This window comes from Meles meles, chromosome 7 (assembly GCF_922984935.1).
Source record: "Meles meles chromosome 7, mMelMel3.1 paternal haplotype, whole genome shotgun sequence".
Lineage (NCBI taxonomy): Eukaryota > Metazoa > Chordata > Mammalia > Carnivora > Mustelidae > Meles > Meles meles.
In genome coordinates, this window is record NC_060072.1 from 8,809,777 (window position 1) to 8,871,476 (window position 61,700).

General features: G+C 56.6%; 3 protein-coding genes across 4 annotated transcripts in view; all 3 read right to left on the minus strand.

Moving 5' to 3' along the window:
* MIEF1 (mitochondrial elongation factor 1) overlaps positions 1–3,268 on the minus strand; it is a 4,608-nt gene extending 1,340 nt beyond the window's left edge. Inside the window, exons 1-4 of the mRNA XM_046011435.1 lie at positions 3,125–3,268; positions 2,025–2,202; positions 1,550–1,812; positions 1–952 (exon numbers count right to left, since the gene is read on the minus strand). The exon at positions 1–952 is cut by the window's left edge and continues 1,340 nt beyond it. Coding sequence (XP_045867391.1) covers positions 146–952; positions 1,550–1,812; positions 2,025–2,202; positions 3,125–3,268 — 1,392 coding nt within the window. The 3' untranslated portion in view covers positions 1–145. The remainder of the gene's footprint in view (positions 953–1,549; positions 1,813–2,024; positions 2,203–3,124) is intronic.
* Positions 3,269–8,716: 5,448 nt separating this feature from the next.
* LOC123946171 (MIEF1 upstream open reading frame protein) lies at positions 8,717–8,929 on the minus strand. The gene has a single exon (XM_046011437.1). The coding sequence runs from the start codon at positions 8,927–8,929 to the stop codon at positions 8,717–8,719; it is 213 nt and encodes a 70-aa protein (XP_045867393.1).
* A 17,320-nt stretch (positions 8,930–26,249) lies between these two features.
* Positions 26,250–58,434, minus strand: MGAT3 (beta-1,4-mannosyl-glycoprotein 4-beta-N-acetylglucosaminyltransferase). 2 transcript variants are annotated; one of them, XM_046011018.1, is made up of 2 exons: positions 58,263–58,434; positions 26,250–31,049 (listed from the first exon to the last, which is right to left on the minus strand). In XM_046011018.1, exon 2 carries the CDS (start codon positions 31,046–31,048, stop codon positions 29,447–29,449), a length of 1,602 nt encoding a protein of 533 aa, XP_045866974.1. In that variant the 5' UTR covers position 31,049; positions 58,263–58,434; the 3' UTR covers positions 26,250–29,446. The 2 variants fall into 2 exon arrangements, with proteins under 2 accessions (XP_045866974.1, XP_045866973.1); XM_046011017.1 differs by lacking the exon at positions 58,263–58,434 and adding an exon at positions 48,540–48,914.
* Between the last annotated feature and the right edge of the window lie 3,266 nt (positions 58,435–61,700).

A 61,700-nucleotide genomic window follows, 5' to 3' on the forward strand; every position in this document is an offset into this window, starting at 1 on the left:
CTGATCAGCATGAAGTGACCGGGCGATGACCAGCAAGATAGGAGGCACCTAGGGACCCTGTGAGGCACCAACTCTGCAGCCACGTGTTTCTAACGGAGAGGCCAGGGTCTGACCACCTGACGCCCACGCTGGCCTTCACCTGCCCTTACGTCTGCAGCAGCACCTCCGGCTCAGACAACGAGCAGTAGAGAGTATATCCCAACTCATCTATTTCTTCGGGAGTGAGCTCTGCAAATAAGTTCACCTTGGGGTTTAGGGCACTGGGCAGGACTCCGGCCTCCAAGTAGCTGATAAGCCCCCTCAGGGCCTGTAAGAACCGGTCGGCCAGCATCTCTGGAGACCAGTCAGCCTCCTCCTGGGCCAAGTGGAGGATGACATTGGTGAGCTGGCTGGCAGTGAGGTGGCCCAGAGCCGGAGTGGACTTGCATATGGCCTTGAGGATCTTGAGGCACAGAGATCGGCAGCCCGAGTCCGCCTGGTCCAAAGCCCGCAGGCGTGCCGTCTCCGCGGGACGCAGGCTCAGCCGCCACAGGTTGTCGTACTGCGCCAGCCGGTGTGGTCTGGCTACCAAGACAGTGTCGCCAAGGGTCACTGATGGCAGGAAGTCAATGACAAGATGCTTGTCACGCTCATACTGCACTTCCAAAGTCAGGGCTTCTGGGGGTGGTGCTGGTCGGATCACATAGTCCAAGAGAGACCCTATGGCCGGCCAGTTGATGGAGCCAGCCACCACCTTCTCAAACGTGTCTGCCACTGTCTTTGGGGAGAGGTACCCGCCTACTACACAGCGGTCCCAGTAACTGCTACCACGAGGAAAATACTCCGGGTTCTCACGACGGACCAGGTAGAAGCCAGGGACGTTCATGATGGTGTCCTCACCGGGGACACATGACCACAGGTGCTGCTCCAGCACGAGGGGCACGATGAGCTGGATGTGGTCTGCTGTCACCACCTGTTGGGGCAGAATTAAAAAGCTTTTGAGGGACTTCATGTGCTCGAGAGACGAGCATCCCGAAACACAGGTCCCACCATCTGATTTGCCCCCAACAATAAAGAAAGTACGAACTCGTTCATGTCGCCGTTCCCAATTCAAACAGAGTGAGGATTTAAACCCACGTCTGTCAGGGGCACCTGAGTGGCTCTGTCGGTTGGGTCTGCCTTCGGCTTGGGTCATGATCCCGGGGTCCTGGGATGGAGCCCTCTGCTCAGCGGGCTCTTGGGCGCTCTGCTCAGCGGGGAGCCTATGTCTCTGTCTCCCTCTCCCTCTGCCTGCACTCTGCCTACTTGTGCGCGCGCTCTCGCTCTCTCTCTCTGTTAAATGAATAAATATCTTAAACAAAACAAAAACCATGTCTGTCAGAACAAGAAAAAAGAACAAGAAAGGATTAAGAAGACCCAACAAGTACTACTACAGTGGGCAGAATTCAGAAGCAGGAAGACCTCAGTCTTTCTGGCAAGCCTGGGACGCTGATCTTCAGTACCAACGACACTCTCGAGAAGCATCCTGGTCGACACCCAGCCCTGCCCTTCGTGGGAACCGCCCTGTTACCTGCAGGTCATCATAGAGGCTGCCACTCAGGTACATGTCCCGAAGCGGCATGTCAGGCAACTTGGCCCGCAGGAAGCTCCGGAGCTCGGCACATATGTCCACAGCAGCTTGCTTGGCCCGAGCCTGCTCACCAGCAGGGATGGCTGCGCGGTTCCGGTAGTAAGTAAGAAGTTTCTCCTGCAGGGACATGCGGAGTCGTGACTTCTTCAAGTCTACCTGGCCCTTCCTGGCCAATGGCTTGGGCCGGGGCGGGCAGAATGTATCTGCCAAGGCAAGAGAGAGAGGCACGTGAGCTCTTCCCATGCTTCTTAGACCACAGCTGCCTCGGCCCCAGGAAGGGAGGAGGGGCCTGGCACCAAAGGCAAGTGCTAGCACAGAGCCCGGCACACATGTGCTCGAGAAACACTTGCTGAAGGCAGATGTAGTACTGGGAGCCCAGAGAGAAGTCCCAGAGGGGTAACAGCCTTTTCCTCACCTGTGTCAAAGACCGAGGAGTCTGTGGGAAGGGTCTGCAGGGACCGGCTCAGGCCTGTCTTCATGTCCTTATTCAGCAACCGGGGGGAGCCCATCCAGTTTGGTTCTTCCCAGCTCCTCTTCCCTGAATGGCTCAGGCGAGTGGGGCTAGTAGGGGCACTGATGGCCCGATCATACATCTGAAAGAGGAGAGGACCAGCAGAGGTAGCTTCCTGCCTGTTTCCCTTCTTCCCAGCAGCCCTGCCCTGGGGAGTTCAACTACTATTTTTCAAAGACTCTGTTTTACCTTAGAATATGGAATACTCTGCTCCACATGGAAAATCTTAGGAAATACCAAATGATACAAATAAGAAATCGATCTACCATAATGTCACAACACAGAGGCAACTGTTGATATTTTGGTTTAGTTCTTTCTGGAAATATACATTTATATAATTAGGATCTAACTCTACATATACTTTTGGAACTGGATTTTTTTCACTGATCACTTTTATCATTTCCCCCATGCCACTAAAAATGAACCAGTGTTCAACATTACGATACTTTTTCTGACGATACAACATTGTACCTTATGAACCTACCATACCGCTGAACACGGATTCACTTATTTACTAGACACCGAGTGGGTACTGTGTGCCAGGCGTTGTTCTACGTGCAGAATAAAGCAGTAAACCAAAGAGACCCAACCCTGCCCTCACGAAGTTTCCAGTCCAGTGAAGGGCTACAGGTAGTACCTAAGTAACAAGTTAAATGTGAAGTACGCGCACAGAGATTAACGTTAAGAAAGATGAAGTAGAAAAGGGAAGTAGGAAGTGTCTATGTGGTGGGAGTGTTGCCATTTTAAATAAGGTAATTAAGGAAGGATGTTTTGGTCATTTGCCATTTTTTCCTTATTGGGATAGACTTATTTGTATTGCCAGCGATTTCTTTAGGGCAGAGTCCCAGAAGCGGACCTAGTGAATTCTCCTAAAGGCTCACCTTATAATGCCACCTGACCAGCTCACACTCCCGGGGCAGGACTGGAGTCTCGTTCCAGGTCAGCTCCACTCCGCAGAGGCAGCCTCACCCCCTCCCGCCCCAGCCCCGGCCGCACGCACTTACCCGCTTAACTGCCAGCGTGGCGATGCCCAGCATGGCCGCTCCGCCCACCCCCAGCACCAGCCGGGCATTGGAAAGCACAAAATCAATGGCCGTGCCAATGCCATTGTCATCCTTCTTGCCTTTGCGCTCACCAGAGCCTGCCATCGCTCACCTGAGGACAAAGGCAGAACACAGCCATCACTGCCTGGGACCTCGAGAGCCATCCCTTCCCGTCTCCGCCATGAGGCCAGCTCCCAACAAGTACAGGGTGTTCTGTGAATTCCAGCAACCCAAATCCTCCTGCCTATAGCACTGCAGGCTCTAAGGTCAAGACAGAGATAGCATGTCCCACGAGGTAGCTGCATGCAAGGGGGGAGAAAGGATTGCGCTAAATGTGCCAAAAAAATCTCTCCACCAATCTACGGAGATGACAGAACTAGAAAGCCTCAGCTCACTGTTAATCCTTCCTTATATTATGAGACTGCACAGCTACCTACTGCGCTAACGAGGCACCTTAATCCTTCCTTATATTAGCGTGAAGTAGCCGACATGCAATTCAACCCTCTCCTGTCCCATCAGTATAATGTAGACCGTGTTTTGATCCTCTGGTTACTACCTCCTATAAGGTGAGGCGTGAGAAGGGCTCATATACTAGATTAAGACAGAAGATGCTGGTCCAGTCCCATGCCATCACTCCACACATAGGGAGGTGACTTGCCAGAGGTCCCAGTGACAGGGAATGGCAGAGTCATCTCCAGAACTCAGGGCTTCCAGCTCCCGGTCTGATGCTTTTCCTACCACATCATATTACATTTACCTACTTCTTGGGGAAAGTGTTCAGGGGGGCTACAAGCAGCTCATGTGAGGCCGGCACTGTGACACTGAGAATAAATGCCGTTAACCTGGACGCTAACTGGGGGGGGGACGACCCATCTGCCCAAATGCACTTGGAAAATGAACTAAAGACGTGGTCACCTAAAAGGGAGTTCATGGGCTCCATACTAAAGAGGCTGGCCTCTCGTCCAGCGCTCAAGCAGGGGAGCACACGCATGCTCCCCAGCAACAATGGAGTCATCCCAACGAAGTTCCCCATGTCCCCAAATAAGCCTGATTCCCAGCAACTTAGAACCCTGGGCCGCACGCAGATAAAGGATGGCCAGGTGGTTCAGATCTGAGTACTGCTCCTGCCACTGCTGCTTTCCCCTGCCTCCCGTGGCCAGCTCACCACGAGTTACACAGAGAAAACCGGCTGTACGCCAGCCAGGGTCCCAGCACACCCAGAACGGGAGGAGAGACAGACAGGATACCGGGGTGCATTTTCAAGTGTAAGTAACTTTCCGTACTGTTGCAACTGGGTATTGCCGGCTTCACGTGTCCTGCCCTTTGCCTCTATCCTTCCCCTCCCCGAGAAAGAAAGATTTCTGACTCTACTTATTCCAGCAATTAAGTTATCAAGGGAGAGTCACTGTCAAATCCAAAAATATTTTTCCCTAACTAGAGTTCACAACCTCGGTGGCACTTTTCTCTACCTCTTACAGTCAACAGAAGTTTCCGATTTAGGGAAATAATGGGAGACCACTTGGCCAGCTGAAATAGGTTCCCATTTCATAATATACAAAGAGCAAGAAAGGCCAGGGACAAGAGTTCAACTATGTTACAGGTGGAGTCAGGCGAGAATGCTACCCATCCTCCCTCCAGTGGCCACTGAGTAAGTGGCCACAGGACAAAGTAGAACTTTACACAGCTCCCCACACATAACAATGACCACTGTTTGTTTGTTTGTTTTAAACAACAAAAGAAACTTCACTGATGTATTTGTAAGAGAGAGAACCCCCGATGCAGGCACCTCCTCGAATGGGAGGCAGCAGGACCAGGAGACATCCTCCCCGCAAGCGAAAGCCAGAAGAAGCCTCCCTGGGCCATGCAGTCCTGGGCCCATGTGATGACCGGTAAGAACGAGGCAGTGATGTGGCATAACAGAAAAGAGCCTGAGTTTTTGAGCCGGAAATCTGGTGGATGAGTATTTGTCTTTGAGCCCTGACTTATTAGCCGGGGACTTCCATAAGTTACATCCTCTCTCAACAATATAAAGGGGATAATTATGCCTGCATGGCCTGAATCATAAGGTTGTAGTGAGGAAAAAACATCTACAAAAATACTATATGCGAGCACTTTATAAACTGTAAAAATACTCCACAGATACTGGCTATCATTAAGTCTTTTATGAGTTCTATGAACAGGACAAAAGGTCAACTTCCAGAAGGCAGTCAGCAATCCAGACCATCCTGCGTTCCATTTTTCCTTTGAAGATGGAGCTAAAAATGACCTCTAAAACGCACACTGATGCTAATCTGGGCTTGAGACCAAAACTATTAAGTTGTGTAGGCTTGAGAGAAGGCTTTCCTCTGCTGGGGCAATGTGCTCCCTCCATCCAAGGCCCAGGTGATGTCAACACTTCATGACCCGGGAGAGGAGAGTGCTTCCATGAGCTTCAACAGGGAGATAAAAGTTCTGGTTCTTTTTTTTTTTTTAATAGATTTTATTTATTTATTTGTCAGAGAGAGAGAGAGAGCGCGCGCGTGTGCACAAACACGTGCAAGAGCACAAGCAGGGGAGTGGCGGAAGAGGCGGGAGAAGCAAGCTCCCCACTGAGCAAGGAGCCTGATGCAGGGCTCAATCCCAGGACCCTGGGATCATGACCTGAGCTGAAGGTGACAACTTAACCAACTGACTCACCCGGATGTCCCTAGAAGTTCTTGTTCTAAAACTAACTTGTGGGGCTCCTGGGTGGCTCAGTGGGTTAAGCCTCTGCCTTCAGCTCAGGTCATGATCTCAGGGTCCTGGGATGGAGCCCCACGTCGGTCTCTCTGCTCAGCAGGGAGCCTGCTTCCCCCTCTTTTCTCTGCCTGCCTCTCTGCCTACTTGTGATCTCTGTCAAATAAATAAAATCTTTAGAAAAAAATTAAAAAAATAAATAAATAAGACTAACTTGTTCCAGCTCAAACTGCTTATCCACTGTACCTCGTCCACTCAGGTTCTGCTGCGCTAGCTTGCTGATTAGGAGACAGAAATCCACCTGGCAAGGAGGGGGAGCCCGGCTCCTCAGTGCGATCAAGAAGGAGCACTGTTGTTTCATGGGTACAGAGTTTCAGTTCTACAAGACGGAAAAGTTCCAGAGCTCTGTGACACGACAATATGAACAGTCTTAACACTGCTGAACTGTACACTAAACAAGGGTCGAAGTATTTTTTTAAAAGGATGACGACAGAGGAGAAGGAGAAGGAGCACCGTAACATGGCAGGCAGGGCTGGGGACGGAGAGTCTCAGCACTGCCGCCACTTCAGGCAAGTTTTTAACCTGTCTACCCAGACACAAAAATGCGAATAGCAATACTCATTACCCCGATGTAGCGGGGAGAACGAGTCACGGTGGCCCAGCAGTTCCCAGTACTATGAAAATTCCAACTTATTTTACTTGAGAAAGTTGCAGGACTTAGACCTGCCCAGCAGGAGTACACGCGAGGCCAGCAAACACGCACCAAGTGTGTACCCCAAGCTGGGCATTTTACACACCTCCCCACACCACCACCACCACCACGAGGCCAGTCACAGCGTTCTTGCCAACTTACGGATGATGAAACTGAGGCAGAGGGGAAGTAACTGGCCCAAGTTTATGGGTCAGTAAGCTGTGCAGCCAAGACTGGAACCTGGAGCTCCTGGCGCTGGGGAGAAGTAGTTTAAGGAGTCCCAAGTAGCCTGTTGCCCACCCGCTCACGTCCCCTCTCTCGTAACCAGGAGACGACACACTTCTTGGCATTCTGGCACACTCACTGCCACATCCCCAGGGCCAACAGTGTTTGATACACAGTACATGTTCACTGGACCACTGAGCTATTAATCCTTTGGGGCAATTTCTGGTTTTTTGAGAAGACGGTGATGGCGATTTGTAACCCAACTCACAGTCGAACTAGATTAAGAACACGAAGACTCAGTAACTCACGAGTTCCCTGCCAGATCCGCTACCCCTCCCTGTGCAGGAAGGCTCCCATGGGCGTCAGTCCTCCCCCGGCCCCCACCGCTGAAGGCCAGTCTGCCAGGCAACCCAAGTGGCAGAGGCGAACCAAAAGCCCTTACGTAAGGCTCCCCGCTCGCCCCCTCCCACTTTCCCTCTCGATCAAACACAGCACCCTCCCCCAGCTGGCAAGCCTGCCACCTCAGTTAGTCTTCCTTTTCCTTTCTCCTCCTCTAGCCTCAGCCAACTGGTCACCAAGCCCCACTGCTGTGCACGCGTACTTACAGGAAGCCACCCCACCCCCTCCCTCCGCTCTGTGTCATCTGGACAGATCTGCTGCCTCTAGCATCTCTCACCAATGTCTTCATGGCCACAATCCTCTCAGATGTCGCCATCTCTTCAACAGGGCAATCAGTATCCTTGCTGACTTGGCCCAGCCTCAACTCTGGCCACTTGCCGTACAGGTCTGCCCTTCGAGCCACAGCAGACTCAGGTTTCGGGACTACCAAATGCCGTTTCCACCGGCGTACATGCTTATTCCTGCCCATCTGCCTGGCAAGCTTTTCTTTCTCATCTGAGGCAGTCCTCAAACGTCCCCTTTTCTATGGCCACCTATGGACCTCCTACCACCCTACTTCAAGCAGAATCCTGTCCTCATCCCATCTCCAAACTCTTTATATGACCCTCTAGTACAGACGCGCTCCCACTGCAATTACTTCCTGTTGATCTCTACCTTAGACTGAGTCCTTGATGGACCATATCATTTCTCTTTATCCCAGAGCCTGCCAGAATGCCAGGACCATAGAAGGCCCTCTGGAAAAGCTGCTGAATTAAATATACTCATTAGGTTAGAGGGGGACTTCTTGGTAACATGCTATCAGGAGTAAACAGGGCTAACAAACCTCCTACTAAGCACCGTTCCAAGTGCTGTGTGCATGGTCTCATTTAATTCTCAAAATAACTGGATAAAGAAGGTACCATTCTCTCCATTTTACAAATGAGGAAATGGAGGCCTGGAAAAGTCTAGTGATTTGTCCTAAATCCCAGCTATAAGCAGCCGTGCCAGGTTTTGAACCCAGACACGGTCCTTTGCGGTCCACACACTATACTTACTTTCTAGACTGTGCTGTAACAGAACCCAGTTATGTCTGGGGAGTATGATCTGACCCACAAGGTAAATGAACCCACTGGAGAATGAGCCAGCCTAGAACTGAGCTCCAATAGTTTTAACCAATATCTTTTCTAAAATTTTCATATGTAAAATGTAACATGAAATAAAACGGTGGTAATAATTCTGTTCTGGTGAGGCTTGAAACTCACAGCCTATTTTTTCTCAATAAAGAAACCTACTTCTGTTAACATCTGTATTTCCTCTATTGATTCCTAATGACTATGGTCACTGAAAAGAAAGGGTCCCCTTTCCTGGTCCTCTGCATCCCAAAAAAAGGAAGAAAGAAAGAAATCTGTAAGAGTAAGTGTCTACCTACCTGAGGCTTCTTACTGCATCTGTGAGGTAGGGATGGGAAAGAGCAGGAGTGCCTACGGAAGACACCTTTGTCCTCTTTCCCTTGGAATTAGAATGAGAGGGAAAAGGAGGGGATCCTAAATAATTCCCCCCAATTTGCTGTGGAGGAAGACCAGGCCCTTCTCCAGCTGCCTCTCCCGGGCCTCAGGATCCTCTAGCTTCTTATTTTTCCGGAACTCACGGCGGATGTAGGCAAGGTAGAAGTCCCGATCAGTGTAGCGAAGCTCTCGACCCTGGCGCAGCAGGGCTCGGTAGAGACTGAGCACCGCCTCTCGGCTCCATGGGGCCATGGGGGACAGGTAGGGGGTGGGCGTCAAGCTACAAGCAGAAGGGAAAAAATAGAAGCCTAGAATCAGAATTAATGATGGAAGGGGTTACAGACACTATCTAAAATTCAGGGCTTCTTAATCTGGGCCAAGGTCACACTATGACTTAGTGACAGGTCGAGGAGTAAACCCCAGCCTTTCAATCCCCTCTTCTGGGACAGTATAGGTTATGCCAAAGGGCTAGGGCTTCAATTTGGGCTCTGCCATTTACCAGCCACATGACTTTGGACAAAGTACATAATAACCCTTTTGAACACCAGCTTCCTCAGTTGTAAAATGGAGATGATGCTATGTTAAAGAGTTCCTACCTTCCACTCTGGGTTATTTTGAGAACGGCGTGAGACAATGCACGGAAAGCATCTATAATAGAACTTCACCACACGGGGTGGTGCGGAGTGGCTGAAGGCAAGGGATCTCAGCCAAACTTGAATCCTGGCACCACCACTCATGAAAGGATTACCTTGGGCAAGTTTCTTAGCCTCTCTGCATTGACCTCAGTTTTCCATTTGCAGAATGAGGATTACGACTGTATTCTGCCCACATGGTTGGTATGAGGATTAAATGAGTTAATGTATGTAAATGTGTTTAGAATAGTACTTGGCATGGGGCGCCTGCGTGGCTCAGTGGGTTAAGCCTCTGCCTTCATGGTCTCAGGGTCCTGGGATCGAGCATCCCATCAGACTCTCTGCTCAGCAGGGAGCCTGCTTTCCTCTCTCTGCCTGCTTCTCTGCCTACTTGTGATCTCTATCTCTCTGTGTCAAATAAATAAATAAATAAATAATCTTTAGAATAGTGCTTGGCACATACTGGATCACGGTTACTTATTTCTAGTGGGGCCTAGCCTCGTTTGTAAGTACTCGATAAATATTAGATTTAGTTACACCAAAAAAACGCCACCATCTCCTTTCAGTAACAATGAATCTTCACACAGGTACAAAGTGTCATTTATAAAATGCCTTGTCATCCATTAGCACGTTTAAATTAAGGAACCTATGAGGTGGTCAGGGCTCCCAACAATGACAACGAACACTTACTGATTACTACGTACCACCCGTGTTCCAGGCACATCCCACAGAATGTCACACCTTGTTCTATCAACAAACCCGGAGTCATTATCCCCATTTTAAGTGGAGGAAATTGAAGCTCCCAGAGGGAAGTAACTTGTCCAAAGGCATACAACTGGAAAAGAGGGCTGCATTCCTGACCCCAACTCTGCCTGCCGCTCTATTTGCTCGGGCCTTACCATGTAAAGCACAGGGGCTCTACAAACTCTCCCAGCACATACAAGGGCCCCCCCAAATACGCTGGATGAAAGAATTAACGTCCCTATGGGGAAAAAGTGACCACCTCTATTTCAGACATAAAGAACTGAGACTGAATGGGGAGATATCTGTTCTGAACTTTGGGTCCAAAGTCGGTCAGCCATCAGTGTCTGGCCTCACTAACTTCCTGCGCGAGCCCGAGCAAGCCACCGTCCCCATCCTTCTTCCCTCAACTGTAGAAGAGCTCCCCTCGGCCCCAAGGGCCCCCCCGAGTGGGAGACATGAATCCAGAAAATCCATAGCAAAAGTGCTTTATGAGGTTTGAGGCGACTGTCACGCGAAGGCTGTTACTACAAGGTCGCTCGGCAATTGGGCGACTGTGCCCTGGTCGGTTCCCAATTCTTGCCCCAACCCTGGGGGGCGAGGCCGAGGCGGGATGGGGAGACCCCGGGCTGGGGCAGGCCGGCTCGGGAGCCCCGGGAGGCCTCCGGAGGCTGGGGCGGGGCCACAGAGCGGCCTCCCAGGGAAAAACCTGAGCGGTCTGGGGCGAGACCCCCGGTGGCCAGGTTGGGGGGCGCCGGCCGCGGCCCCGAGTGGAGGCTCACCGAGCCCCGGGCCCCTGGCCCCGCTCCTCCCCTCACTCACCCGCGGACTGCGCGCGCTACCACTCCTCAGAATTCGCCTCTCGCCCGGTACCTCTCCCGGGGTCACCCACCAACATGGCCCCTTCACTTCCGGGACACGACCTTGCGCACGGAGTTGAGGGGAGGGACTGAAGAGAGCGTGGGGGCGGGCGGAGGCGGGAGGACTTCCGTTCTTCCCGGCCGAGACCTCTCTCGGGGCGGGGCCTAGAGCCTCTCCGGGCCACGCCCCCTCGGGCCGGTTCCGTCCCGCCTCCGTGCGTGACGTCACCAAGGACAGGCCCGCGGGGGGCCGTTCGGGGCCTGCCCACCCGGAGAACCGCGGTGCGGTGGGCGGGAGAGGGCGGAGGCTCCGAACCCCTTCAAGGGCAAAATGTATTTATTGGCACCAGTTATGTGCCGGGCACTGTTATTTAATTTATCCATTTGCTTCTCTGTCTCTCACTAGATTCGAGGGCAGGACCCATGTCTTACGGAATCCTTACGTCCCCTCCCCACGGCATCTCCATGGTGCCCAGTGCGGCCGGGCAAGGAAGGTTTGGAGTCCAGGCCTGGGGGACTCCCAGTTCCAGCTCCACCACTTAAGGACTGCCGTCTGCCAAGTTCCCTAACCTCAGCATGGGACTCAGGAGAATTGAAAAGTATCTAGAGGAGCTGGTGGGCGCTTAGGGAGCAGTTTCCTGGCCACTGCCATTGATTTCTGCAACAAATCCTTGTCAGGCGTCTCTCATGGACCAGGCACTGCCACAGGTGTTGCAGGCCAGGGAAGGATGGAGTCCTGTCTTCCAGCCAGGGGGACCCCGGAGGTGAGACCAGCTGGGAGGACCGCCGCTGGGTGAGAGGATGGGGTGAAGGGAGCGTGGTGGGCCGGCAGGCAGGGGCGGCTGTCTCTCATGGACTGGGTGACATGTGGAACTTCCCTTTTCCTTGTGGCCGTGAACACCATTCAGTGCTGCCTTTGTGGCCTTAAAAGCCTCTGCTATGGCTTCTGCTTTAGGAGACGCGGACGCTTTCTTCACTTTCAAGTCCATCTTCGCGCAGAGTCCCTGAGTGCCATTGCCACGGGATCAGTCTGGCCGGAGGAGGACTGAAGGCATCAAGGGCTAAAGCAGGGAGATGGGTCAGAAAGCTGTGACAGAAGCCGCCGGGGGGACAGGACAGGGGCTCAAACCAGGGAAACGGCAGTGGAGGGAAGGGGTGGTCAGATCCCAGAAGTCTTTGGAGGGAAAGCCACTGCTCATGTGATATATGAGAGGGAAGAGTCACTGTGGCTTTGGGGTTCCGCGTGAGCGGCTGCCCTGCTGCCTCCCTCCGCCAGCTTAGTTAGGAGCATGTTCCAAGCATTCCAAATTGCTAGCAGAAGGCTATTTTCCAGGGACCTCAGGTCTCCGCTCAGGTGAGGGTGGACTGCCCTGAGTTATAGAGAGCCCAGCAGCACTGGAGAGGTGGTGAACCCCGAGGGCTTCTGGGAAAGGCAGGGTCCAGTTGGGGGCCTCGAGGAAGGAGGCTTAAGACTTAGGAGCAATGGTGGTGTGGAGTTGAGGCTCTTAGGCTAAGGTCTAGATCCCCCCGGGGCCAGCTTGGCATAGGGAGACCAGGATGAAATTCAACAGTTCTCTCCCCTCACGCTCACTGTGTGGCAGCCCCGGGCACTTACAGTGCATTTATGAAACACCTCTTGTGTGCCAGACATTGGGAATGAATGCTTTACAAACACTGTATTATATCTAATCCCAGCGGAAGGCATCTTTATCCCCATTTTATAGATGGGAAATCCAAGACTCAGAGAGGTTTGCCCATTTCTCTGACACTGAGCTAGGCAGCTGAGAAGTTCACAGTAGAACTCATGTCTGTCTTACCCAAAACATGTGTTCCTTCTACCCTTCCAGGCTGCCCTACTTTGCTCGATAGAAATATAAGTTTGTGACCCAAATAAATCTAATTGGTGACATTTCTAACTCGAAGACCCGGTGACCTTTCATATCCCTCCTGACCCTACTGCTCTATAGAATATTATTTTTAGGAGGGAAGGGGAGAGGCTCCCCGGGGGTCTGCCTTGCAGGTCAGCTCCCCCTAAACTCTTCTGGGTCTTCTCTTTACTTCCAGACTCACAGCACTCATTCTTGCCCCCAGCGCTCCCATGACAATGGGGGAGGGCGGTGAGGCAGGCATCCGGCACCCACATGCATCTATGGTGACTTTGTAGGCCCGAGACCCTTGCAAGGAGCACTGATCCAAATGTCAGGGCCCCCACCGGGTTGATGGGACAAGGCACCCTCTGGGATCTCTCGGATACCGCAGCTTTGACATAACCCAGTCGTACATGTGGATGTTGGCTGTGGTGTCTTATGGGGTCATGGATGGAGGGTGAACGGGAAGCCCTTGTTCACCAGAGCGGTGACTCACACCAGTAGTAGATTTTTAATTATGGAATGAATGAACGAATGAATGAATTAATTAATGTTTTCCAGAAAGACAGGGCCAGGGGGAGAGGTACTATTTTCCTGACTCAGGCCAGTCCAATCCAGTTGAATTTGAATAAGGCAGAAGGGTGGCGGTAGGCATGGGGCAAGCGATTTAAGCTTCGTGTGCCTTGGTTTCCTCATCTGTGAGCTGGAGATGAAGATAAAAGGACTGTCTCCCGGGCGCCTGGGTGGCTCAGTGGGTTAAAGCCTCTGCCTTTGGCTCAGGTCATGATCCCAGGGTCCTGGGATCGAGCCCGGCATCGGGCTCTCCACTCAGCAGGAAGCCTGCTTCCCTTCCTCTCTCTCTGCCTGCCTCCCTGCCTACTTGTGATCTCTGTCTGTCAAATAAATAAATAAAAATCTTAAAAAAAAAAAAAAGGACTGTCTCCTTGGGCTGTTGAGGATTAAATGTGAGAAGGCGTGCAAGGGGATATCGGGAGCCTGACACTGGGTGAGCACACAGTAAGTGGAGGCTTGTATTATGAGGTGTGTCTGTCTGTCTCTGTGTCTCTCTCTCTCTCTCTCTCTCATGCGTGGATAGGGACATGGGAATATTGGCCCACAAACAGATTTTGGAAACACAGGATACCAGTTCCAGGTCAAGAACTCGGGCAAGTCTCTAGCTGTGGCCCTCTGGTCCTGGAAAGCCTCTGTGGTCAAGGGTCTGGGCACCAGAGGGTGAAGGCTGGATACTAGAACGAAATGAACAAAAAAAAAATGACCCATGATGATCGACACTGTTGTTCCCAAGCAGTCTATCGTTCAGCATGCAGTGAGCACCTAGAGTGAGCCAGGACTAAAGGTGGGAATGTAGAGTAAGACAGGCAGTTCCTGTCCTCAAGAGGGCTGGGGTCAAGAGGGGAGGCTGACAAGTACACAGACAGGTGCTCAGAGAGGAGCCTTCGCAAGTACCGTGGGAACCAGAAGATCCTGTGACCCAGTGCAGAAGCAGGGTTGGGTGGACACCAACTGGGAAGGGAGGTGAAGGGATGAGACCCAAATCTGGACAGCAAGGGGCACCTGGCCTCTCTGAGGGGCACTCTGGCCTCTGCCTTTGGCTCAGGTTATGATCTCAGGGTCCTGGGATCGAGCCCCACTTTGGGATCTCCACTCAGCAGGGAACCTGCTTCCCCCTCTCTCTGCCTGCCTCTCTGCCTATTTGTGATCTCTGTCTGTCAAATAAATAAAATCTTTTTTAAAAAGCTGGACAGCGAGCATGCTGAGGTTTCCCGGGGAGGATGTAGTAGATGGCAAGGTGTGCTTCGGGCTGTTACGCCGGCACCATTAGTCTGAGGTCAGTCTTGGGTTTGAATCCCCGCTCTGCTACCTGACAGCTGGGAAACTTTCAGCAAGGTTCTCAACTGCTCTGTGTCTTGGTTTAAATGGGGATGAATTAAAGTACCAAAGCAATCTGTACTTGAAATCCACTCATGCTAAGACGGAGGGAGAGTGAAACAGAGTATATGTGGGTATGTATTACGGATGTATCCGTAATGAGAAATAAAACTATGGCTGAGGCCTTAGGGAGTTCAGGTGATGGTACGGGGGCAGGAGTGGTCCCAAGGCGGTGGGGGGGGGGGGGCTCTGCCCATTGCAGAGTTCAAAGAATGAGAGCCAGAGAACTCAGGAAGAAGAGTCCGAGACGAGACTGGGGAGGAGGGCAGGGCCCAGCAGGCCACAGGCAGGAATCTGACCTGAGCCAACAGCAAGGGGGAAGTTTGTGCTAGGCTCAGACTTCCGTCTGGGAGAGAGCTGACTGGTCTGTTTACAGGGAGTGGACTGATGGGCTGGGACCTGCAGGAGATCGGTCCCCAGTGCCATCAGCACATAGTAGGAATGAGCACAGCTCCTGTGTGCCGAATCTTGCCTGACCCTCAGCACAGCTGTGTGGGGATAAGACTGTCACTTCCCCAGTGACATCCAAGGAGCCAGGACCTCCAAGAGCCACAAACGGCAGGACTAGGATCTGAGCTCTGCTCTGGGGGTTGAACGATCCCTGGGATAGATGAAGTCACTGGGGGCAGGTGTGGAGGAAGAGGACGACACAGGGGAGACCTGGGAATGCTGATGTCTAAGTCTGAGGAAGCAGAGAGAACACGGCAGAAAGACGGGGGGGGGGGGGGGGGGGGGTCCTAGAAGCTTGGGGAGAGGAGGATGCTGCCGCAGCCACGGAGGCCAGTACTCCCGCCAGTCGGAGACCAGCCTCGCCCAGTTAGGGGGCTGGTCCCAGACGATCTCCCTTAAGTGAGAGCGCAGGGGTGAAGGAGTAAATGGGAAGGTAGAAAGGGAGACAGTGACTTTGCTGGGAGGGGAAAGGGTGAGAGGTGAGGCCAGCTGAAGGGAGGAAAAGCGGGTGGGGTGGGGTGGGAGTGGGTTCTCCAGCCGGAGGAGGGCGGGGAGGAGCCAGTGAGGCAGAGAAGTTGAAATGCCCAGAGAGTGAGCCCTCAAGGGAGCATAATCACCTACACTCCTCACCCAGGGGGCAGGGGGAGGGAAAGGAAGGGGCACACAGGGGAACCCCAGGCTTCCCGACTGAAGGCAGAGAGTATGAGTCCCAGCGACCGGGGTCTTACCAGCCTCATCCCCTTTACTCTGCCCAGCAAGATGCCTTATAAAACTGAGACCCTTTCACCTGGGCAGATGGAGTAGTGGAATTGTTGGCTGTAGCCGGATCAGTGAAGCTCCAGGATGTGAGCTGGTCAGGGACCTGGAAATCACTCTCAGAGACGGCCGCCTCCCTCCTAATGGAGTTGGCTCTCATCAGAGGCCATTGATCCTGTATTCACCAGACTAAAATCTGATATCCCTGGACAAGCGTGAGGTTCCCCCATTAGCCTGTGAAAGCTTTGCTGCCCATGCTGTGCCAGAGGGTGCTGAACAGGGCATGGGGAATGTAAGCTCATTCACCAAATACCCTCCCTCTGGCAGGTGCAGGAGCAGGTGGTCTGGGCTGGCAGATGCACAGGCTTGGAGCCCAGATCCCAGCTCCTCCTCTGCCCACGGGTGCCTCGTCTGTGAGTTTCAGAACGCAGGAGAAAGGTGGCTAGGCTGAGCCCAGTGCCCCGCCCAGAGCAGTTGCTTAGTGAACGTCAGTGTGCCTTTCCGTCCTTTATTTATACGCACTGAGCCCTACCACAGTCCTGTGAGGGCTGGAGAGCAGTGTACCCACTTCACAGATGAGGCGGCAGCACTCAGGCTGATGACAGCCTCTGCTTCCTCCAGGGGCAAACTGGAGGCCGACATGCTGGACTGGACCAAGAATTGTTCTCCTCACTCCACAAAGAGCTTTGCAAGACCCGGGTAAGTAGGAAAGACAGCTTTCCAGGTTTGCTCAAATACTTGATGATATGGCCAGCACTGGGTTCCCTACTTATGCGAAGGAGCAGCCACCACCTTTGGACAGGGTTTGAGCTCCCCAGTTCACCCCAATCCCCACCAAACCCTATTGTCTCATCCACAGGTGCTCTGTCATTTACATAACGTTGCTCCTTGGGCTCCTGTGGTCTGCTGAGTCTGCAGAGGCCTGAGCCCTCATGAAGGTCACAGCTGTTAGACACTTGAGAGTTTTTCCAGTTCAGCCCCTCCCTGCTGGCCCCAGGTGCAGGTATACATGTGCGCGTGCATACACACACATACACACACTCACACCTGCACAGACACCTAAAGGGAGAAGAGACTGGCCGGATTGTATTTCTGAAAATTTTTTTTCTATCTTTGGTGTATGCATCTGGAATTCACTCTAGGATAAGGAGTGAGGTAGGGATTGTAGTCTCTCTTCTCAATGGCTGTCAGATATTTATGAAATATATTTGAGGACCCCATTTTCATGACCACTTCAAATCTGCTGACTCCTGGGTCAGTGTGACCCCCTCCAAGTCACAGCTCTGATGGGGCTTCTGCGAGTTGGGGGTCAGAGCTCTGCTGAGACCAACTCAGGTTGGGTTTGTCCTAAGGATGGCCAAAGCCAGTTACTGGAGGCTGATCTCATGGCTGCTGCTCTCTGCACCTGTGCCATTTGCCCCCTTTCCACCCTGCTTCCTCTGATTGGCCCAGCTCGCCTCTTCAAACCAAGCCAGGTCATGAATAGCGATGCTGAGCCTGTAGGTAGATTGGGCAGCCTTTGTGTAAGGCTTCTACCCCAGTCCAAAGAGGTGGGACAAGGAGGCATGAAAAGATAGCAAGACTCCCTGGAGCCACATCAAAACTTTGACCTGGCACTGTAGGTGATGGGGAGCCACAGACTATTTTAAAGTTGGGAGTGGGTGGTGATAGGATCAGATCTACAAGGTGCAGGCAAGGCTGCAGGGTGTGGTGGTTCATGTTACACACTGCACAAGGGCACCACATCCAAGGGGCGCCTTTCACATCATAGACCTTGTGGAGTTGTAGGTTTCCTATGACATTTCTTTGGCAGAAGGCAGTGAATTGTCTTGTTCTAATGAAATCAGTACGTGACGGCAGTTTAACAACAGGTGGAAATAAAATGTCTTGGAGAAGGGATGCCTTTCCCAATTTCCACAGAAGCCTGCATGGGCTGGCAGTAGCCCTGCCTTGAGGATGGATTTGCCAGGGAGAGGGAGAAGAGGGAGAGCGAGGTATGATTTCTACATTTCCAGTTCAGAGTGTGGGGTGTATGGCAACACAGTAATTAAGATCTCTTCCAGATGACGCACAGAGCGTTGGATGACCTTGAGCGCAGTTTAGAAGATGAGTTGTAATGTTTGTACATGCTCTTGGTCCTTTGAGTCTTAGAACTTGACCCCCCAATGTCCTCACGCTCAGCTGACTGGCAAAAGAGCCTTTCCTCCCCCAGGGGTCTGTGCAGTCCCACAACCCGGAACAGGCTGGAGTAGGGGAGGGACCCTCTCTAAACACGGCTCCCTCAGGGGAAGGCCATTCTCACAACCTTCTCGTATCAGATGGGCAGAGGAGGAATCGTCTACCCGCTGGAAGAACCTGCAGCAACAAGCAGGCCTGAGGCCCCTCTTAACAGATCAGGGGGGGCATAGCGCAGAACCATCCTGGTCTGTGCTTAGTAACTTCCAAGGGTGTTGATGACACCGGCTGGCAAAGCCTCCCACTGATGCAGAACAGCGGGCCTCTGTGCTCAGGCACTCAGAAGGGGAATCCAGAGGTTCTCAGAGGAACCCCGACTGCGGTCTGCTAGAGTGCAGGGGTCTTTGGGGCCCGACTGGGGATCTACTATTAACACAAGTTGGGGCTGGGAGACAGCCGCCGGAGGAGGGGTGAGTTGTTATGGGTGCACTGCATCAGGACAGTTCAGTGGGATTTGGTGAGCCCTGCTCTCTGGGCAGAGTGCTGGGGGACACACGGGTGAGGAAGACACGCCCAACCCTGCAGTGTTGGCAGCAGATGCTCCAGAGGCGCTTGTCCTCCAGGCTCCGCCCCCTCCTATGCGAGCTCTGGAAACTTCATCTCCTCCGCTGCAAAAAGGGAGAAGAGCAGGAACCCCTTTGCTCTGCAGACCTTCAACACTTGCACGTTCCTCTAGCATTGCCTTCGCCCTTGTGTATTTTTCCTAGTTTGGGTTTTCTTTTTTCTTTGTGCTTTTCTGTGATTCTAATTAGATAGCTCCATCTTTCCATTTTTGGGTCATGTACTTGTCTACGCTGCCTCAAATCCCGCCGCGCTGGTTTTGGACGTTCCTGACTCCCCCACTAGGAGGCAGCACGGCACCGTGAGAAGAGTGGCGGAGGCCCTGGTCCGAGCTCCGACTGGGAGCTGTGTGCCCTTGAGCTATTTACTTATACCCTTAATCTCCTCCAATCCTAGCCTCCCCGCCCTGACAATTTTGCAGGCTGGTCAGGGGGAAGACCCCTTATTTAGATTTAGGTTTACATTTAGATTACATGAAGTAATGAATGTAAAGTGCCTGGCATGTATACTGTAGGTGCTCAATGGTTGTATACACCTCCTGGTAGTTGTCCTTTTTTTTTTTTAAGATTTTATTTATTTATTTGTCAGAGAGAGAGAGAGAGAGAACACAAGCAGGCAGAGCAGCAGGCAGAGGCAGAGAGAGAAGCGGGCTCCATGCTGAGCAGAGAGCCCGATGTGGGACTCAATCCCAGGACCCTGGAATCATGACCTGAGACGAAGGCAGCAGCTTAACCAACTGAGCCACCCAGGCGTCCCTCCTGGTAGTTGTCCTTAACCACAAGAATGTTTTTATCCTCCTGGGGACATTTAACAATATCTGGGGACATGTCTGGTTGTCACACTTGGGGGAGTGGATTCATCTAGTGTGTAGGGTCAAGGATGCTTCCAACTCCCTGCGATGCGCAGGACAGCCCCCCAACACAGAATTATCTGGCCACGTTGTTGCTAGTGCTGAGGACAAGAAACCCACAATCAATGACTCATAATTGATTTTGCGCTCCAAGAGGGCAGAAAATGTGTCTTCATTTCTGTCTCTTCCCTGGGGCCCGTCATGGTGCGCAGTGAGTGAGTGAGCACAGGGTTGAGTTGAAAAGTAGGCAGTGGCAAGAGGGGGCACAGAATGGAGGGGGAGAGACGGGGAACTGAGGGTGTCAGACCAAAAAGACTAATTGTCATAGAGTGGGGTCACGCGCCTAACTGCATTAGCCTGGGAGCTTCCCGAGAGATGAATTTAATTTGCAAAACCAAAATTGCTTCTAAGCATCTTCATCAGATTGCCTTAAATGCTGGTGCTCAAGGCAACCCTTTGAGAGCTTTACAGAATGAGTGCCCCCTTTCAGAGCCTCCGCCTCGGGACGTCACAATAAGCTGGACTGGCTGAGTCAGGAAATTCTCTGCCTCCTACAAATCTCAAGAATGTTGTGTTTTCTTTCCACCACCAACCTGCTCCCCAGACCCTGGCCACCATCGGTAGAACCACATGGTGAACCGTCTAGAAGTCCTGTTCCTGGACAGCCGTGGACCGAGTGGCAGAGCAGATCAGGGGATGGAGACAGTTATTTTTGACTGTGTGATGGGCAGTCACGTGGACGAGGGCCTGGCCTTGTCCCATGTGAATCTCTAGAAGGCAGAGCATCCAAACGGGCCTGGTGTGAGGCATGCAGGGTCCTCAGCAAGGCTGCCCAGCAGGATACACCAAAGGTTCTCATTTCGCCATGGGGACTGAGGCAGTGTGAGACTCGACAGGAGGAGCAAGTCTTGGCCGGGCTGGGCCAGTAACTGAGCTGGGGTGGGGGTGGAGGGCAGCTAATCCTGTGGGCAAGGCCCTACAGAGGACAAAGTTTGGGTCATAGAATCCCTACTGCCCTAGGTGCGCAGGGAGATTGTATGCGACAGCAGCCCAGCATTTGGCCAGGCAGAGTGGGGGCATTAGACAGCATAGGAAATGGTTCTGGGTTCAAATCCCTGTACCTCTCCTTACTGGCAGCATTCATTGCATAAATAGCCTTTGAGTTGGGCCGGGAACTGTTGGCTCCCAAGTGTAGGAGACAAACACAGAAGCAGACGATCCAGAAACCGTGTGGCAAGGGCAGCGCTGCAGACGTTGGAGGCACCATGAGAGCCCAGAGGACCAGCACCTAACCTGGGCGTGGGGAGGCAGAGGTGGGGGCCTTCCCAGCAAGGCCTCCTGGAGAACCTGAGCCAGAGTGAGCAAGAGTTAGGTACAAAACGGCGGCAGAAGGTTCTGGGCCAAGAGAATAGAATGCATGAACTCAGGAAGGTTTTCTTTAGAGGAGTTAAAAGGCTCTTAAGTAGCAGAAAACCCCCACCTCAAAGTGTCTCTCACACAGGGAATTTATGGGCTCACATAACTGAGAAGTCCCAGCTGTGGGTTTTGGGTGAGGCTCTACCCAGCAGCCAATGCTATGAGCTGTAGGCGCCTCTCTCTTATTTCCAGCAGTGGGGGCTCTTTTCCCATCATTCTTGGAAGAAAAGAACTCCTTTCCCAGGAGCTTCCAGCCGTTTTTACTTCTCTATCACTAACCCGGATCGGGTCACTTGTCTATCCCTAAAGTAATTGCCCTGACCGGGCAGTGGCTGTACCAACAGGTATAGCCCTTCAGAGCTCCCTCAGGAGCTGGGCGCGTGCATCTGCGAATGTGCACATTTGTGTACGTGCGTCAGTCCCACCAAAATGCATGATTAAGAAATTCTGGTAGGAAGAGATCCCAAGAGTGCCTGCAAATGTCCACGGCAGCCAGCATTTACTGAGTGCCCACTGCATGCCCAGCTCTGTGTTTGTGCCCAGTGCATGCCCAGCTCTGTGTTTGCATGAGCATTTGCTGAGTGCCCAGTGCATGCCCAGCTCTGTGCTTTGATCTACATGCACCGTTTAACCCCTTCGATGCTTGGAGGTAGGAGTCATCATCTCGGCTTTACAGATGCTGAAAGGAGGGCTTAAGTCTAAGGAACACGTCCAGGGTCAGGTGATTAGCAAGTGGGGATCTGGGATTTGGACCCTGGGTGGTCACCTAACAGGGTCTCTGGCACACCGTAGGCACTAAATAAATGGTAGCTACTATTAGGGAGAATGCAAAGATGACGCCCAGATTTCCGGCTGTCGCATGGATAGATGAGGTATCATCAGCGGGATGGAGAATACAGAACAGGGAGAACAGCCCTGGGCAGGGGGTGGGGGGGGGAGCTGAACTCATTTGGTCGCATGGTGTTTCAGGTGACTTTGACACCTTGAGGACTAACCCAGCAAGCTTCTGAATCCATGGGCTGGATGCCCAGGGGGGAGGATTCCTTGGAGAGACTGAGCCAGTGGCACCTGGGGGAGAATCATGAAGAGTAGAGCAGTGGGCCCAGGATTAAGCCCTGGGGAGCCCCCTTATTAAAGGGGTACAGGGGGCTAAAGGATCCCAGGAAGGCAACCAGAAAGGAACATCAGAAAGGAGGAAGAGGAAGCCACAGAGGCTGAGGGCGTGCAGAGAAGGGATGCCTGTCCCTGCGTCAGACACACCACGTGAGGGAATGGAGGGTGAGGCCTTGGTCATGACGATGATGGCTCACACTTCTGAGGCTCTCCCGATGCTCTGGGCTCTGCTCCAAGTTCGGAGCACACTCACAGCCACTACGAAGGCCTGTCCCATGAAGATCTTCATCCCACAGATGAGCATGCCGGGGGAGGGACTTGGGCAAGGGCTGGGGAAAGACCTGATGGGGGAAATTGAGGTATTGGTGGTGACCTCTGCACCCCATGTTTCTTTGGGGTATCCTCCTTCCTCTGGAAGATCTAAGCTAATCAGTGTATTCTACCCATCCCCCCTCGTCTCACCAGTTGGTCCAGAGATGATCGCATGACTTTAAGTCACTGAGATGCAGGCCCAGGACTTTTCGGGAGAGGAGCTCTGTTTCTTTTTTCTTTTCTTTTTTTTTTTTTCTTTTTCAAAGATTTTATTTATTTGACAGACAGATCACAAGTAGGCAGAGAGGCAGGCAGAGAGAGAGGAGGAAGCAGGCTCCCCGCTGAGCAGAGAGCTCGGTGCGGGGCTTGATTCCAGGACCCCGGGATCATGACCTGAGCCGAAGGCAGAGGCTTTAACCCACTGAGCCACCCAAGTGCCCCAGGAGCTCTGTTTCTTCTGTGCTAAGTACACAAGATGAGATGCTGTGAGGTCTGGAGCTGCTGCAGCCATCTTGCAGGCATGAGGATTATGGCCGTCTTGTAACAGGGACAACATGAGACCAGAAGTGGAGCTGAGCTGAACCGAGCAGAGAGCCGGATGACAATTTGAGTTCCACCTCAAGCTGGACCTGAAGACTTTACTGTTACTAAACTAACCTGTTAGCAAGTCAATCAATTTCTTCTCTGCTCTACTCATTTGGGTTGGCTTTCCTGTCATTAATTGAAAGCAAACTGTCTGTAAGTCATCTTGTGGTCACAATTAGGCTGTGTAACAAACCACCCCAGCGGCCAAAGCAATTGAGCTTATGAGACTTGATTAATGTTTAGGCTGACTCGATGGGGAAGCTCTCCTGGTCTTGGCTGGGCTCACACAACATGGTGGTGGGCTGGGATGATATAGGAACAACCAGGCCACATGCCAAGGCCACGGTGGCAATGACTTGTGCCCCTGTTGATGGTTTGTCTCTAGAAGCTGTCAGCAGTCTAGGATAGGTGTTTGAAAGGTGATTTGTGGTACTGATATAGGGTTGGACTTTTTCTGCAGAAGGACAGGGTTACAGGATATCAAGAGCACGGGAGAAGTCAGATTGGGGGCGAATTGTCCCTCAACTTGAGTTTATGTGATTCTTCCTTGAGATTAGGTTCAAGCCATGTTTTTTTGGCGGGAGACCTCAGAGGTGACAGGAGGTCCTTCCCAGAGTCTCACCTGCCTGTCTGTGTTACTGTCCCTCTCCTCTCCTGCACAATCACTGACTGGATGACAGGCTTGTTCTTTTGCGCTGTATCCTTTCCTTTGTCACCAGTAATCCAGGTCAAGCCCCAGCAGGTGGGTAGGTCCTTGCAGTGACTGGCCACGTGCCGCTGGGCAGGAGAACCCAGCCATTCAGTGGAGCCTGGATCAACTATGGAACTGTCAGCAAATATATTGATATTTTATCTATTAAATTTCAGGATGGTTTGTGTCTAAGCAATAAATATTTGATAGAGTAAACTAAGACATAAAACTTAAACAATTATTCTAGGGGCGCCTGGGTGGCTCAGTGGGTTAAAGCCTCTGCCTTCAGCTCAGGTCATGATCCCGAGGTCCTGGAATCGAGCCCCGGATCAAGCTCTCTGCTCAGTGGGGAGCCTGCTTCCTCCTCTCTCTCTGCCTGCCTCTCTGCCTACTTGTGATCTGTCTGTCAAATAAATAAAATCTTTGAAAAAATAAAAAATAAAAAAAAATAAAGGAGTGCGTTTTTTTGCTGTAACTGAGCGTCTGGGAATCCACTAGAAAGGTACGGGGCATGGGAGGGGCCAAGGATGCAGCCCAGGCAAGGCCTTTCACTGCTTTGAACTGTAACCAGAGATTTGTGGATGTTCCATGATTCGCGGTGCCTGGGTGGGGACTCCCAGTGGGCTCAGAATTTGGGGGTTTTAACTGCCTAAAGCTCAAGCCCTAACCTGGAAAGAAGCCACAGGAGTGCCTCGGTGATCGCTGCTGCCCACAGTGGCCACTGCTGCTCTTGTCTCCCCATCCTGATAGACTTACAGGCTGTAAGAGCATTTCCCTGTATTTTATGTTTTCCTCCGGATGCACCAGAGCCTTCTATGGACCGATTTGACGGACAGGAGGTTGAATCTGGAAGGAATATGCATTCACTCCAAGGCCACAGAGGCTGCCACTATCCCCATGCCTTCTGGGACGGCCGGGTGAGGGAAGACACTTGTGCCCGACACGCCCAGACAGCACAAGGCCAGCTTCCTAGGCTCTGACGACTGCACACCAGCCCTCACCTGACTGCCCTGAGGGGCGCTGACCTGCCGCTGCTCCCTGCGGACTGTGCTCCCTCCGGCAGCAGGGACTGGCCTCGCTCTGTGTGCCCTGAGCCAGCACCATGCCTGGCTTGGTTAGGAGCTCGGACGGTGTTTGAACGTGAGGACCGGCATCACCATCATCCTCTCCGCCTTCCGCACGTCCGCACCCCTTCCGCCCTCCTCTCCCTCCTCCCCCGTGGGTGCTGATGCAGGAAGGGCAGCATGGCGCTCACCGCCTTATTTAATGTGTCCAAGCCTCCCTCTGTAGCTGTGCATTGGGAAAGACGGGGAGGAGTACCTTTTAGCCTAGAGTTTGGCACCAAATAGGCACTTAATGTCAGGAAATGTCTGATGAGGATGTTTCACTCTGGGACATGATTTGAGGTTATAAACTTGATCTCAAACGGTGGGGGGGTCACCATCACCCTCTTTTGGCTCTGTGGGTTGTCTGCATCTCCTCCACTCTCCCGCAATCCTGTGGGATCCTGCTCCCCACCCCACCTACCCCGAGCACCTGCAGCAGGCCCCTTCCCAGGCTTTGGGAGTGTGGCTGGAGTCCAGGTGTCTGAATTAAGTCATGTGGGTGCTCAGGGGACATTAGCCCCTGCTATGGCCACCGACACTGGCTCTCCTATCTCCAGCCTTGCTGTCTGTCCCCTTCTAACGCGGTGGCTGCGCAGCCGGCCCACAGGGACGGAGGCAGGGTTTAAAAGTGTGCTCACTCCCACCATGTCTGAGGCTTTCCTTAGAAAATACCCAGAGGGTTCCTTCCCCAGGGCAATACCATTATCCACGGGCCCAGACGAAGCCTCCACCTTGCATGGTCCCAGGCGCCATCGGAGCACAAGTCTACAGGAGAGACACAGCCACCCTCGCCTGCCCCAAAGGACTGGCGACAGGACCAGTGCTGGGGATCCAGGTGCGTCCCTCTTCTGCCAGCCAAGTGGCCATGTGACCTTCGAAAATCTGATGGGGGAGCGCGGCTGGTTCTGTAGGTGGAGCATGTGACTCCTGCTCTTGGGGTTGTAGGTTCGAGCCCCACACTGGTGTAGAAATTACTTAAAAAAAAAAAAAATCTTAAGAGGGAAAAAAAAAAAAAGGAACCTGTGACAGGCATAGAGAGGAAGAGCACTGAGGCAGGAGTGTTTGTCTGGATGTCCTGAGAACTAGGGGGACGGCTCCCCTCTGGGCAGAGACAGCAGAGCCTTCATCCTGAGCTCTAAAGGGGTACTGGCCCACCTGGGAGGGTGGGTGTCGCCAGTCCTGGGCCCCCTTCTTTCTGCAGCCCTCCTTCCGGCACCTTCTGCTGTCCAGCGTTTCCACCAGGTGTGGGTGGGGTGGGGGAGGATGTTCCCGGGGTAGCGGGCACGTGCATGTGGGGCGCATCCCTCAGTGAAGGGACTCCACACGTCCCCGAACCCCGCTGGCCCAGCCTGGGCGGCGAGGTGGTCTTTAAGAACAAGAACCACTCCCTTGCACCCCTCCCTGATCCAGAGCACCCCCCAATTTGCCCCACATGTGCACCTTTAAGACTTTGTAGCTGCTTTTATTATTAATTAATATTATCTTTTCCTTTAAGCATCCCTTTAAGGGTGAAATGAAATCCAACCATTTACAGAGAAAATGATTTCAGAATGTACATATTGATTTTCCCTTACAAAAAAAATAATACTATTATCGTTGGCGTCCTTAAATTATACATTTCCCAGGGCCCCGCCTTCTGCTTGGAGAAGTCCTGTCTCCCCTCCCCGCCTGCCACCTTTGGCCCCAAAGCTCTCCCAAGTCCGCCCCTATGAATCTGCCTCTGCAAGCGGACAGGACCTGTGAGCCTCCTGAGTCTAGCGGTCACAGGGCCAGTGGTTCCCAGGTTCCCACCTGGTGACAGTGCTCGCTCACACTCCCATTCACAGTTTGGTTTCCTTTCATACTGGGGAGTGGCCCAGGGCTCCCCTGCCCCCCGAATTTCCCAGTGTATGATGTGAGTATAAGTGAAACTCTTCAAACCCACGTCTTGCCCCTCCCACCCCTCTGATGGCTGCCCTCTCTGCCCAATGAATGACCAGGTCTCCTCTTGGCAGTGACCATGAACATGTTCTGGGACTGAGAGGGAAGGAGATGGGGCCTGGCAGGTCTGAGCTCCCCACCTTCTCCTTCCCTTGCCCTGGAGCTGGTGAACTGGAAGCCAGGGACCCCGGCCAGCCTGGGGAGGAGGCATCCCCATAGCAGCTGAGGGTGCCAGGGGCATGGATGAGGAAACCCACCCTGGGCTGGGGCTCAGGCCTGATTCAGGAGCCCCCCGAGACTGCCAGTCCAGGAGATGGGCAGAGGTGGCTGGGAGGGCAGGCCCTGGTGGACATTCTGACCGCTTTTGCCACCTCTGCCTCTTTGTTCAGCTCCAAGAGGGTCTCCGAGGGGGCTGCTATGACTCCAAGGGAGGGGTTCCCTCCGGGCACACCACAGACCCCCTTGCGGAGGGAGTGTGGAAGCCACAGAGCACCCTCCACCTGCTTCCTGTCCGCCCACCAGAGGGTGCTCAGTGGCCTGCTCCCTGGAAGACCACGCCCACGCCAGACATTTCCTCGGACAGAGCTGCGGCGAAGGAGACACCCCTCTCTCTTGGCCCATCAGGAAACCCAATAAGACATCCAGAGCAAGTCCAGGCTGGAGGCTGGGTGGGACGGGATGGGAGGATATGGCTGGGACCAAGATGGGCTGGGGAGGTAGTGAGCTCTCAGCTGTTCAGCCCTCAGGTCAGGAGGATTCTCATTCCTTGGACTGAAAGACAGACAGACAGACAGACAGATCCCCACACCCCCTTCAGCCTTGCTTTCTTGGCTCCCCAGGGGCTTTCTGCCCAAGTCACTTTGGAGGAGCCGCAAGGAGGTGTGGCCACAGGCTCGGGGTCCTGGGGAAGGGGAGGCCTGGGCCCTACCCCTACATCCACACAGAAGCCTATATTTACAGGGACACCCCAATACAGACACGTACAAGTACACACCAAGCATGCACACATGCCCATAAATACACACACACACACGCACAAACATGTACCGTTCCACAGGCAGGCTCTGCATCCTGGCATCGCTGGGTGAACATCTATGGATGCCTCGGGAGGGGGGAGCATCACCACTCCTACCACCACAGGCTCTAACTGCCCCCCAACCCTGGGCTGCAGTGAGTGGGGGCAGGAGCGGGTGCTCTTAGCAGCTCTGAGAGAGTAGGATCCTAGGACTGCGTTAGTCATTCCTACACTCTCTCCCCATCCCCTTCCCTCTGTGCCAGAGACGCTCCTTTTCTCCTGTCTCCATTCTCTCCTCCTTCCTTTACTAAGAGAACTCTTAAGCTGAGGCTGGGCATGTGGCTGAAGATGACTTTCCCCAGCTTCCTTTGCAGCTACTTGTGGCCATGTCACTACGACCTGGCCAGCGAGATGTGACTGGAAGTGACTTGAGTCATTTCTGGCTCATGCCCTTAATGGGAAAGGGCATGTGCTTCTCTTGTTGTTCTCTGCTTCCCCTGTGCTGGGATGCACATGTGATGGTGGGAACTGAAGCAACCATTCTATCCAGAAGTGGAAGGTGCATAAGAAGGAAAGCAGAGCTGCCTTACTGGATGTGGACCATCGCTCTCTAGACAGTTAAGCTAGGAACAAGCTTGTCTTGCTTAAATTACTGTATTCTGGGGTCTCTTAATTAGAGCGGCTTAGAATCTAACCTATACATCCCCTGCCGTCAAGAGGCAAAGAGGAATGAGAGGACATACAGCTGGCCTTCAAGTCCCTCCTGGGCCCAGGGCAGCCCTATGGGCCTTCCTGACTCTAGCCAGGCTCAAGGAGGGGTGCAAGGGTGACTCTACCAGAGATGGTGGGGAGCTGGAGCTGTGGGTTTCCGTGGGAAGGGGTGATGGGGAACTACCTCCTTCCCCGTGCCCCCCTTGCACGCCCAACCTACTGGGCTGGCTGATGGTCCAGCCTCTGGCTCCCATCCCACCCTGAGAACTGGACTCTTCGCCTTGCCACAAGACAGCAGAAGAAAAGAAAGAAGGAATGTCAAGGCCAGATTTGGAACCAAAAGGAAGACTCCTTGGACTTCTGCAGACCCTCGCCTACCCCACAGGTGCTGTTGAGGACCAGGCAGGTGGGGGGGGCGGGTCTATGGGGCAGATTTCTCGGCTCCTTCTGGCTCAGCTCTTCCGAGAACACTGCAGTTCTTCCCAGCTGGCTGCTGTTTTTCCTCCCCTTCTTCCCTGGTGTCCCCTTTTCCTCCTGGAGCCAAAAGCATCTATTTACAGAGCCTCAGGACCTCCTGGCATGTCCACTTTTCCGCTGCAGGTCCAAAGCCCCAGGAGGCCAAATGGTAGGTTTCTTCCTGGCAGGGGCTGCAGCTCCCACCTGCTGGCCCTGGGCAGCTCCCGCAGGTTCCCTTCCCCGCCCTGCCCACCCTCCCTCACTGCCCAGCAACCACCATGCACGCTTCACCAGCACCTCCCGGCCACAGGGCTCTTGGGAGTGCGAAGGGCTGGACTCCCCTCTCCTGATGGGGAAGGATGTTTTGTGAGCTCACCGGCCCAACCCCCGATTCACGAGGGCCTGAGTAGGGAAGACTCCTTCACCCATCCACTCCCGGTCTTCTCAAGAACCAGCCAGACGGCAGAGGGAGGCAGGAAAACATCAGGAGGGGCCGCCGCCAGCCCCCACCCTGCCCCTGGCCCTCTGAGATCACGCAGCCTTAGCCTTCAACCACATCCGATTTGGCCCTGGCGGGGGACCTTCCCTCGGGAGCCCTGGGCCGCCGCCCACCTTCCGCCGTGCTCCTGGGCTCCTGGTAGGGGTTGTCCAGCAGGTAGCGGAACTGGGCGTAGTTGCTGAGCAGGTACTTCGGGGCGTACATGTGTTCGCTGGGGTCGGCCGGCGGGTACTCCTGCTGCGTACCGTCGAACCAGCCCCCGGTGCGGATCAGGCCCCGGATGTAATTGAGGTCCCGCTTGTCCTCGTAGTCGCCCCAGCGGGGGAAGTCGCCGTTCTGGGCGGACACGAGCTTGAAGTAGATGCCCTCGGGCGTGAAGCACCAGGAGCAGTGCCAGCCGGCGAAGTGCAGCGGGCTGCCGAGCGACCACTGCACCAGGATGTGGCCCGTGCGGTTCTCGTACTGCCGGAAGTTGGGCATGGTGTAGTACTGGCGGCGGCGCAGGCGGATGCCGTCCAGCCCGTACACCGTCTGCAGCATGTCCACCGTGCAGCCCGACACCACCTCCAGGGTGCCCGGCTGCTTCCAGAAGAAGCCGTACAGCGACTTGCGCATGTGGAAGGCGAACGGCTCCGTCCAGCCGTCGTACAGCTTGAGGAAGAGCACGCCGTCGCGCGCCGGGATCTCGTCGGCGTCGTCGATGATGAAGACGTCATCGGGCCGCAGGTTGCGCAGGCGCGACACGCCGTCCTGCGTCAGGAAGGTGCGCAGGTAGTCGTCGGCGATCCAGCCGTCCTGCCGCCCGCCCAGCGGGAAGTGGTCCAGGAAGACGTAGAGCACCTTGTGCCGGATGTACTCGAACGTGCCGTTGGTGAGCATCTCGCGGAACTTGAGCGGCCGCGGCTCCCCGTAGGCCGTGAAGTTGGACTCGCACACCACGAAGGCGTCCACCACGTCGCCCAGCTCGTGGAAGCGCACGTCCAGCAGGTCGAACTCGTGGTTGATGTTGATGGCGTTGATGACGCGCCGCGGCACCTCGCGGGGCACCAGGCGCTCCTTGGTGGGCAGGTTGGAGTACTGCACCACGGTGGGCACGCCGCAGCTCGGCCCGTGCCAGCCCGGGAGGCACACGCACTCCACCCACTTGCGCCGCGGGCCGCGGGCCCCCGGGCGCTCGCGGGCGCTCAGCAGGTGCCGGGCCGGGCCCCGGGCGGAGGAGCCGTCGGCCCCCTCCGCCTTCTCCTCCGGCCGCCCCGAGGAGGGCTTCTCCAGCATCTTGGTGCCTGGTTTGAAGCAGACGCCTCCCGCCTTAGTGCGGACGAAGTACTCGGTGGTGTCCTCGGGCAGCACGAAGTCCATCCGGTGGAGCTCCTCGCTGGCCTTGCTTGGTGACAGCGGCTGGAGCAAGGGCGAGTGGGAGTAGAGCGGCGTTCGCAGCAGGTCGGGGCTGCCCGGCTCCGGGCTGGCCTGGGGCGTGACGGGGGCATTGTTCCAGAAGAAGCTGGACACGAGGTTCGGGCTGAGGGAGGCCAGTTCTCGGGGGAAGGTGACATAGGACAGCGTCTTAAAGAAGTGCAGGAAGGAGATGAGGCACAGGCCGGCCATACAGAACATGAGAAAGAGCTTGTAGCGTCTCATCTTCATCCTGCCGGGAAGAGGGAGAGAGCAGACAGGTCAGGGGTCTACAGACCTGGGTGAGGAGAGCCTGAGGCCCCTCTCCTGAGGGAGGGAACCGGAGGGGGGGGTCTTTGCTGCCACCGTGTCTGTGAATGTCCTGGCCGGTGCCTGGTGCCCCTTCAGGAAGTCACCTCCTGGTCCCCAGAAGGCCAGCCTGTGAGTCCAACTTGCTGTACCAAGTACCCTGCGGTGGTGAGGCATCAAGGAAATTCCCCTCCTAGCTCAGGACCTCCTTCCTGTTTCCACAGCCCTTCCCCTCAGTACCAGGTCACCACACCCACCTGGCTGTCGGCAGCCAGATCCTCCCCACCTGGTCTGCTTGCCCTGACCAGACCAGCTTCATGGCTAGACTTTGCACTAGGAACAACGCAGCCTGGGAAGAGCCCAACTCTGCAGCCCAGAACCCGCCCCAAGGGGAGGAGCAGAGTGGGCTGCAGGCGCCCCGTGTGGTTCCCCTCCCTGCCCTGCCCAGGGTGCTTTCCTCTCTTCTTTTTTCTCTTTTGTGCAAATGTTGACTAATCTTTTTTTTTTTTTTTTTTTTTTTTTTAGGATTTTATTTGAGAGTGATGGAGAGCTCATGAGCAAGGGAGAGGCAGAGGGAGCACCAGACTCCCTGCTGTGCAGGGAGCCCAATGCAGGGTTCTACCCCAGGACCCCGGGATCCTGACCAGAGCCAAAGGCAGATGCCCAACTGACTGAGCCACCCAGGCGCCCTTAATAAATCTTTTTAATTCCTTTTCACTGAAAAAGTCCATAGGCCTCAAGGAAACACATTTAATTTGGACATATTTAGAAGAATAAGTGAAAGTTCCCCTTCGTTACCCCTTTCTAGACTGATCTCCAGGCATAAACAGTTTGATCTCTTTGAGGTGTGTTGCTGGTTTCATCTGCAGTACTTCTGTTCTTGATTTCCTATTTTTCATAAATATTATCATATGGGACACTAAGTACAATCAAGCTGTTTTCCTCCATCAATGACAGATTAAAGAGATTTTCATATCAGTAGTAATAAATCCACCATTTCCTTTTAAATCCCACACCATAGGGGGCGCCTGGGTGGCTCAGTGGGTTGAGCCGCTGCCTTCGGCTCGGGTCATGATCTCAGGGTCCTGGGATCAAGTCCCGCATCGGGCTCTCTGCTCAGCAGCGAGCCTGCTTCCCTCTCTCTCTCTCTGCCTGCCTCTCTGTCTACTTGTGATCTCTCTCTGTCAAATAAATAAATAAAATCTTTAAAAAAAAAAAAAAATCCCACACCATAATCCATGATTCTTTGGAATGAATCATTCTCTATTCATGAGTGACTCATGAGTATAACCATTCTTTCTATTCACTTACATAGTTCGATTTCTCAATTAGCTTATGGCTGTGGAATGGAGAGCTTTGCATATTGTTTCTTACAGTTTAAGTAAACTTTCTATTGTAGAATATTCGTAGCGTACCGGGGAAGTGGCAGAGATGGTACAGAGGGTTCTTGTACACTCCTCGTCTCCCCCACGGTAAATGTCTTACACCACGATAGGACACTTGTCGGAACTCGAAAACTGAAATGGCCACGTTACTATTAAGTCAAGTCAACACTTCATTCAGATGTGCTGTTTATCTCATGAAGGAACGTGGGGAGCAAGGGCGCACTTCGGACTGCTATCGTCCAGCTCGTTTTGTCCTGCCCAGGCAGGTGGGCCGGCAGCCTGGGAGGCAGGCGACACCCACTGGCCCAGGTAGGACCAGTGACTTGGTTGGATGATCTGTCGAGTCTCGGAAGGGACTAGGACAGAACCTGGCCTTTGGGATCTGGTGTTTCCATCTTCCCTTCCATAGATCCCCATGAGTGAGGCAATGTCCTTCCATGAAGAACATTTTTTCCCTTCAAATGTTCCTTTCTGTGGCTTCTCTTTACTTCTCTTTGGGTCGTTTGGGTGCCTTGCTACCATACTCTCCCCTCCACTTCCTAACTCAGGACAGCAGGGGAGAGTGGACACATGCACACTTGGCTTCAAACTTCTGTGACCCTCAGCAAGGCTCCTCGCCATTCTTTTTTGACAGAGAGAGAGAGAGAGAGAGATCACAAATAGACAAAGAGGCAGGCAGAGACAGTGGGGAAGCAGGCTCCCTACTGAGCAGAGAGCCCGATGTGGGGCTCTATCCCAGGACTCTGAGATCCCAACCTAAGCTTAACCCACTGAGCCACCCAGGTGCCCCAAGGCTCCTCGCCATTCTAAACCTCAGCGTCTACACCTGTGAAATGGGTACAGCGTTCCCAGTGGGCAGCAGGTGCTCAATAAACTTCTGTATTTTCAAGGCTAGAAGATTCCAACATCATTTTCTTTAAGCTACATGGTCCTAAGGCACAGAATCAGGAAATGTTTGATCTAGAACAAATTTTAAGAACCACCTTTTCTGATCTCTTAATTTTACAGAGGACAAAACCAGGACCTACGGGGCTTCAGGGACCCACTTGATGTTACAAAACTGGGGCAGGATCCTGGGTGGACTCCTGTGTTCCATCCCCTTCCCAGCCTCATGTCAGTGAGGAGTCCTGAATAAGGTGGTGAGGAACAGTGGCGTGGCCAAGCCCGGGGGCCAGGGTACATGGGCTATCAGGTCCGAAGGGCCCCACCTCCTCCAGTGTGAATGCCCGGCCCTCCAGCTGACTGCCAGCAGTCAGGCAGCACAATCCCGAGTGGGGTCTAATGTCAGGTGTCCCAGGGCGGGCGGGGTGGAGGGCACCACTAGTCTCCATTGGCTTTTGGGAAGGCAGGAGGGAAGGGGCTCTCCTCTGCCACATATGCAAGTAGGTCTTCCGGCCTCCTCTCCCTATAATGGATCCCAGCCCTCCTCTGGCAAAGTGAGACTAGGCAGACCAGGTCAGCGGGGAGAGTGGAGGGGCAAGAAGCCCGATAAGGACAGGTAGAAAGGAGTTCCTGCTGTGGCAGAGACCAGGCATCAGGGAACACTGCAGACAGAGGTCAGCACAGCAGAAGCCTCCAGACTGACCCACCAGAGGGCCCCGGGGACCTAGTAAAGGCAACCCTGATCCTTCTGGCAGGCCCTTTCTTCCCACTTGGAACCTGCCTCTATGAAGCACACCCCAATCTGCGGGGCTGAACTGGCCCTGACCTTGGACGGCAGGGCCAGGCTGCCGCTCCCACTCACTCCCCCAGCAGCAGTGGCCCTGCTGTGCGGGAAAGGCCCCCACAGCCCTGTGGGGGGTCACCCTGACCCAGCTGTCCCTTGGCTTCCTGGCCAAGGCTGGCTTTCAGGATCTGGTTACACCTGGCCGGATGTGCCCTTCGGAGGACAGACTCACCAGTGCCTGGGATCTCCCTTTCACTGGGGCTTTGGATAAGGCCCCAGCCTGGCTTGCTGCAGAGAATCACGGAAGTGTGTGCGGCTCCCTCATTGCTCGGGCGGTTTAGAAGATGCCGAAGCACCTGGTGGTCGGCCAGGAGCCAGTCACTGCCCCACAGACCAGATTTTCTGGGACACCTTCACTTTCAGCTTCACTCTTACTCCTCTGGGCCCGATCCCTTATCTTCATATATTTCAGTAAGTGCTTGAAATACATTTTTTTTTTTTTGGACTGAGCAGCATCTAAGTAGGAAACTGAACAACTGAGGCACTGGTTCCTGAGGTCTCATGCAACTCCCATCCCCCTTGGGAGGCTACATAACCACCCATTTTACAGATAGGGAAAACGGAGACTCTGAACGATGACAAGGCCATCTGGACAGTTCTGTTCCTGTGTCTGCTCCTCCCTCCCCGCTTACAGCTGAGATGTAGCCCTCCAAGTGGCCCAGCTGTGGCTAAATAAATCCGTGGAGCCCACTTAGGCCCCAGCTGGCAGACTTTCTACCTCCATTGTAAAGCTTTCTCGAGAACCCATCAGGTCTAATAACAAAGCTGACGGTCACTGATGCTTACAAGCCAATGATCGTCCCGAACACATTCCACACTAGACTTCACTGAATCCTCAACACGAAGCGGGTACCGCTGTCATCCCTATCTCACAGCTGGGGACACCGAGGCCAGAAAGATGACATAACTTGTCACCTAAGTAGTAAGGGTTAGACTCTGTGGCGTCCCCAGTGGGCTTTCATCCAGTGGCAAACCTGCCCTGAGCCTCTTCCATCTGCCACGCTCAACCCAATACCCCCAAAGAGTCTACCGCCGACCAGTGAAGACAAACCAGTAGATGGAACAGCCACCGTCACACCTGACCCACACAATACCCCCAAAGGGTGTCAGCTGACCCTTATCATCCACTCACACAGCAACTACTTATCAAGAGCCTGCTGTATGCCAGACACCGTGCTAGTCGCGGGGAGCCTAGGAGACAAGACGAGGACCCCGACCTCCGCGCAGCATACACGGCCATGAGCGGGACCAGAGCCTGCGATCAACTAGAAATAAAGGAGTCAAGTAATACCACACATGAGAAAGAGTCGTGCTCCAGAAAAAGAGCTGGGGAAGGGCTAGGAGGTAGACTGGGGGTCAGTGGCAAACGGTGCTCAGCGCAGGCCTCCCTGAGAAGACAGAGACGTGATGAAGACCAGGGAGCAGGGGAAGAAGGTTCTGGGCAGAAGGGACAGCCAGTGCTCAGGACGGAGACAGGCAGGGTGGGCCCGGATCACACAGAGGCTGGGGCCAGGGCAGGAAATGTGGCTTTCAGGAGTAAATCTGGGCAGCGGAGGAACATGACCCAGCTTCGGTCCGCATACACTCACTTGGGCTGCCCTGTTGTCAGTACGAGGTTGCCTGCAGGGCGGAACAGGGAGCGCTTTGAGGAGGCCCCAGCACCGTCCAGGTGTGCCGGGGGAGGCTTGAACCACGGTGCGGGGTGGGGGGGTGCAGAAAGTAATCAGGTTCTGTTGGCTTTGCTGTGGACGTGGAGTGTGAGCAAGGAGTCAGGACCCAGAAGGACAGAGAAGCCTCTGACTGCGGTGGAGCCACCCCTCAGCAGCCTTCACGGAAATGGTGACCCAGGGGAGCTCGGCTTGGAGCCAGGCGGTGTCTGCAGATCCCCGCTCTCACCCTCAGGTGGCGTCCCTCCCAGCGGATGCGAACACTGAGGCTGAGTGAGGGGCGTGGCCAGTCTTATCACCGCTAATGGCAGAGCCTGGCTGGGGACTTTGGTCTCTGGATCCAAATCTCGTGTCCTTTCCATAGTATGCTTGGTCTAGAAGCGTCACAGGATGGATGGGGGTGGGGTGAGCAATGCTTTGGATCGGGCATCCCCCTGTGGGCTCTGGGAGGAGGAGCTGGCTTGGGGGGGGCACTCTCCAGCTCACCATTCTCCCCCAGCCACTCCTGCTTGCTAGCATGCATTAGCTAGCCCCCCCCCCCACGCCCAAACTCAGGACCCCACGTCCGGTGTGGTGGCCAGGACCTGCCTGGAGAAGCCAGTCTAGCTGAGGAAGGACTTAGGATCTCTAACGGGCTTGCCCACTGCCCTCCAAGGCGTAGGCAGGCAGCTCCCTGAGGACGAAACCCCTGTTCAGGTCCCTCCTGCTGCTGAGGATGACCTTGGGCAGCTCCGAGACCATACTTAGGCCCTCACTCATTTCAGTAAAATTCACTATTTCTCCAGTGCCTGCTTTGCGTCAGGGCCGGCCTCTCTTGAAGCCAAGAGGCTTCTGCCCTGGATTAGGACCTGGAAGAACCATACTGAGCTCTGCCAAACCCTTACTGAAGCCCGCCGCCATCAGCCTCTGGGTTTCTACCGCCACTGTCAACCTGGACCTCAAGATACTTGGCCTCTCTGAGCTTCGACTTCCCTGTCTATAAAATGGATATAATCATTCCTGCCCTGCCTGCTTCACATGAAGACACCAAATCAGAGAGACCAGTCCGTAGCGCTGCCCTGTTCCCAGCACTCGCCATGCTGAGCTCACGTCCCCTGACCTCTGTCTTCCCAGCCGGACTACCAGCTCCCCGCCGCAGGGAGCTGTACACAGCAAGTGCTCCACAAAGCACCCCGCTTTGCCGTGGGCCTCCTCCGCGTGCTCACCATCACTGCTGCGCACAGACTCTGGAACGAGACCGCAAATCCTGGCTCCACCATCTCCTACCTGTGTAATCTCGGGCAAGTTCACAACTTTCCTCCTTTTCTTCATCTATAAAATGAGGGTTTAATAAAATCCACGTAAAGTGCCTGGTGCATAGGTGCCTACACAATACATTTTAACTCTTCTTACTCTTATTGCTAGATCCCAGCCTGGCAGAGAACCTTCGGGTGGGAGTGTGGCAGGAGTGAAGGCTTGGAGGTGAGCTCCTGGCAAAGTCAGGGCCTTGGTGGGTGCCGTCCTGTCTCAGAGGAGCAAGAAGCACGGCGGGGGCTCAGCAACTGAGGCCTAGGCAGAACCTGAGCCCGACGGTGGAGGGGCTGGGGCATGCAGCCTGCTTCTGGGGGTGCCGGGGAAAGGAGGGAGAACTTTCAGGGCCTCTAGGAGCCTCCCCCAACCCCACACACGTACTCCATGAGTTATAACCATCCCAGGGGCCTGGGTCTCCTACGTGAAGTTCGGGAGGGATGCACTTGGTGCTTCCTGGTAGCAGATAATCAGGGATGGAGGAGGCCATGGCTGAACCTGACCCAGGATGGCGGCAGGATCAGCCCACCCTGGGCCTCCTCTTCTTGTGCTGACTGGTGGCTGTCACCACGCCCTGGAAGGTGCCCCTCCTTCCCTCCCTCTTCCTACTTCTTCCTTCTCCTGCTTGTGCAGTCTTCCTTTGGCTTCTGCTTTAGAAGGCTGATTGGGTGAAGGAGGAAAGCAGATGAGCCCGAACCCCACAACCCATCCATGATCTCAGGGTCAGGGCTCAGGCTGAGTCCAGGGGTGGGGCTCTTGGCCAGAGAGGACAGGTGCTCCCTGGAGATCACAGGCTATGACTGTGGGCCTGGCCAGGCTGGCAGTAAGTAGTCTCGTGGATGGCAGTAGCATCAGACACACCCTGACAGCTGTCATCAGAGTGACGGCAGGCTCCTGTGGAGCTCTCCATGGTCCTGAGCTATCCTACGCTGACCAGGGTCCTAGCTCAGCCCCGGGAATGCCCTCCACCAGCCTCTCACTGCCCCCTGCCAGCCTCCTCCATGGTTCAGTGGCTCACGTCCTAATGGCTACTTCCCCTGCCCACCATACTCTGGCCCCCTTCCCAGCCTGCCTCATGACACCTGATCCCTGGCATCCTCAGTTCTTGAAGAGCCATGGGGCACTCAACTCCTACACTGGGAGGAGAAGGGATCAGCTGTGGTCTGTGTCCAGCAGCAAAGGGGTCTGACACCTAGCAGGTGCTCAGGATGCTCTGGAAATGCCATGGGGGAAATCCTGGAGGTGCACAGCTCACCTTATCTCCACTCTTGGGCAGGAAATGGTCCATCTACAAACCCCAGCCTGGGGGCACCTCTGAAGGCAACCCCCTCCACCTCTCTCTCCACCAACTAGTTCATCTGCTTGAAAGGAGATCTTGATTTTGAGCTGAAGTCTGCCTCCCTGTGCTCATCTCTACGCCATTCTAGTCTTACCCTATGTGACCCAAAGGCTCTGCCCAGCACCCAGGGAAGGCACAGCAGCTGCAATGACAGTTCTGAACACCCCCTGTGACCTTGGTAAGTCATCCTGCCTTTCTCAGCCTCGGTTCCTTCTCTGTAAAATGGAGATATAACAAATGAATTAATCCACGCAAAGGACTAGTAACTGTGCCTAAGCACACAGTAGGTGCTCAGTGAACACTGGCCTTCACTGTCACTGGAAATCAGGAAGATTTTGTTTGTACCCCAGACCTGTAACTTACTGTGTGCCCTCGGGCAAATTACTTAGCCTCTCTGAGCCTCAGTCTTAGATGTAAAAGGAAGATACCCTCTCTCCCTTGCAGTCCTGTGGGAGAGATGGATGAGCCATGGTTTCAAAGCATCCTGAATGGAGCCCAGCACTTGACAGATGCTCTAAAAATGCCTGTTTCTTTCCATTTGCCCTTCCTGCCAGGCAACCAAATGCAGACGACATGACTGAACATGCCAGGCCTTGCTCCTGGCTGGCTTTGTTAAAGGACTGAGCCAACTGGAAGGCTGTTTACTACTGACTGGCCCCCATCACCCTATGGGGCATTCTCAGTGACTCATCTGGCTTTCGGAGCCCAGGGAATCTGGAGCCCCACAGTGGGTCCAGACTCCTCTCCTAGGGTCTGAAAGGCCACAGAGTAAGAGCATCGTCCAAATCCTCACCCCAGGCCGGTGCCCCTGCCAAGTGCCCATCTGGCCTCTGCTGACCAACTCTTAGGGCCACCCATTCCAAGCACGCCGGGCTGGTAGAAATTCTTCCTTCTGTTGACCTACATCAGCCTCCCTGGAGCTTCCGTTACTGCTTCCGGGTCCCCTCTTGGGGTCAGGCAGAACAACTCAGCGCCTGAGCAATCAGAAGACTCTGAGACTAGGTCAGAGTCCTTCTCACGTGAGGTTCCACGATCCCACACGGAGAGACGGGCAGAGGCGGCAGCTACGGAGTCTGACAAATTCCCGAGTTCCGGCAAGATGCAAGATAAACAACGATGTTGAGTTTATTTCTTTAGCTCTCATCATTTCCCTCGGCTGCTGTCCATCAGGCAGAGCTCCATAAGGGTCAAGCCGTATGCGGGGGTCATCCCCACTGCCGGCGTATCATCCGGGCTCCTGGCAGACATTCCCCAAGAACCCGCAGTGGGCCAGGCGCTGCCCCTGAGCCAGCTGGAGAAATCAGGGGCCCATTCCTGGGGCTCCCCCAGAGGAAGGTATGTGAGTCTCCATTTTGTAAATGAGGACATGGATGCTTCGAGGTTAAGCTACTCACTCAGCCACGCAGGGCTTTTGGTAATGAAGCAGACGGAAACCGAGATTCCCCAAGCACCCTGCACATAGCAACAGGTAGATGTGGGGCCCAGCGGGGCTGCAAATTTAGGGGTTCTGCCCCAGGCTAAACATGAACAGCTTGGCTGAGGGAGATCTGTTGTACCCTGACCCCCAGTTCCCAGGACTTCTACTCCCAGCACTTCCCAGAGAGAAGTCAGCCCACAGGCCAGCCCTGGCCAAGAACCCCAGCTGCCCAGGAACTGCGAAATCCTGGCAAACCCTGCTCACCGTGGGGCAGGTGGGAGCTGTTGCCGCTCCCATCCACAGATGAGGACACCAAGGCCCAAAGGAGAGGCCCAGCTACACTGGGAGTCAGCTCTCGGACCAGCCAGATGGGGCGCCCACGCCACTCCCTTGGGCACTAGGATCTGGGCCCTACTCTTCCTGCTGGCTTAGCTGCAGGGCAGGGGGCTGGCTAAAGCTGCAGCCCAATGCCCATGCTCTGGAGCTCTTCCCATGGCGAACCCCGCCCCCCCCAACTCATGTGCCCTGGCCCTCTCTCCTTCCTCCAAACCCCTCCCCACTCTGCCTGACGCCAGCTGCCTGCCAGTCACCAGCTGCCAGCCGCCTGCCAGCTGCCTGAGAACTTGCCCACAGAGCGGTTAGCATGTGCCTGAGAAACTTGGTTCCCAAGGCTGAGACCTGCCCTCGGCTCGCTGGGGCGTCCTCCCCTTTCCCCACTGGTCATGGGGCCACCGAGGACATCAGTGTCTGGTCCCCAGAGGTCCACGGGTAGTGAAGACATAGAACATTGCCACCAGCTCAGAATGTCCTAGTGGACAGTGCTGGAGGCTAAACAGATTAGTCCTGCTCAGACATGAGCCAGTGGGGCGGGTGTGCCCAGAAGCCTGCAGCGGCTCCCACTGCCCAGTGCTGAGGCTCACTGCCATTGCGACCCCTGCCTCCTGAGATGGGCCCCTACCTTGCCTTATTCACGTTAACGTCACGGCCACCGCTCACCACACGCTCAGCTATGCACCAGCTGGCAGCGTATGTTTTATATCCACTTGACCCTCCCAGCCGTCCTTGGACGGGGGACTTACTATCTGCACTTTACAGATGAGGAAACCGAAGCTCAGAGCATTCCTCTGCTCACCTGTGCACACCCATGAGGACTCCACTTGGGGTGGGGGGGAAGTGCCACTGGCTTGAGCCCCAGACCCCTGCAGGCTCTGAGTGCAACGCCATCAGCCCGTGCCTGAGGGTGGCCAGGAGCAGCTTCCAGAGCCCCCCCCAGCAGCACGCTCTGTGATGGCGGAAAGAGCCAGGCCGCGCTGTCCAGCATACCAGCCGCTAGGCCCACGCGGTTACTGAGCCCTTAAAATTGACTGGGAGACGAAGCAACTAATTTATAATTTAACTTCATTTGAATTTTAGTTTAACAGCCACACGTGCTAGCTGCTACTGAACTGGAACACGCGGGTTTAGACAGGACTAGGGCGGAGGGGGCAGGGAGCTGCAGGAAAGGTGGAGCTGGGCTCCGGGGGAGACAGCGGGAGCAGAGGGGACGGTGCTCATCGGGACAGCAGTAGTGCGGGGGGCAAGGCGGCGGTCTGCAGCATCCAGCCTGGGACCCAGGGCCTGGGTGGGGAGCAGCAGTGAGCTGTGGTACAGAGGCTCCTTAAACACTGGGTGACAGAGGGAGGGAGTGGCTGGAGGGACCCAGCCTCAGGGGCTAGAGGTGGGCTGGAGGTGGGACAAGGGGAGAGTCTGGGAAGGAGAAAGGGGAGGAGCAGAGCCACAGAGGAGCTGAGCCCAAGCCGGGGATGGGGGATGGAGTTGGCGGTGCTCGGGGGGTGTTGGACACGACCTGATGGGGCAGGCGCCTGGGCCTCCCTGTGCAGAGGCAGCGGGAGGAAGCAAGGTGGAGTCAGGTGTTCAGGTCCCAGAGCTGCAGCGAGGATCTCATGTGTTTAAGGGGTCTGGCACGCTGCCTGGGAGAGCAATGACCCCACCACCCGGCAGGAATCGAACAGGATCTGCTGGGGGGGCAGGACGAATGTCTGCCACAGGAGAGACACTGAGGCATCTGTGGACGAAGTGGGGGCTCTGGTGGGCGGCTCGGGGCGGGGGTAAGAGGGGAAGATGCAGACAGACCAATGAACCGCGGAAAGGGCACCGTGCTCACCGAGAACAGGTGTCCCCAAACCAAGTTCAGGGGAATCCCCAGGGCACTCCTGGGACCAGATGATGACGGGGAGAGGTCACGAAGCCTGGGACAGCCCCCCACGAACAATCAAAAAGAGGCGCTCTCAGCTTTTCGATTTCATACAGTAGAGTTTCTCCTAAGATTTTGTTCGTGGAAAAATTTCTACACTGAAAAAAAGATCTAAAAACCCAGTGGGGCGGAGGTGGACGTGATTTCAGAAGGGCCGCCAAGGCTCTGATGGCCTCACACACACAGCAGGGCTTGGGGGGTGGCCATGCCAGGGGCGGGCCACGGCTCTGGCCTGTGTCCCTGCAGTGGTCCAGAGAGGGAATGTGGATGCGTCCCAGCAGGGGTGCCGGGCCACCGGGGCACAGGTGGGAGGAGTTGAGTGGCGGCCACCCAAGCGCGACAGCAGCCACTGAGCCAGAGATCGCATCTCCTCCAGCCCCTGCTTCTGTCCTTCAGTAAACCTCGGCAGCGACTGGCCTTGTCCGCGGCCCCATCATTCCATTCCCACACTGTGATTCTCCCAGTCAGGCTGACCCTGTGTTCCCCGCACCCAGCATGAGACTGGGCTCAGACATTCTATGCATGTCTGTGACACGCCAAAGGAATGAGCACTAAGGTGGAATTTCAGGCCCAGGGCTGTGTCCCCATCAGCAGGGCCCCGTAGAGTCACGGATTTGCCAGAGGAAGAATCAAGAGGCAGAGCTGCCCTGCTGGGGGCTGGGCCTGGGTTTGGGGGTACGGGGATGGGAGGCTCATAGGCGGCCGGTGCTTCAGCTCTGCCTGGGGAGGAGGGAGAAAGCAGATCAGTCCTGATTTGGAGCCGGGGGTGCAGCAGGGAACAAGAGGCGTAGATGGGTCCCCTCCGAGAGCTCAGTCCAGGGGAGGGACAGAGGACAAACGAGAAAATGGGCCCACAGAGGACGCCACGTGTCAGGGTCTCCCGGAGAGAGGACATTTCTGCTGAGACCCGAGAAGGAGCCACCTCCCAGAGGAGGAAACCCCCAGTGTAGGGACAGCAGAGTGGGAGGGAGGTAGGACGGGGGAGCATCTGAGTCTGTGAAGGGCCTGCGGAGCCTAACGGGCTGGCAAGGACACCCCACACCTCAGGGGCTGCTTGGGCAGAAGCCTGGGCCCCCATCTCAGTGGCTGCCCTCCCGAGGCAGTAATCCAGACACAGCTCAACACTCTAACTGGACAGGCAAGGCTGGACCGGTCTGGGGAGCCGTGGGTCTGGAACATTCCTCCCAGAAGGCGGCTCCTCCTTCATCATCACCTTCTTCAAGGCACCGGGCACTTACTGAATGGCCCGGCTGCCGGAGGCTGGCTGTGTGCCCTACTCCATTTTCCCTCCCAGCCATCGGGTGGTGGAGACGGCCTGAGGGAGCGGAAGGGCCTGCCTGGCACTGACAGGCACTCAACCGCTCCTAGGGTCCTCCTTCGGGAGGCAAGCTCTGGGCTGCTGCCTTCAGCCTTGCCCAGAGCAAGGGCCCTGCCCACCGTCACCCTGGCCCCCAGCAGGAGCCCGCCGCCTTGCCATTCGTGGGTCACCACCTCCCTGGTTCCAGCAGGAGACCAGTCACCAGAGCCCTGTGCCCAGGAGGGCTGCACGGCCCAGACCCCCTACCTGAGGCTCCCCTCCACCTGCAACGGTGTAAGCCACCCACCTCCCACCACCACCAGGGCAGCTCTCTGTGAGGCCAGACGACAGGGAGGTGAGGCGAAACCACGTTTCACAAAGCCCCAGGTTCCTGAAAGGCCGCAGGAACCCCAGAGCCCCTCCCCCCCCCGACGCCAGTGGGCACAGATCACCCTGGATGGGGGCCAGTGGTGGGATCTTAGAACCCCGAAGGTTCAGGGTCTGGTGCTCTAAGAAGTCAGGAACCCTCTCTGGCGAGGCCTGGACTTCAGGAGGCTCCAGGGGGCGGGCAGTTCATCGGGGAACCTGGCTAGTGCCTGCGTTGCCCTCCCTGGGCGCGTTCTCTCTTCCCCGGCCCCGCTGCCCCCAAACTCTGAGCCGAGCAAGGCAGGGTCCCACGCCAACTGCACCCACCGCCCAGGGGGTTCTGCGTACTTGCTGTCAGCCTGACCCTGGCCTCCAGCCAGGTGGGCCCAGCTGCATGGCCTGGAGATGCCAAACGCTCCCACCCACAGCTGCCCCTGGTCAGCCTGTCCACATGGGTGAACGCGGAGGACGTGCCAGAGGCCGGACCCACAGCAGTCCTCTGGCAGGGTGCTAACTGCCTCAGCCCCCTTCTCGAATTCCAGCCCCCTTCGTTGTTACAGATAAAGAAAGCGTTCAGGGGATCTGAGTGGCCCGCCTGGATCATCTTCTAAGTGATGTCTGACCCAATCCTAGGGCCTCCCGCTCCCTCCCCCTCCACCCTGCGTCCTCCATGCCTGGACCTCCCCAGGCCCCCCTTCCCCTCACCTGACCTAGTACCTGCCCTGGGTCCCTGCACCCCACGGCGTCCCCTCCCAGCTGCAGCAGCCCTGTGTCTGGCCTTCAGGACTTGATGACTGTCTCATGCGCCCCCAGGCCGACAACCGGTGGCGGTCACGTGGCTACACAGGCAGCCTGGCCTGGCACCAGCTCTGGCCTTTCGCCTGCTGGATTCCTGGGCCCCACCTCTACCTGGCTGAGTCACCTCACCTCCCAGGGGCTGCGGTCTCCTTGGTCTCCTCATCTGCCCCAGGAAGAAACAGGGAGCACGGGGACGGCAGCCCCATCCTGCAGAAGCTGCTCCCCGGGGCCTGGTGCTGGGGATGTGGGTGTGCGTGCGTGTGTAGTTTCCAGGTGAGGGTCCCGGTGGCAGGTGCCCGTGATGTGGGTGTGCGCACACCTGCACTCTCCAGGTGAGGGCCCGGTGGCAGGTGCTGGGGATGTGGGTGTGCGCGCCTGCGCAGTTTCCACCTCAGGGGCCTGTCAGCGCCTGGCGCTCGGTAAACCATGTGCCCTTCTCCTCTTGGAGCCTCACCTCTTCCCTTACTGGGTGGGAGGTCACCCTGAACTGTTCCCAGACTCCCAAAGGGACCACGGGGCATTTTCGGTGGGTTGCGGATGGGAAACGGAGGAGCGCGGTACCGGCGGAAAAAGGTGGGACGGAAGGGGACCCGGCGTCTCACACGAACTGGGGGCTTGGTGGGCCGCGAGAGGAGCCTGAATCCTGACTGCCCCTCAGAGACCCTGTGCTGTTCACCGCAAGTGGGCTCCATACTCAACAGCCCCGAAGGGGGAGAGTTGGGGGGGAAGGGTTTTCTGCAGCGGCGGGAGCAGCGGCTGCACTCTGGGTGGCTGGCCGCAGATGAGAAACTGGGGGCCCAGAAGGGACCACCCCCCAAGCAGCTACTGCACTGCCTGGCTCCATGCCCCGGGCCACCACAAGCAACGAACACATTCATTCCTTGTGGTGGGGATTACCCTATCCGGGCATCTTCTTTAGAGGGTGAAGACATCAATCAGACCCCGGTGGAGAAGAGGGATGGGGGCAGAGCTTCCAGCATCCGTACTGCTGGGTTGGGGGATGCATGTGGGGTCTCCGGGGGACTCCTCTCTCACACTCAGCTTAACCCTTGCTTCCCCTGGGGAGCTGCCCTCCACCCCGGCCTGGACAGAAACGTCCCAGTGGCCAGTCAGCCTGCCGTACAGGGTGTGAGCTCCTGGGTCCTGTTCCTGGTACCGGACAGTGAACGTCAATGCAGTGAAGGCGCGAATGTCTAAGTGTCTGCATCGGTCAGGTGGGATGGACCCCACCCAGTAGGGCTGCTGAAGGCCCAAGGGAGCAGGGATCAAAGCACTTCCATGGGGCACCTGGGTGGCTCAGTGGGTTAAGCCACTGCCTTCGGCTTAGGTCATGATCTCAGGGTCCTGGGATCGAGTCCCTGCATCGGGCTCTCTGCTCAGCAGGAAGCCTGCTTCCCCCTCTCTCTCTGCCTGCTTCTCTGCCTACTTGTGATCTGTCAAATAAATAAATAAAATCTTAAAAAAAAAAAAAAAAGCACTTCCTAAAGGCATGGGGGGATCCCCCCCAATCCCCCGTCATCTCTGCGGGGGTGCACGCTGGGGTCTATGGCTGGGAGGTAGACAGGGCTGGGTGAAGGAAGGAGAAAGAGGAGGGCAAGGTCCAGCCAGGGTGGGGCCGAGGAAGCAGGAGGGGCAGCCGGAGCCCGTGACAAGCAATCTGGCAGATTATTAATCTTAACAGTGCAGCCAATGGAGAGGAAAGAGAAAAAAACCTAGCTTCTTCTAACTCATAAAATATGCCATCAGTCCTTCCACAAAATTAACTGACCCAGACCCCATGCAGGCTTATCGCTCACACACCACCCCCCCTAGCCCCCTGCGGCTCCCCAGAGATTCCAGGACTTCCAAACCCAAGTAAGCCATCGGTCCCACTCCCACAGGGAGCAAAGCAGGAAGTGCGAGGAGACACGCCCAGGGGGCGGGGCGCACAGTAGCTCCGCCCAGCGCCAGCTGTCACAGCTGTGGAATGGAGCGCACCTTGCGGAAAAGCACAGCCCGCCAGGCTGGGCTGGGCGCTTTCTGGGTCACTTCCTATCCCTGGGCTTCAGAGTCGCCATCTGCACTGCGGGACAATCCCAGGCCCTCACCCCAGGAGGACTAAACAGAGTCGCATCCAAGAAGCCTCGACGTAGACCAGTCCTGAGCTAAAGTTCATCCCCTGCTGCTCCAGCAGGCCTGGTGGGGGCAGCGCAGGACCTGTGGGCACCTCCTTCCAAATCGCTCCCAGGACCCAACCCCACGCCGCCGCCTCCTCCTCGCTGGCCTCCTTCCTGCTCTTTTTTCTCTGTCTTGACATTCTTCCTTTTTGAACAAGGGGTGCTACCTTTTCCTTTGGCATTAGGTCCCGCAAATTCTGTCACTACAAAGTCCCCATCAGGCCACGTGACCCCCGAACCCCCACCCCCAGCTCAACAGCCTCCCTCAAGACCCTCCGCGCACCCCAATCCACCCCCTAGTCTGTCTCAGAATGAAACCCAAACTCCTCTCTGGGCCCCAAGGCCCTGCCAATCTGGTCCCTGGATCTTTGCTGCCCTCACCTCCCTCGTCCACTGGGCTCTGGCCACAGTCCCCACCTTTCATCCTCAGGGTCCTCCCCCTGCCTGTCTGTCTGTCTGGAATGCGGCTGCCTGCTCAGAGGGGCCTCCCTGCCGGCTAGAGCAGCTGTCCCCTCCCCGGGTCATCTGCTCCCCCACAACCACGGCGGAAGCTAGCCATCTCCTTGTTTACGCGTTAGTGGTCTGTCTCCCCGACCCACACCGCAGCGCTCAGAACGTCAGCACAGGACAGCAGGGTCACGCTGAGCCTCAGTCACCGGTCACCCGTCTCCGCGGCTCCCCACCCGCCAGGACAAAGCCTGGCCCAGAGCAGGCACTCCAGAAACCGCTGTGCGTGACGACCGAACTCTCAAGGCAAGTGATGACAGACTCTGAGCGACAAGTATCGTCTAGTTTGGGAAGTCTGGGGCGGCAGGTCAGGCCAGTGCGTACCCAGACCTAGCGGGGCGCTCCGTCCTGCTCCCAGGCCGAGAAAGCACCCCCCTCTTCATGCCCCACCTCGCTCCTCAGCCCTGCTGAGATCAGCTCGGGCGGTGCCAGCCCCGCCCACCAGGCTCCCCCAGCCTCCAGGGGGACAATGTACAAAGGGCCACTTCAGTGCGCAGCTTCAGCTCCGTCTCCAGCCCCGAGGCCCCTGGGTGGGGGAAGGGAGGGGAGGATGCGCCCTATGCCTCGCCTGTCTTCATGGGGCCTTCTCTGCACGGGCCGGGAGGGCCACAGATTCAAGCCACAGTGTGGACAGGCTCTGTTCCATGAGCTGCACCTTGGGGGGTGGGAGAGGATGCCCCTGCACAGCGGGGAGGGGTGCCCATGCAGAGGTCAGTCCGTGTACCCAGACAGGAGTGGAGGTGCTCCCAGGGGGGCCTCCCCCTGGGTACAGGGCAGAGGTGAGGGATGCGAAGCTAGGGTGCTGTGGGGTTAAAGGACAGAGAGGAGGAGACCCCGTGGAATCGGGGCCTGGCCGAGGGCGGGGGGGCAGCAGCCTGGGCTTAGAGCCGGCTCCCATCCTGCCTGGGACCCCTGGCTGCAAAACCAGGCACAAGGAACTCACTCGAACAGTTGTCCCAACAACCCAAACTGATCACCTGTGACCTGAGCATGGCACCCAGGGACACCGGGACGACTTAATGCATTCCCAACACTCCTCCGCCTTGGGCCTCGACACGATGGGACCGTCCACCCAGCTGCCCAGCCCAGGAGTCCAGGAGCCGCCCTCCATCCTCCCCCTTGTGGACTCCACACGTCCATCATCAGGCACGTCTATTCCATGCCCCAACGTTCTCCATCCCACCTGTCCCCTGGTGCCACTGTCCCTCGCTGGCTGCACCACCTCCAGCACTCACCGGCACGAGAGCAGCGGCCTTCCCAGGGGGCCTCCGGCCTGGTCCGCATGAACCAAGCAAAAGCCACATCCAACGCTGCCCCCTCCCAGCTGGGAACTCCTGCCCTCGGGATAAAGTCCAGATCCTGTAGGAGGCTCCAAGTTCCTGGGTAATCTTTCACTCTCTGTCTGCAGGTGAGCTCTATGGAGCTGCACTTCCCCCGGGGGCCCCTGGCCTGCCCCCCAAGGGCTCCTCACCCCACACTGGGTGGGGCGGACGGGCTCCCCTGGGGCTCCAGCTCCCCGCCTGATGCAAAGGAGGTGCTGACCTTGGCTTGCTGGATGAATACATGACCCTCCCCCCAAACCCACACACCGCACCTGCAGTGGGTGCTGCCGGGCTCTGAGCCCTGGGCTGGGGCTTGGAAAAGTCCAGATCTGCCTGGGCAGGGCATACCCGGATGTGGCTCATCTACACGAATGGGACAGGGTCCCCTGCCACGGGAGGGCGGTGGCGGAAAAGGGGGACACGGGAAAGGACCCCAGAGCAACACCATGGCTGAGAGGCCGGAGGAGACACAGGAAGGAAGAAGGTGAAAAACGAAGTGACTGTGGTTCACCCTGGGGTGCTCAGCGCCTAGCACCCTGCCTCGCATGCAACAGGGGCTCGACGAGCTGCTGCGGAGTGGGAGGACGGGTTGGAACCCCAGCTCTGCCCCCCACAGCTCTGGGACCCTACTGGCACAGAGGCATGAAAGGGGAGGCTGGTCACACCCGCCTGCAGGGTCCTTGCAGGGATCAGGGGACGTGACGCGGCTGCTCCTGGCCCAGGGCCCACCGCTCCAGCGCTCGGAAACCCGAGCAGCCCAAGCCCCTTCCTGCGGTAGTGGCGGGCCCGGAGCAGGTGCACAGCTGGTTCGCTCTGCCGTTCTGGACACCTGGGGAGCCCCCGTGAAACTGGAACAATAAGCCTTTTCTCTTTTTCCTCCCCCAATTAATCTCAGCCCACCCCTGCCTAGGAGGGGCCATAGCTCCCTCAGGTCAGGCCCTGACTGTCTCCAGCAGGGACACTCAGGAGGCCCCCACCAAATGGCAGGGGACACCACGCAGGGCTGTAGGCACCAGGTCTCTGCTCCTTAATAGGGAGCCACCAATCGGTTCTTGCTCCTTTCATCACTCAGTCCTTCCCACCTGCTAGATCTAGAGACCGTCCCAAGAAAGGCCAGCAAGTTCCCAAATGTCCCGCTGAGTGTGGGGAAGGAGAAGGAGCAATGGCCGTGAGCAGACCATCACCAAAGGGGACAGGTCATTCCAGGAGGTGGGTGGCCAGGATCCTGGCCTCAGCCACGCCATGCCACAAACCGCCCAGGAGAGCCTGCGCACCAAGAGCAGCACCCCCTTTCCAAGTGACGTGTTCCATCTCATCTCACTGCCACAAAGCCATCTCAAAGATGGGGAAACTGAGGCTTGGAGAAGACACAGGACTTGCCCGAGGTCAGGCAGCAGCAAGCTATGGGGAGGACCTGGATCAGCAAAGACCATGAGCGTGTGCACCGATGCTCACCCAGGTTCCAGAACCTCCGGATCCCTGCACCACCTCAGTTTCCCCACTGACCACTGGGGGACTGGATCCCCCAGCTGCCGGCTGACATCCATGGGTAGGGCCGCATTCTAGGTCTGCTGCTCCGTCTGAGTTCCGTGACCCGGCTTCTCTGGGCTAAATCGAGGGGTGCTACTTTCTTGATGCTATGTTCTGGGGTCTGGTCCCCAGGTTCTCCTTCAGAAAGTTCTGCAGCCCAGGTCCTCCTGCCTGCTGGCAGACTCTGTCTTTTATCTTCTACTCAATGTGCTTCCTTTCCAGGGCCCTGTATTCCTTCCCAGCCGCCCCGCAGGAGGACTCACAGCCCCCGGAGCCCGTGCTCCAGCTCTGTGGCTCCTTAGGCCTGCTTTAGAGCCGTAAGCGCAGCAAGGAGGGCCAGCACAGTGTCCCCAGGCCCAGGATCCCAGGGCCGCGGGGGATCGGAGTGCACACCCGCAGCCGGGCGGGAATGCCCTTCTCCATTGTGCCTTCCCGTCTCTCCAGGACAACGCTTCTGATCACTCCTAGTGCTGGCCTGGGCCCTCACCAGTCCGCATTGAAATGGCCCCCAAGATGGCCCTTCCCAAGGACAGAGACCTTGGGTCACGTTTTCTTTGGGGTCAGGGCCTGGAACCTCCTTAGTGGGTCTAATGAACACTGCTGAATGAATTAGCAGGTGGCCCGGATGAGAGGCCACACACGACGGAGCTGCTCTTACTGTGGGTAGGGGTAGGGGATGTGCACAAAACCCACGCACAAAGACACACCACGCGGTCACACCCCGAAGTCTGCAGATCCGTGCCCCCGGCACCTAGCCTGAGCCCGGGCACTTGCTGGACAGCAGCCGAATGAATGAATGAGAGCTCTGTACCGAGCACAGGGGCAGGGGGGCATGGGGGAGACTGAGACCGCATCCTCACTCAGGATCAGAGCTCCGCTGTGAGGACAAATACCATTTCCAACAGGCAGAACTTGACCGTGTTGCAGGAGGACCCCTGGAAAGGTGCTTCCGAGCAGGAGGCAGTAAGGACGCCGGTCAGCAGCGGTCAACACCCCCACTGGGCACCTGGGACTATCTCTGGCTGGGAAAGGCAGATGGCAGCACCTGGGGGAGGGGGGGAGTGGGCAGGCTTTCCCGATGGAGGTGGGCAGGCCAGGGCCCTGAGGCACTGCAGGAAGGTCAGAGGTTTGAACGGGATTTTCGGGGTGCCACACGCCAGCAGCCCCACACCAGGACTCTCTCGCTGACCCCATTTGCAAGGATGAGAGAAACACAAGCTTCAGCCACAGGTGCGCCTGTTCCAGGGGTGGGCCTGGGGCCAGGCAGCTCCCACTGGTCCCCCTGGAAGCCACCCACGGTAGTGACCCCACAGTCAAACAAATGGGGACCTGGGCTGTTCTCAGGGCAGGTTTCTTAGACCGCTCTCCTTTAGATTATAGCCGCGTTTCTTTCTGATGATAAAGCTGTTGCACACATCCTAGAGAGTTTGAAAATCACAACAAAAGCAACAGGACCCTATCAGCCACGGTCCCACCATCCCCGAGCTATCCCCTTGGCCTAAGTTCTCCCAGACTTTTTTTTCCTGCTCATATTCCTGCTGGAATGAACCATCCATGTGGATTTCCTGCCAGCTTTTAGACACCAAGCATTTCCTCTAAGGAGCTTTGCCCTCCACATGGGAGGACGGAGTGCAGACCTGAGCCCTGGGGACTGTGCTCTCCTGGGCTTCTTCCCAGCAGTCCCCCTCCAAGACCTGACCTGGAACCTGTAGAGAGACACTCCAGCTTGGGAAAGGAGAGGGGGAGGGGTGCGGCCACACAGCCCCGGGCTCTCCTCCTACAAGCCACAAAGCAACTCTCAGACTCTCTGCCGCTCTCCCTGGTCAGTCCCAAGCACCTCAGGGCCTCCAATGTTCCCTCTGTGAAATGGGCGTGTTTGGCTGGCTACCTGGCTTCAAGGTTCCCCAGCCTGGTCCCCTGTCTAGGCTGAATTGACAGTCCCCTGAGCTGGGCTGCACCTTCTTTCTCTGTCTACTCCACTGGGACCAGGCCCTTGGCAGACCTGCCCGGCCCTCGGGGTTCTCGGCATCCCATGGAGCAGACAGAGGGAAATTCTGGCAGGGAGGATCAACCTCGGCCTCGAGGTGGGGGTCAAGCAGGGCCTCCTGGTGTGGCAGGGGGTTAGTCTCAGGGGATGAGCCAGCACCTGCTAGGAGAGGAGGGGAGGGCCCTTCCGGAGGGACAGCGTCTGCAAAGGCCACGAAAGCCAGCACCTGGAGGCGGAGGCACCACAGATTCCATGACCCGCCCCCCAGCGGCAGGTAGGGGGCCACTGCCCATACCCGGGTGTGGCTCCAAACATTTCTGACAGCAGTGACATGCCAGGGTCCCAGTGGCTGCCCTCGACACCGCTGCGAGGGGTTTGCCCGCGGGTCCTTTGGCGTCAGTTCCTCCTGCACAGCCAGACTCCGCCTGCCCCGCTCCCAGCCCTCCCAGCCCTGTGGAGCCTCAACATTCTGCTCTTCACCTTGGGTGTGGCAGGTGTGACCTTGAGCCAGTCACCCACGTTCTGTGGGCCTTGGCTCGAAGACTGAAGCCTGTCCTGGGCTGTTCCAAGGACCAGATGGGACCAAAGGCTTGGCTCCACCTCCTCTGACCACAAGGGCTCCGGAGCACCTACTCTGTGCCAGAACCCCCAACCCGCCTCTTTGTTTCTCTCTGCCGAGGAGGGCTCTCTTCCCAGAACTACCCCTTAGAAATGCGGAAGGCCCCCAGTGGGGGGGCAGGTTTTCTGACTCCCGGATATGGGCACAGTTGAAAACCTAGCGCTAAGCCTCCGACTCCTGCTAGAACCAACTGGGATGACGTGCTGGGCGCTTTGGACACTACAGAGAGCGGCACAGTCACTGCTTCTTCTGGCCAAGCGGCAGAACCACCTCCCGTGAGCCCAGCAAGCTGCCTGCCCTGTCTAGGCCTCAGTTTCCCTAGAATGCAATGAGGATTACTTGAGCCCCACCGCCCAGGGCTCCTGTGATAACTGCAATGAAATCACGCAAGAAAGCACCAGCATTTCGCGCCCGTTCGAGCTGTCAAGGAGCCCCAACCACTCACGATCACAGCCCAGGGAGATGGCTGGGAAGGCGCCCCACCCTCAGTCTTCTCCAAACCCACCAATCTGCGTGGCTTCCGGAAGGGGCCCGCACCCGCCTCTCTCACTATCACCATTCAACAAATACTTAAGAAATATGTACCAAATGCCTTTTCCATGTCAGGCAAGGGGCCAGCCCCCAGCTACACAGCTGCCTGTGTAGCCCAGCCTGGAAGCCCAGCTCCTGCCCAGCGATCGGCAGCCCTCCCCGTTCCCCCTCCACTGGCCACCATCACCACTCACGCACCATGATTCACCCAGGCTGTGTGCCAGGCCCGGGGTAGTCAGAGTGGGGCCATGAGTGATTTGTCCAGGGTGTTAAGCAAGCTACGTGAGGTCCACGGCCAGCTGGGACCTGTTTCCAGAAGGAAACAGCAGCAGTAGGGGTCTGGAAAAAAGGATGTGGGGGGTCAGTGTGGTGGGTGCAGAGCTGGGTCAGGGTAGAAGGGAGCAGAGGTGGAGAACACAGGTCGGGGGGGTGGGCAGGGCCCCAGGATCCAGGTTGAGGGCAAGGGGGTTGAGGCTAGAAGTCACTGCAGACGCCATTCTCAGAGGAGTGACTGAGGAGTCTAGACTCAAAGCCCCATGAGGGGTTGGGGTCCTACAGGCTGGATACGATCCCAGCCCTGCCCTGGCCTGGCCCTGAGCCCCGGGCCCCAGGCCCCAGGCACCCTCAAACTGCCAAATGAGGATAATAATAGTACCTACTTCGAGGGAAGTTAGGAGGCGTCGCTGGGATAATGCAAAGGGCTTGGCCCCATGCCCAGCACATAGTAAGTGCTCGAGAAATAGCAGCAAACGATCATGACTCAGAGGTCAAGGTGGGGTGGAAGTGCCTGGGAAGTCATCCATCACGGGTCTCTGTCAACCAGAACCCTGGAGCCTGCCTCTGGCGGCCCTCCCTTGCTCAGACCCCCATCTGTGCTGCTCCTTCTGGGAAGTTCCCAGCCTGCCCGGAGAGGGCAGCTGGAAGGCAGACCCGGAGGAGGCCCCGGGGGCAGCAGGGCTCTGGCCTCCTGTCCTGGCCCTCACCCTGGCCCTCCCTGGGGATTCCTACTTCAGTGGGAACCACAGTCTTGAGCCAAGTAAGTTCTAAATTCGTAAAACAACGGAGTGATGAGGTCCATGAAGGATTCCCATTGTTCCAATTTCATTTGTATAGAAAAGATGAAAATAAAGTGAGCCCACAGGGTACTTTCCACTTGAGGCGGTGTAAGAAAAAGTATTTTGGGACCCCGTTCACTTCCTGGATTCCCGGCAGGGCCATGGGGCTCCCATGCGGCCCTGTTCTAGACCACAGCAGGACGGTCTGCTGGCCTTCCACCGCGCCCACTTCCGGCCCCACCCAGGGCCCCACTTCCCCTTCCACGCCGTGTGGTGAGGAGGTCCCTGGGACCATCCCTCTGTGGTCTGAGGCCGTCCTCCTGAGGGCTGGTCTCTAATGGGGACGAAGAAGCGGGGAAGGATGGGGAGAAGAACAGGAGCACTCCCTGGGACTGACAATCAGTAATTCACTTAATCATTCATTCATTCGAGCTCCTATACGAGGCGGAACTCACAGCTTAGCCCGACGCGCAATAGCACACACACGAACAAGACAGATGTGATTCTCCGCCAGCCCGCAGCAAGGAGTTTCCCCGCACAACCGATGCTCAGCTCGGATGGAGAGGACGGATCATCCCTAACAAGACACTGTGCCTCAGTTTCCCCACCGGCAAAGGGGATGATCACGGTACCTCTGTCATGGGCTGTGGTAAAGATGCAATAAATGAGAGGTACTGGTATGCTGATGGGCAGGCAGCGTGCCTGAGAGGGGCTGGAAGGCCGGGTGTGACGGCAGAAGGGGAAGAAGGGACGGATCTGGGGAGGGCTGACACCACGGAGGCGGCTTTTGAAGGGTGACAGTGTTTCAGGGGACAATGGAAGAGGTGGGGGGAACAGACATTCAGGCAGAGGGAACAGCATAAGCAAGGGAATAGAACTGGACATTTGCGGCCTATCCGGACCACCTCTCAGAGCTCGGCCAGGCTGAAACCTGGGATCTAGATGGGTCATTCTATGCAGACAGCCCAAACCGGGCCAAGGTCAAGGGAAGGCTAGAGAAGGAGTGAGACAGGGTCAGAGGAGTGGAGGCTCCCAGGAAGGGAGGCACCAGCCCTCCTTCCCCCTGCCCTGTATCTCACTTATTTGGCTCAGAGGGATCCCTGCTCCTGCCCTCAGCCGTTCCAATGTCCTCCCCTCCTCCAAGCTAAATGACGGCCCAGCAGCTCCCCAAGTCTACCGGACCAAAAGTCTCCTCATTCAACTGCCATTTATCAAGCACCCACTGAATGCCTGGGTGCTGAAGCTGACACGTACCAGCACCCACTGTGACATGAGTAAGCTGTTGGTACAGCTTCAAAGGGGCCTTGCTGGAAGACTGACACCACAGAAACCTGCCATCGGTGTTCATCAAGCACCTTCTTGTCCCACAGTTGCTGCCGGCACACCACTGTCCCCTGGCCCCAGCAATGGACACGGAAAGGCAGGCCTCTGCCTACGCAGACTCACAGACAGCAGAGGAAGCCAACAGCGACGCAGACCCCTGATCTAGCGAGGCAGCTGCGTCGTCTCCAAGGAGGCAGGGGTGTACCAGGAGACTTATTCTGAAAGAGGGGGCGTGAATGCTCACCAAGAACAGAACCAAGCAGTTCAAATAGCAATACTACGCATCATTCCCATTTTAGAGGCAAGGACACTGAGGCCCAGAGAGGCCAAGTTCACCAGTCCCCGGTTGCCCAGTAAGGAGTGACTGAGTTGAGATTTGAACCTGGACCGCTGGATCTGAAATCCGTGCTTCTTACTGCTGCACCGGACCATCCCACGGTGCAGTTACTGCCACGCCCCCCCACCCCCGCCCCTAAGCAGCCAGCACGGGCTAGGCAAGATCATGGACACCCAAGAATATCTGCTGCTCAACTACAGTCCATTCTCCTGGGGCTAAGGTCTCCACCTGGCTGCCCATGACAGTGCCCCTCACAGGAGGTCATTGTGTTTGTTGGTCTCCATGTCTGGAGAACCTTCTAGAAGAGAGCCCTGGTCCCCCGTGCAGGGCTAGAGCCGGCTAGCAGAAGGGTTGCAGTACAGAGAACAAAGAGGCTTTGGCCTTGGGGAACACAGCAGGGTCTGCTGGATGCCATGGCTAAGGTGCCCGTGGGGACAAACAGGCTGTCAATGCAGACCACCCAGCCCCAACCACTGCCCATTGCTCCTCTCTTCTCCCAGAATAATGTGAGGACCTGGACATGCAACTCCCCCAGCCCTTGGCTTTCCCCGGTCACCTCCAGCCCCCATGAGTCTCATACCACTGGGACGAGGCGAGCCAGTGAAGGGAGCCTGGCCCACCAGGTGACATCAGTGTCCCAGGTAATCATCCTGACACAGCAGAGATTTCCCGACTATTTCTCAGGTGCTGGGCACCTTAAACCCATCATTGCATCCAGACCTCTCCGCGACCCTGTGGCGGACTCTCCCCATTTGACAGATATGGAAACTGAGCCTCAGAAAGCGGACTTGCTCGTGGCGGCCCAGCCACCACAGTAAGAGGGATTCCAGATGTGGGTCAGGCAGCCCTGACCGCAACAGGGGCACTGGGCAGACTCTGGAGGGGGTGCCCAGCCAGATGGCAGCACTCCCAGCCCCAGCCGGTCCCCACCGTCCTCAGGAGCTAGCGCCCGCTCCATGGGAGGGCCCGCAGTCTCACCCCACCTGGGTCTCCTTCCTGGCCCTGCTTGACCCAAAGCCCCCTCCAGCCCCCTCCAACTCTCCACACATACCAGGCACTCAGCTCAGAACCTCTGCTCCTGCCATTCCCTCTGCCTCAAGTGCCCTTCCCTCCTCTCCTCCTGAGCAAGCCAACTCTTCCAGCAAGTTCTCTCTCCTCCTTGGGCTCGCAGCACCTCTTTCAAACTTTCAGAGGACCCTGTGCCTCTCTCCTTAGCCCTCGGAGACTCCCCCTGCCTGGATCTTTAGTAACTGCCCTGGGAGATGGGGCACGAGGGCCCCACAACTCCCCATCCGAGCAGCTCTGGATGGGTGTCCCAGGAGCGAGGAGGAGAACCATCGGGATGGGGACAACGAAGTGCTGGGGGGCCATGGAGGAGTCTCTCTAGGGTAGTATTCCTGCCCACATCCCTCCTAGGGAGTCTTCCAGAGCTGGGAGAGTCACCTGACCTCAGGCCACCAGGGCTGGCCGAGACCCATCTCCGCTTCTCTGCTTCTCATGGCACCCTGGCTCAGGCACCGCCATTCCCACTTACACCCAAGCGCGCTCCCCTCCCCACCCCCGGTTCCAGAACTCACTATTTGCAGATATTTATAGCGCCCTCCCCCAGCCAGGTTCCCTCCCCCGCCCTGGGCAGTGCCGTGCAAAGAGCGGGAGCCCCCCCGCCCCGACAAAAGAACCGGGGGTGCTCTCCCCACTCTGCCTGGTCGCCACGAGCAGCCACAGTCCCAGCCCCCGCACCCGCCCTGCTCCCGGACCGCGCCTGGGCCTCCGCCGCCGCAGCCCGGGGTCGGGGGGTGGGGGAGGCGGGCGCTGAGGCCTCCCGCCCCCAGCCCCGTGCGGCGCTGGAGGTTTGGGGAGGGGGGCACGGCGCACAAAGCGCTGCTCGAGCCCCGCGCTTCGGGGACGCCCCCCGCCCAGACCGGGGGAGGGGATCAGAGGGATGAGGCTTTGCCCTCCGGGGCCGGGGAAAGCTCCGCGGAGCAGCCGGGTTGGGGGAGGGGGCGCCGAAGCCGGAGCCGAGTAGCCTGCCCGGCATCCCGCCCCCTATCTCGGCCCCCCCGCCCCCCCCAGCCCCCCGGCCCGGTGCTCCCGCCCCCGCCCCTAGGGTCACGCTCAGGGAGGGGGCCGTGGGAGCCGTAACGGGGGGGCGCTGCGAGCGCGGAGGAGGCGGCGCGGAGATGAAGGCTGGGGGCCGGGACTGCGGGGATGGCGGGGCTGCGGCGCGGGTCCCCGGACGCCAGGGTCAACTCACCCATCGCCCGCTGGGTTTCAGCAGCGGCGGCAGCAGCGGCGGCGGCGGCTCCGCGGCCCCCGGGGCCCCCGGCGGGGAGATGCTGGCGTCCGCCGCAGCCTCTCGCCCCATCCCGGGCTCCGGCGGCGGCTGCGGCGGGCGCCCGGCATCGCGGGCGGCGCGGTCCCGGCCCGGCCCCGATCCCCGCCCCCCGCCCCCACCTTCACCCCGTCCGGCGCGCCCGGCGCGGCCGCCTGGCTGCACCCCGGGACCGTGGCTGGGGGCCGGCGAGCGGACGGGCGCGGGGGAGGGCCCCCCGGGAGGCGCGCGGGTAGGGGGTGCGGAGGCGAGGCCCGAGCCCGGCTCGCGGAGGTGCCCGCTCCCGCCCGGCTCGGCGGCTCCGGCCCCCGCCCCGCCCCCACCGGAGCCCCCTCCCCTCGGCCGCCCGCAGCGCTCCGCTCGCCGCGCCGCGCTGGGCCGGGGCGCCTCGGGCCGCAGTCTCCCGCCGCCGCCGCCGCTCCGCGCCTCCCGCGCGTGCGATCAAGTGTGTCTGTCTGTGTGTGTGTGTGTGTCTGTGTGTGTGTGCGCGCGCGCCCCTGCCTGTGACCGTGCGTGCGCCGGCCCACGGCCCGGTGCGTCCTGGGCGGTTGTGTGTGCGATGGGAGGCGGAGCGGGTCAGAGAGCGTGTCTGTCTCGTGTGCGCAGGGGTCTGCGTGTCCGGTTCTGTGCGTGCGCGGATGTGTGCGTCTGTGTTTTGCAGTATGCGTATGGGACTGGGTGACCTACAGTTCCCGAGTGCCTAGGCTTGCACATCTGCGTTACGGTGTGCGCGTGGATCGGCGGCCGTGCCTGCGTGGACCTGGACCGTGATTGTGTGCACACATGTGTGACCGTGCGGAGGGGCCTCTAGAGCCCGTGTGCGGGCATGACTCCGGGGAGAGCTCTGCTTATGTGTACACCCATCTTGGATGGGGTGCGGAGGCCTGGTCTTCCGTTATGGTGCGTGCACAGGGTTAGGCCTTAGACCGAGTCTACACAGGTCTATGTGTTTGCCTGGGTGGCCAGTGTATACCGACCAGGGCTCCACGAGCCTTTGTCTGCCTGTATCCTTCCAACCCCCTCCTGGACTGGACCCTGTACGTGTATGCCAGAACCACAGAGCGCTCTTCCCAGGCGCGGCTCTGTGACTCGACTCCTGGAGCTCCTGGGCGTAGGCCTCCCCTCCCCCACACAATTACGCAGGTCCTCAAGACCCCAAGGTCCGCGCCCTGCCTACCTCTTGAGCCTCCTCTCCTGCCCTCCGGCCACCAACGGCAGCGCCCACCACTTTATACTCTGGCTCCTCATGGTCTTGCTTCGGCCTTCGCGTGCTTCCCGCCCTTCTGGCAGTTCCTTTTGCTTCGGGACTCCTGGGTGAGGCAGTCACTTCCTCCCCGCGCGGGGTACCCTGGGTATGCATCAAGCACGGCTCTGAACTATAGGCGAAGGTGTGTGGGAAGGGCAGGGACACCTCAAGGCCAGGTCCCCGCAAATGCCCTCAACGGGGGAGGCGAAGGTGTCCCACTGGCCTTTCCTAGGCCTTTGGAGCTGCCTCTGGCTGGGCTTCCGACTCCAGATGTCCCCTGCCCACCTTCATCTATCTTTGAAAAGCGGTCAGTGACCCTTCTCCAATGTTCATCTCAGCTGGTCACTCTCCCCCCTGACTCCTCAGTAGCTCCCACTTGCCCTCAGCTTAAGCTCAGTGACTACGCAGGGCAGGAGGCCCTGGCAGCTTGGCTCTGTCTCTTCTCCAGCCTCATCTGCACCCCTCCTGTCCATGGAGACTCTAAGCCAAGAGTAGGCAAATTATTTTGCATAAGGGACAACTAGTCAGTATTTTAGGCTTTGCTGCCTGTAGGGTTTACGTCTCAACTACTCAATTCTGCCACTGTAGTATAAAATCAGCCACAGACAATATGCGAAGGAATGAGCATGGCTGTGTTCCGATAAAACTTTATTTATGGACACTAAAGTGTGGATTTTATGTAATTTTCCTGTGCGTGGAACCTTATTCTTCTTTCGTTTTGTTTTTTTACCTAATCATCTGAAAATGTAAAAATCATTCCCAGCTGGCATCACTCTAAGCACATCCCTGAACCCTCTGTAACATCCTTATGACTCACTTGCATCAGGTATCCTGTCATTCCCTGCAAATCCCACCTATTCTACGCCAAAATGTCAGCATCCTCTTCCTTACCTGCGCCTCCAGCTGACTCTCTGCCCTTCTCTAACCCCTATAGAAAAGGTTCCCGGGGGAACCCTCACTACAGCTCACAGAGGCTCACCTCCATCTCTCCTGCCTCTCCCTGTGCCTCTGCCTGTGGACTCCTGTTATCTGGAAAGGGCATCTCAGAGACAGAGACACACTCTCCTTGCCCCTGGCTTCCCCGGGAGAATCAGCTCTTCCTCCCCTGGCCTCTCCTGCAGCAACTTGGGCATCCCTTGGCCCATGAGAGAGGCACTGTTTCAGGTCTGGCTTGCTCTGGGCATCTTGGAAACTTCAAAGCTGGCCCATTAGCGCCACAGTGGGAATGAAGTATCATATCCTTCCACATTCACAGCTCCCATCCAAAGAGTGCCCAATGTAGCGAGACTGGGAGGCTCCAGAGCCTGGACTCAAACCCTGGTTTGCGGGACTCTCTCATTCATTCTCCACGCTGGGGTGCTCACAGGGATCAGCCAATAGCATTCATCTCTCACCAAGTGTATACTTTCTCCCCATGACAAGCTCTGGCTTCCAAAGCTAGGAGCCAAGAAGGTCCAGACCAAGGCCTGAGCCACAAATATGCCTTTTCATCCCTTGAAATTTTTTAATTGATTTGGGTGGACAGACAATAGCTGCACACAGCACAAATTTGAAAATTATTGAAAGACATCCAGTGGGAAGGAAACTCCCAGCCCCGGCCCTGGCCACGCACTTTCCTTCATGATTTTTTTTGGGGGGGGGGGGGAGCAGTTCATTTGATGTGAAGCCATTTTGTTGTGACCTAAAAACCAATCCATTACATTTATAGCTTGTCTCCCTTTTGGTTTTTTAAAATAAGGTGTGAAACCAATGTTTTCGCCTGTCCTTGAGCCTCCAGACCCTGCCTCCAGGTAAGGATACATGGGGAGGGTCCCACTGTTCGGGAGGTGGGGGTGGGGGACAGGGCTTAGGATCTGGCTTGGGTCTGGTCTTCACGCCAGTGGCTCGCCTCTCAGTTTAGACATCTATGAAATGGGGATAAGGAAGCCTCCCTCCCCAGCGCCTGAATCGGGTCCTTGTCCATAAGGTTCCCCCCTCAGGACCTGCCAGCCAGACTGTCTTAGCTGGCACAGTGACTGCGAAGTCACAGTCACCTGAGCACCCTTAACTGGGTCTCGGGGAGACACCCAATAAATATTTGCTGGGAAAAAAAAAATGATTAATGCCATCAGTGT

Excerpts from the sequence above, each read along its gene's own strand:
- LOC123946171 (XM_046011437.1), bottom strand. The coding sequence starts at position 8,929 with ATGGCCCCATGGAGCCGAGAGGCGGTGCTCAGTCTCTACCGAGCCCTG.
- MGAT3 (XM_046011018.1), bottom strand. The coding sequence starts at position 31,048 with ATGAAGATGAGACGCTACAAGCTCTTTCTCATGTTCTGTATGGCCGGC.